General features: G+C 40.6%; 1 protein-coding gene across 1 annotated transcript; it reads left to right on the forward strand.

Moving 5' to 3' along the window:
• Positions 1 to 2,717: 2,717 nt before the first annotated feature.
• Positions 2,718 to 30,588, forward strand: OTOL1 (otolin 1). The gene is made up of 8 exons (XM_034780533.1): positions 2,718 to 2,928; positions 4,835 to 5,073; positions 5,365 to 5,455; positions 7,569 to 7,703; positions 23,108 to 23,479; positions 25,917 to 26,006; positions 27,562 to 27,633; positions 29,290 to 30,588. The coding sequence occupies exons 1-8, from the start codon at positions 2,718 to 2,720 to the stop codon at positions 30,186 to 30,188; spliced, it is 2,109 nt and encodes a 702-aa protein (XP_034636424.1). The 3' UTR covers positions 30,189 to 30,588.
• The last annotated feature ends 41,501 nt before the right edge of the window (positions 30,589 to 72,089 follow it).

Raw genomic sequence — 72,089 nt, forward strand, 5'->3', positions numbered from 1 at the left:
TAGCTTGTATTGGATTGACTGAGATTATACTATATTTAATCACTTTCTCAAGATATTTTATTTTTGATCTTCCTTTTCAGGGTCATTAAAGTTTTAATCTATCCTTTTCCTGATTCTTGAGAAATACAATATTATAGTTGCCTTCATGAATGTCTTCACATTTTAACCTATCTGGGTTCATTTGTTCATTCTTTCTTTCTTTTGTTCTTTATTGTTCTAAATGTACTTGATAGAGACTTCACTCAGATTCGATAATTTCGCCACATAAGTGCATTGGTTTATAATCAAGGATCTAAATAAAGATATAGGAAAATAGCTCCACCTTTTCCTGTGAAGTGATCTGAATTGCAAAAGATATAGGTGTACATACAAATTTGTGAATTACACTAACTGCTATTTAAAAAACAAGTATTGTATGATCCATCCCAGGAGCATGTGGCAGTATCGATTAAGCTGTAATCTTTACAGAACTTTTTTGTGATTTCAGAATTTAGTGTAGAGGAAATTAATACTTATTTTTATATCTGAAAAGGGATGAGACATTTGAATCATATTCCCTTGTTTGTTTGTATTATTATTATTCAAACAAACAAACCTAGTACAATAATATGACTGGGATCCCACTAAAAATTGTCTCCTGAGGGACATAGTAATAATGAAGTAGCTGTATGTTATGTCTCTAATTTCAACGAGTTTGATGACATCATGAACTATGGGTGACATAAGTCAAATCAACCTTTAATTTTAGGAATTTTGTAAAATAAGTTTTTTTCAAAAACAAAACTGCATGGCCTCTGTGTGGAGACTGTAACAAGGGTGCCTGTTGTCATAGGGATAGGTAGGCAGTGGACTGGAACTATTCCATCATCTAATGAATTTCACATAAGAACATGGGGGTGGGGAATTTATTCAGTCATAACCCTTCTCCTGCCCCTGGAAATACCCAGAGTGTAGGGGGCCACCCCAGTAGGTGGGGAGCCAGTGGAGCTATTCACTAATAGCTTCATCTGTGAAGCTGACAACAAATCTGGGAGGATATAGTGCACATCCATGCTGGTGTGTGCCCCCTAAAGCAAACTGTGTGTTTGTGAGAATCAATGAGTCAACAGACAGGCCAGTCAGGATAGAAATATTATTTCTGTTTGGAGTAAAAACAAAAATGAAAGACTATTAAAAACTTCATAATGCACTGTTTGTTAAAGACTCCATCATCTCCAGAAAATTAGGGGTAATAATACAAGTTTTCTTTTCTTTTCTTTTCAAATGCAGTGCTGTAATATAACACAAATGGACACCAAATGCTTGTTAATATAAGTTGTCATTGAATTGTTATTATTTGATAGGAAAAACATGGTGTTTTTATTCCCTATATAATCAAGTGGTGAACAGGCTGCTGGCTACTGTTTACCTTGGTTGCAAATATCTTCTGTGGTACAGTGTTGCTAACAGCAAATGAGTGCAGCATAGTTGAATGTGCTAATGCACAGGTGCTTCCTTCAACAATGTGGAACAAAGGAAAACTAGGTGGTTTAACATTGCTCTCTAGTGGAACAGATAATGTCTGCAATGGTCTAAAATGGTATTGTGATGGAAACTGCCACTAAAGATAAAAGGGCCAGAACAACACCTCCTACAAGAACTAAATCTCTGTGAAGATCTCCTAACAGAGATCCCGCTCTCCCCCAATGTCCCCTGCAGGGAGTCAGGAGCAGATTGCCACCACATGGAAAAGGCTGCAGGTCTTGACCCCAAACCTGGTGGAATCTCTGGTTTTTCCTCAATGGCTCTAGCTCCAACAGACCCTCCTACCAGCATGGGAGCCAGGCTGCCAGGAGCACCCCTTTCCAATAGTTGTCCCTGAGACCCTTGAAAGGGTAAAAGATAATATGGCCCTCGGCTCTATGTTCATTTTTGTCTAATTTCTGCAGTCAGATGGGGAATGATCTGCATCCGTGCCCCATCCATGACTGCCTTCCCTGCTCACCCAGTCTCATTCCCTCCCCTAGCACTCACCCTGAATTGTGCAGAGTCTTCCATAGGGCCTGAAGTGGGGAGGTCTGTATCATAGAGGTGAATTGAAGGGGGCATTTTTGTAATATTTTTATGAATCCTATGTGTGCCACAGTTTCTCTTACATGTAATAGTGTTACCCAGTGGGTGAAACGAACTGTTTGCTCTTGGGGCAGGCTAAGAGACATAGGTATGAATAATAATATTTTTTAAACCATGGTCAGATTCTTAGCTGGCATAAATCAGCCTAATTATGGTGCCATGCTGGTTTAACCAGCTGAGAATCAATTTGTCCCAGTGTCTGTCTCTATTGGAATTATAAAACTCTAAGGTCATTGAAATATTTCTGTTAATCTAAAACCTTATTTTTATAACAGCGGCATCTTGTCCAAATTTGACCTAACTGGCCCTTTAAGCTCTAGAGTTTTTTTTATAAATTACTTTCTAACATTGGTCTAAATTATTAAAGTCCTTATTCAGGCAAAATTACTACCTTTTCTGTGGAATCTATGCCTGATTCAGGATTTGGCCTTTGTTCCTTTCAACAGTTAAATGCATTTTCCATATGCTTTTGTGTAGAGGCTGGTTTTCCATTATCCCCATAAATAACAGTTATTGGATATAATAATAGGTGTTGAGTTCTGAGGTATTATTTTATACATCAAAAAAGAAATTGTGAAGAAAAAAAATTTCATTATGAGGGCACAATGATGAACAAACCATTGCCTTTTGCAGCCTTTCCGACAGATGCTTATTTATTATGGCGAAATACTGATCTTCCTGTGTGTGTGTCTTTAATTATTGTACTGTATACATGGTCTTTGTTCTTCGTTTTGGTATTTAAGTCTGTTAATTCAGTTCGGGTTTTCAGTTTTGTGGATGCTGAAAAAGCCTATATATCTGCAGATTTTCTTTCAGGTAAGAAGCTTGCAATGAATTTGATAGTGTATCTTTACCCACTTTTTCTACAATTCAATATGTTATGCGATCTGTATTTTCTCTTCATCCATGTGAAGAGCTCCCATTAATATCAATGCGGGGAAACTATGTGTGCACAAGGAAAGGACTCATCCTGCTCTGTCTTAATCCTCTTAGCTGCAGTGGGAATTTTCACTGCATATGGACTGATTAGTGCATATGCCTTATATTTGGAAGTCTTTAATCAAAGCCATAAGCGCTAGAAATACAATGTTTGAATGTGTGAGCTTAGATGCTGCGGAGGTTGCTGACATTCACCCAGGAGAGCTTCTCCCTCTTCAGGGGCAAGTGGATTTTTCAAGCCTTGGGATTGTTAACCCCTGAGGGTGGGTCTGGGCTAGGCTGAAAGGGGTTTTTTAAAAACATGTTAGAAAACATGTTTAACACCATAGTGTAGGCAGTGCAACTGCTAGGGTTCATCTCTGCCAACTAACACATGTTAAAATACAACTTGTCCCGTGTCTACACCAGGGTTTTAAAATGTACTAGCATGTTTGTTTTAGATATAACCTAAGTGCTGTTTTGTCTTTTTGTTGTATGTGTACAAGACTTTCTCCTCATCATTACTGCAAGTCAAAAAAACACTTTGGTACCATAATATTTATCCTGATAATAACAAAATAGTAGTCTGAGCCCTCCTTTATGGAAGAATGTATTTATTGATATACATAATAATACCTACAGGCTCATTTGAGAGTGCTGGTAAATGCTTAACTAAAATTTCCTTTGCTCTTGTACTGCTGGTTAAACCAAAACCTTAATCTCATAGTTTCTTCAGTGTGTTCAATTTAAATCCTTAATTTTGTTTTCTGATTCCAGATAAATATACTGTAGAAAGATACAGTACTTTGAAGTTCATTAAGTCTGTGTTTTTGCAAGTTTAAAACCTCTCTGGTGAAATCTGCCAGATAGTTTTCTCTTGCATTTAGCACTGGGAAGAGAAGAAGATAGAAATTTGGGGAGGCAAATTGGATTAATTGTAGGAGGCAGCCAGGTCTAGCAGTTAGAGCATGGGACTGAATCTCCAGAGACCTGGGTTCTAATCATGGTTCTGACAATGGCTTGCTGTGTGACCTGGGACATGTTGCTTTGCCTCTCTGTGCTTTACTTGTCTTAGTTTCCCCATCTGTAAAATGGGGCTAATAGAAGTTGCCACACCAACCTCACAGGAGGGGTTGTGAAGCTTAATTTGTTAATGTCTGTGAAGTACTTTGAGATCTTTGAGTGGAAATGCTTTATAAACGCTAAGTATTTTTATTTTGAGACTTGGTTACCTGTTGCGGTCTATGGGCCCCATTCCGAATCTACACACAAAGGCTCCCAGGAAGCTGAAGAGATTCTAACTCCCAAATTGGAAAGAAGCTCCAAGACACTTTATGTTACCTGGATACATTCACTGCTTCTGGATTGGGGGGAGCAGTGGTCTCAAGCCACTCTTTCCTTCCTTTGTGGGTATTAGCCATGTAGATCATTGCTGTGTGAAGACCACCACGTATAGCATTACACTACACTGGCACTTTCCCTCCCCTCTCCCTCTCTGAGCTGTCCCCTTTACATTTCATGTGTGTGTGTGTGTGTGCATGTGTGAAAGAGAAGTCCCCCCTCTTTTTGTCTTCTTGTAATACATAAGAAACGTGTAAATTTTGGCCTTTATGCCCCTAAATGAAGTCCTACATAACTGGGCCCTATGGCAGGACTCAGGAGTGCAAGTTACTTCACAGAAATACACTCAGTCTGTCATTTTAATTACTTTATGTTTCTATTAATGTGAGTGTTCATGGTTATCTATTCAGACCTCTGTCTTTCATAAGAGCATGGCTATAGTTTGGTCACTTTTATTTTACAGTGTGCTTTCTGACTATTGCCGGAATGATTTCTACACTCCTGACACAGGCTCTGCTGTGCAGTGTCTGGTGTCCTGTAGCATCTACAACTATCTTCAGTCTAGCTCCCAACCAGTTATTCACAATGGATGCCCTCAATGGTGCTGCTGAAACTGAAGATCCTAAACAAGCATCTACTGTTCCCCCTGTTCCAGACCTGGGGACAAATGAAACTGATCCAGTCGCAGATGTTGGAACTCACGTAAGTTCCCAGCATGCTGTAACACCCCCAGCAACCTCTCTCTTTAACAATGAGGCAGGTGGAGTGGAAAATAACATTAACCTTCAAGAGCTGAAGCCCACTTCTACTGGCCCTAAACAACCAGTCAGTTCAGAAGTATTTACCAACACAAAAACTGAGAACACTTTTTCAGTAACAATTGATCTTAGAGGAGAGGAGGAAAACAATACCATCTTAATCCCATTACTTGGTGCTAATGAAAGCATTGTATTTGATGATCACTTTGCTTCTTTCTCCATTAATACATCAAAGGAAAACAGTAGCGCAGCAGGAAATCAGTGCTTCTGTGACAGTCCTGCGCCTGAAGGGCAAAAGGGAGAACGGGGTGAAAAAGGGGATCCAGGTAATTTTATCACTTAATGCCTTTGGTCAGCTACATTTTTCAAATGAGCTCAATTATTTCCTAGGTAAAAGCAGATGTATCAGTATCATGCTCAGCAACTACAAATCTGGATTCTGTGCTTGCTTATGCACTGACTGTGCATGAAACTACAGAATGTAACCAAAACAAAACCTGCCTTGTCCTATTGTGCTTAGCCACTGTATCACATGTCACACACAGTGTTGTGTGCTAATTTGCTATTCTTGCTGTACCTGCAATAGACACCTTCGGACAAGCTGAGGACCATCCTGATTGCACTGGCTTTTTTGTGTCAAAACTCATGGTGTCACTGATCACCTGTATGTGCGCATGTGTTAGTTTATAGCCCATCTAGCATTGTTAATGGTGGCTAAGAAAAGTGCAAACCTTTCTAGAAGTATATGAGATTCAGCGTGATGAGTCAGAATGGTTCATTTGGAATCATTGCTATCTGGTATATAAATAAACACAATTTACTGATACTTTAAATATGTATTTAGGGATTCTTCAAGACTAGAGCTATTGATTCAATAGACTGAAATGGCTATCATGAAGCGTTTATAGTCTTTCATGTAAACAAGCATTTAGGGAGTTAGTAAATTGTAGCTTTTGGACCTTTCTAGCTATTACACTTTAACACGTGTAATAAATCCACATTTAGGCGCAACTAAGGTACCATTAAGCAAATTTAGAAAATTTTAGGCATAATACAGGATAAGATCTGGGCATATTCTTTTGTATCAGTGCAGTTTTTGTACTGGTTCTATTCTCCCCTTGATAAACAAATTACGATAGCATAAAAAATTAGAGGATTTATCCTTATTGCAGCCAACAAGAAACCCTTTGGAATTGTTTTTAAAGATTACTCCACATGAACCGTAATTTATTTTCTGAATAAAAAATGTTTCTAAAAAAACTTGTTTAATGTAACTTTTTTGTCACCACAATATACCAAATTTTTCTAATGTTGTATTAAAAAGAAAAATCAAGGATGAGCCTATGTTTGCAAGTCCAGGCTCTAAAAATTTACGAACATTTACTCATATGTGTCATCCCATGAGTAGGTAATGTTTAAAGCTACTAATGTGTGTAAGCCTCTAGAGCAGGGGTAGGCAATCTTTGGCATGCAGGCGAAAGGTGGCACACGAGCTGATTTTCAATGGCACTCACACTGCCCAGGTCCTGGCCACCGGACCGGGGGGCTCTGCATTTTCATTTAATTTTAAATGAAGCTTCTTAAACATTTTAAAAACCTTATTTACTTTATATACAACAATAGTTTAGTTACATATTATAGACGTATAGAAAGAGATCTTCTAAAAACATTAAAATGTATGACTGGCAAGCGAAACCTTAAATTAGAGTGAATAAATGAAGACTCGGCACACCACTTCTGAAAGGTTGCCGACCCCTACTTTAGAGGATCAGGCCCCTTAGCCTTGATTGAAATCCTATATAGGTCATTAAAGCCTGCAAATGATTTCAGAATGGAGCGGCTGACCATCTTTAATTGTGTAGCTCTTCAAGTAGCACCACTACTATGTGTTCTTTTGAGATGACATGATGACCACTCCTAAACGCTATAGTTCACTATATAGCATGAAACCTTAACATCAGACTAGAGATGGCTCCAACCTACACCTCTGGATCCAGCGCACTTAAATTTTGGAGAAGTTTAGATCCAGATTTGAACTTTGACCCATCTCTAAATTACATAATTTAAATTTCATCTTCAGAACCTTTAAAAACATAAACACACATATTTTTAAAATTATGTCCTTAATCTAACAAAATGTTTTTTTTGTATTTTTTTTAAAGGTGGGGTAATGTACAAATGACAAATAGCATGAGGTGATAAGACTTTTCATTCTTTTAAATATTTGTCTATTGTAAAATATATCAAATGGGTAATTTTTCACCTAGAAAATTTACAGCTTAGCTTTCTATAATCACACAGTATAGAATAACCATTATAAAATGTAAATGTCAAGTGAACATTCTGATATGGAATTTTATGTTTGTTTGGGACATTTCACACTTGACAAAGAGCATATATAGGATGGTAATATCTGAAATACAACTGTTTTCTTTGTAGGTAACCCAGGGAAAAAAGGAGTACAAGGGCCCTTGGGAGAAACTGGACAACAAGGACTAAAGGGAGAAAAGGGTAATCAAGGATCCAAAGGTGATCTAGGTAAACCAGGGCCTCCTGGTCAGAAAGGAGAACAAGGTCGGTCTTCTTCGTGTCCAAACAGCAATAAAGGTGATGCTGGAAGCACTGGTTCTAGAGGTCCTCAAGGACCTAAGGGAGACAAAGGGGAGTATGGAAAATCAGGTCCAAAAGGTGATATTGGACCGAGTGGGAGTCCTGGAGAAAAGGGGCATGGAGGAGAAAGAGGGCAAACAGGTAAGAGGGGGCCAAAGGGATATACAGGGCCACCAGGAGTCCGGGGGGCTCCAGGTCGTAAAGGAGATTCTGGGATTTATGGAAAAATGGGTCATCCTGGAAAACATGGGCCATCTGGACTTCCAGGACGAAAAGGAGAAAAAGGACAGAAGGGAGATTGCAAAGAAAGTGACATCACAGCTTTCTCCGTTGGTCTTCAAAAAAGAAACAGCTTCCCACCACCAGGGTCTCCAGTGAAATTTGATAAAATTTTCCTTAATGAAAATGAAGCATATAATGTGGATTCAGGTGTGTTTGTAGCCAGCACTGGAGGCATCTACTCTTTCAGTTACCATGTGAGTGTTTCCAGCAAATCACTGAGGGGTGCACTTTTCCACAATGGTAAAAGAATTCTACAAATGTCCAGTGTAAGACCTGTCAAACAAGCTGCATATAATGTGTGTCAGGATTCTGGATCTATATTTATTCATCTTAATGAAGATGATAAAGTTTGGCTCCAGATTTTGAATGCATCTCAAAATGGCCTGATAGCTGATGAAACCACTGATTCTGTATTTTCAGGTTTTCTGGTATTCCCTGACTAGAAAATTTCAAAATCATATAAAATACTGTAGATGTGGTTCCTGCAGTACTTAAACATCGGATCAGAGGACATCCAGCACTCTGCAGGATAAGGCACATATGCTGTAATTATAAACTGTCAATTATTGACAGTGTCAACTTAGATCACAAAGACAAATTGCTCTTGTTTGTAATACGTTACATATTTGTACATTTCACTCTATTTCATTTAACTTCAAATTCTGTTTATGGAATCTATGAATGGGTGTAATTTCTTTTTCTTCTACCTCAGCAAGGGCATTATTATCACTGTTGTGAATTCTTTATGTAGCACCAAAATGTGTGCTGTGCATTTTGCAGAAATTTAAAAGCACTGGTCCCTGCCCCAAGACGTTTATAATCACAGAATATAGGATCAGATTCTTAAAAGATACTATACTATAATATGGACATAGTGGGAGAAAGGGTGCACTGAGAACTGGTCTAAATGAGTAGTTTTTCTAATCAAACATTTTAGCAGAAAATTTTCATTTCCGTCAAATGTTTTAGTTTTTTTAATGTAAAAGCGAAAACATTTTTGTGACATTGCCTCTGGAAAAGGGTGTGTAAAAGGAAAAAAGGTGTGTGTGGGGGGGGGAAGGCAGAAAAAATTAACCATCCAGCTCTACCTTCAACATCTTTTTTTGTTTTGTTTTCTTTGTTATTTCATCTCATTGCCTATTTTCCTTTGAATTTTTTATCTTGCTGGATTTACTTGTTTCTTGATGTTTGTCCATTTAGCATCCTTGTTGTTTAATTCGTTTTAACAAAAATCCTGGCCTATTTTCTATCATGTTCACTTATTCACCTTTTGTCTATTTTTTGTGCTAGTTTTTTTGTTTCTTTGTGCCTGTAAATGCAATTTTCCAATTTAATTTTTTACATTTAGGGAACAAGTAGAAGTGAAACCACTTCTAGAGGAACCTTCTGTGTCTCCTTTATTGATCTGGCTGCTGGCATTAATACCAAATATATTCAAACTGTTCTAATCTGTTTAAAAAATGCCATCCATAAGCCTGATCTTGCAAACAGCTCCTCCTCGGCATAGTGGTTAGTACTGTGAATAACCCCGATAGTTATGTTCCCTGCCTCAGGTAGCAACGTACATCCTGCCCTTTCCTCTCAGCCCTAAAAGCATCAGTTACCCCCATGAGTCTCCTAACAGGAGTTAGGTGTGAAGTTGTAATGGAAGAAAGAGCATCCAGAAAACCTTGTTCAAGTTCACCATCCCCAAACACCCCTGAAAAAAAATCTATCCATGGAGGGAGAGGGAGAATTGGGAATTGCTAGGAGTGTCCCTCTTTTTATCTTCCTGTCTGAAAGTCAAGGGGGGTAGACAGCTTGCGTATTAGGGGTTGCAAAGAGCTGATTTTGCCTTTAGGTTTGTGTTTCCTTGCTTTTATTGATCTGCCACAATCTTTTAACCTGATCCTGATTTCCTGATGCACCAAAAACTCTTAGGGGCTGGAAGTAATGCAGAGTGGCCCTTAATGTTACTTAGGCATAACCTTGTGTACATTATTTGATCTTTATTTAGCTGTGCAAATAAACAATAGTTTGAATTATTTTGTTCTGCCTTGGATTCTTACTGAGACACACAACTAGCTAAAAAAAGAAACATTTATTTTTATGCTAGATAAAATAAAAAGTTATTTGTCTCTTGTTTTGCGGTAGCCTTAGTTTCCTTCACAAAGCACTCTTTATTGGGATATTTGTGATTAAACAGATGCATAGGTTGAGATTTTTCAAAGATGAATAGGTGATTAGCACAAAACTACTACTATTTAAATAGGAATTGTGTGCCTAAATCTCCTAGTCAGCATTACAAATCTCAGCTTATCCCTGTGGAAATGCATGATGCTAGCAATGTCTGTGGGTATATACTTTAAGGCATTTCATGGCCTGCATGCATCATTTATATCAGTTAAATGTGAATTCTAAATTAAATTAATAAAGTGATGTAAGTGAAGGTAAACGTTAATTTACATGCTCAGCCTCTGGGCTCTCCAAATTGTGCCTAAAATTCAATAATTACCGCTTAGAATGAAAACAAAGACACATTCTGAGTTTTGCATCATATCAGTTGCAGTTGGTAATGTGCAGTCGACTTACTGAGAAAATCTCCCATTCACCGACGCACCTGAAATTGTCACAGAACCAAGTAATAGTCTTTCAGCTCCCACACAGACAGCATTCAAGTCATTTAAGCAAATACCAACAAGAGATTGAAGCTGTCTTTGTAGCAAAGATAATGCTCTAACCTTCACATGCATAAATATGGCATTAGACTGGAAGCCAGGAAAGAGTAGCTTTGGTGAATACACAGGTAGCATTGTAAGGGGCAATAATCTTGATTTAAAAAGTTGCACTGTTGAATAAGTTATTTTCCTTCTTAAGGGCTCTGATTTGAAACCAACATAAGGATTTTATTACAACCAATTTGATAGCCGTTTCCTGATGTGTAGCTCCTGACTGAACAGATGTGACAAGTTCTCCAGGGTAGGACTGATGCTGCTATCTTCTACTGATATAAGCAGTCCCATTGACCCACATCCTCAAAGGAATTTAGGTGCCTAAACCCTGGATTTAGGCACTGCTGAGATCTTCAAAACTCATGCTCATCTGCCACATAATCCGGTAGGTGCCTGAACTCACTTGGTGCCTACGTTTTTGTGGTAAAAGTTCCCTAAGCACCTATGTTTCTGCCTCCGGGAATGCACACAATGCCTCACTCTAAGCATCTGGATGCCTATCTGCCAAAGCCCCAGCATGATCATCAAACCAGGGGAAGATATCTTGCCTTTTGCGTCTGATCTGGTAGGGCATGCTCTGACCAGGATCAGGGCCCATCCAAAATCCAGGTGTTGGTGGTTGATCTGAGCCATTGATATTAGTGGGACTACTTGCAAGAATAAGGATTGAAAGATCTGGTCCATGATAATTCACAGAATATAGATTAACTGGTGCAGCTTAGGCTGCAATAGACAAAGCAACCTCTTATGACCATTGTACTGTGCAGCCCCTTCATAATAATACATAAAAGGCTCTGAAAGGGCTGTCACACTATTATACATGTGATGTTATAATGCTGAGTTGTTAAACAATGGAAACAATTATAACTCCTGCCTTCCTTTAGACACTGACACTATAAGGTTATTTGAACTAAGTAGTTTTTTTTTTTTTTTTTTTAAAGAAAGCAGAAAGAAATGAGTCATCAGCTGAACGTAGCCTTTTCCAAGACATTTAAAATACATGAGTAACTTTGGTAGCATTCAAGAAACAATTAAATGTTTTGACCCAAATACTCATTGTAATTGTAATGCAGTTGATTAAACTAATGCACACAATTTCATTTCAAATTACAAGTGCAAATTACCCTTTTTGTACCAACACTGTATTTTTTTTGTATTTGTTATCATATTTTATTTGGCTTCCAGTTGTAGAATGGGACTCTATTAACACAAGTAATTTTCTTCCTTAATCCAGGAAATTTATCATTGTGGTTAATGAGAAATACTTGGCAAAACAGTCTAATTTTGTTGGTTTCCCTGTTATTTTTGGTGCTTCCGTACAGAAGAATACAATAGAGTGCAATTAAAAAATGTTAAAATGTACAAGTTAAAAAGAAATTACAAACTTTCCAGGTGCCATTGTATCTCATTCTGTCAGGGGCTGAGGTCTTCCTGCCTGTTGGCTTCCATGAAAGTTGGGAGTGTTCAGCAACTCTCAGGAGGCATGTGGGAGTTGGCAGGATCGGGCCTACAGTATGTTGTCAATCCTCTTCCTGTTCTCTGCTGTCCGTAAGCAGAGCAAGAATCTAAAAACTTAATAGCAAAAAAAGTAGAATGTAAAGATTGCAAAATGTTGCAGATTCTGGGCCAAATTTTGCTCTATTATACCGGTGTAAATCACTTACCTTCAACAGCACTTAAGCAGAGTCATTCTGGATTTATAACAGTCACTGAGAACAGAATATATCCCTTTATGAAGGCCTAATCCCCTGTGAAACGATGCAGCTTGTCACATACACCCTTCCTTTGTCTCGACAGGTTTTAAATATTTTGAATTTCAATTTAAAATATGCAGAATTGGGACTGATTAATGGATACACAAACCAATATTATTAAAAATGAACTGACCTTGTTGGGTTGAGGATCTGAGTCCTATTTTCAGCTTAGTAAGCATTAACTTTTAGGGTCGCTCCTAGTGGTTATTCTGTGATATTGTCAGGATGTGTGGGCTAAGAGTGGGTTATAGTGGATTTTACAGCAAAACTCCTCTTTGACATCAAAGATTTTCAGACATCATTTGAAAAACTGATGAATCAATATGGCCTGGTATGTTTAATAACGTGCTGAGCTTTTTTTATTGCTAAAAGTCATAGAGTGTGAGTGTTGGGGAGAGAAAAGGTAATGTTTAAATTACAAATAGATAGAGGAGGATTACAGTTCCAGCAGCTTTTATCAAAGGAGAATTGATTGTTAACTTTAAGAAGGTCTGAAACAAACTCACTCTTTCTTGTCCAATGGCCAAACTGAATTTTGAATGTACTTTAACACAGTAAATGCTGAATCATTACATGAAATTAATTTCTGGTTTTATTTTCACCAGGATGAGGATCCCTGCAGGGTCCTGGGATACAGCCCAAGCCCGGAAGTCTACACAGCAATGAAACACCCCAGTAGCCTGAGCCCCGTGAGGTTGAGTCGGCTGGCATGGGCCAGCTGCGGGATTTCTTTGCTGTGTAGACATACCCTCTGTTAACCTGCTATGCTCTCTGGACGAAATTCCAAAGAGCTATTGCTATAGATAAAAATTTAGACACAGTATCCCACCACCCATACTGATATTGAGCAGTTCTTTATTTCAGGGCTGTACCAGTGGGCCAGATGGCAGATCACCTCATTCCACACTGTTGTGGATCTCAGCCACTTTTTTGGCACCATACCATCTAGACCTCCTGGAGACCTATCCATGTGGACTGGGGAAAGGAGGGTGCAGGCTGTTAACATAAACTACACTTTTTGGAAGGTTGCAATATAACACTAATTTATTTCTTAGAATCCAGAACCCTAACACACAAGAAAAAAACACCATCACCATCAACAACACGTTGAGACAAAACAGGCTGCTCCCTTACTCAACTTCCATAATAAAACTGCACACTTCTCTACTGAGCTCCCTAGCCTGCAAGCAGGACCAGGAAACCTCTTCTAAATGTAAAGTGATAGCTTATAATTTTAACACAATTTTTAATACACTACACAGGCTTGGAGGGTAGGCAGAACATCCTCATGCCATCCCTGCCAGTACTGCAGATCTTACCTGATTATGGTAATACATTTCAAGGCTATGGCCCCACTGAGGATCCCCAGGAGCTACTATGCCCTGGTGTACAGTGACTCCAATAGAACCATGCAGCCAGAAAGTTTATGGAATGGACAGCTGGTGCAGAAACAGGGGATGAGGGCTTCTGTATGGATCCCATGGGATCGGTATGATGGGACAATGTGGAGTAATCTTCCCTTGGGAATTCACATGAAAATTTACTTGTAAAAAATATTCTCCCACAATTTTTAATGTAGGAAGGGTCAATTTGCCCCAGTGATTGGTAATGCTTGGAGTGAATAAGCATAACAGAATTAGACCCATGGTTTGCACAATAATTGTGAAAGAGTGTGTTGCTCTGGCTGCTTAATTTCCTTTGCTAGAAGCAATGATGAAAGGCATCAGCTGCTGCAAAGGGTAAAAAGAGCATAAGAATGCTATACTGGTCAGATCAATGGTCCATCTAGCCCAGTATCCTGTCTTCTGAGTGTGGCCAGTACCAGATGCGTAGGAGGGACTGAATAGAACAGGGCAATTATTCAGTGTTTCATGCCCTGTATTTGTTGTATGCTGGTGAGGTTTTCTTCACTGCCACCATTTTATTTTCAGAACAGGTGCTTGATCAGTAGCTGACTTTTTGGCTTTGGCAATGAGGGTAAGTGAGAACATTCAAATAAAATACGAAAATTAGCATGTAAAATTATATGAACTTTAGTTGTGTATTTATGAAAGACAGTGAATCACATGCAATCTAAACATCATGAGACAACCAATAACCTTTGGGATCCTGGCTGTTAATTACATCTCTTACCAGTCTGACTTTTTCAGTTGAAAAGCATTGCTGAGAAACTAAAAATTCTTGCTGCCAGAGTTTGTTTCCAACATCAAGTCTCCTGGCCTAGTCACACTGAACCCTCCATTGCTCTAAGTCTGTCCTGTCTTTACTTAAAGGCACAATGCTGTATAATATCACTGAGACACCACCTTTAGCTTCCCTTTTAAAATGAACAAACATGATTGGTGAACTATGCAGTTTCCAAAATTTAAAACAACCAGAGCACCGAAATGGACCTTGTGTTCAGGGAAAGAGAAACCACTCTTTATAAAGGCAGTTTTGGGTTTGGAGAAGGAAAAACAAAAAGGAATTAAACATCTTTAAACCAATTCAAAACTAATTTTCTCTGCAAATATTGATGGCCCAAACCTATTCCAGGTGAATGCCAAAATGTTCAGCTAATACAATGGGAGCAGGATCGAGCCCTGGAAGTTGATGATAAAGGAGAAATGTGAGTTCTGACATGACCAAAAATACATATTTTTACAATCAATTGACTTGACATTCAATCCCGTTCCTATTGCAATAGAGAAATTGGGTCCTAAATCAATAAAATATATTGCTATTGTAATTGGTATTCTTATTTGTCAGCTTGCCAAGTGTTATTGGAGAAAATCAGGAAAGAGTCTTAAGCAGGAAAATGATTATATTAGAATCGTGGACTTTGCTAAAAATAGATGAAAATTGGTTATAGAGAGAAAGTGGAAATATATGTGAATATAAGAACTGAGGAAACTAAGGAGGGTACAAGAAGGAATCCAAAGTGAATATATTGTATATTACATTTTCCATACATAGTTAGACCAAAAGTATCTAATAATTTATCCCAATACAAAAACACAAGTTAAATTTTTCCAAACTGCTCCAAAGTAAAATGATTCTGATGGAACATAACATATACCAAGAAACACATGAAATTTCTTCTATCAGAATGGAAGTCAGAAGGCTCAGGGGATTAAAGGCAAAAAGCCAACCAAACCAAAAGAAACAAAACCAACTCACAACTCCCCATCTAAAAAACCCCTCTGAGGATAGTACTGTATGAGAAATCCAAGCTAATTCCACTAAAACAAATAGTTTCAGGAATTGGAATCTATCCAAAATCAAACATAAAAATATTCAAGTGAATGCATTTATAGTAGTTGCCGTTTGCTAATGGGAGTATACAGTGGTAGCTGAGATACACCATTTCACTATATACGTAACAATATATTTGCAGTTGCTACATGATGACAATTGGCAAATATTAATATTTAAGTGGCTTCTGCTGTAAATGACACTTTCCAAATATTACAATAGAGTGAGAGGCCCTGTTTATGACAGTTATCTATGGATCTTCTAAACAATTTGGATGTTGGAAATATATTTCTGGCTTGTATATGTACAGGAAAGAGACAAGGTGTGAAAACTATACTACCATTCCATCTCTAGAGGTGTTCCCTCTTGCTAAGGGCAAAAGCACGTAACTTGGTTAGCATTTATAGATCACTTCTCCTCTCTAGATCTCAGAGCACTTTACAAAGTAGGGTAAGTATAATGACTGTCTATGGACACTGAGGCACAAAGAGGTGAAGTGACATGCTCAAGGTCATACAACCAGTCTGTGGGAATGTCAGGAATAGAACCCCAGGAATAGAATGTCAGTAGCCCCCTGGGTTAGCCACTGGACACTAGAAAAGAGATCTGCCTGGGCCGCACCGGTTTTGTGGTGCGTACTTCATACTCTAGAGCTGTCAATCTGACACATTTCACCAGCCCAGACTTGCCAACACATTAGGAAATGTGAGATTTTTGCCTTATTCTCACTGGCTTTCTTATACCCACGCACACTCTACAGTTTATTTCTTCACCTTTCCTGTAGACACTGAAAGATGGTGGGGTTAAGATAAACAAGACCATTCCCTTACTTTGCAAAACCCTATACATACCTAACTAGAAAATCTCAGTGACTGTTAAATCCTGGGGGTGAAATCCTGGTCTCACTGAAGTGAATGATAAAATTCACATTGACTTCAATGCAGCCAGGTTTTCACCTGGGACTTGAGTGAGGAGTGGCATTGCATCTGTCACACTGCTCATCGTGAACAATCTCAAAGTGTTTCTTTCCTTCTGCTCTTCTCATCTGACCCTGGGGTGTAGTGAATAGCATGCCATAAATTCCTATCTGTCTGGAGTAGCATAAAGGATTGTGCAAGCATCTTCTGAAATCACCGAAAAGCATTGCTGGGCAAGGAGAATCCTTTATGCCCAGAAGGCTGGTAGTAGGGGCCTGGAGAGCAGCCAGAAAAGGGCCAGGTGAAGAGCAGTGTCCCAGCCTGCGGGCAAGATTTGCATTTCCTCAAATTTCAGTGTCATTCTAGTTACTTTGAAGAAAATTCACCAATCCTACTTTCTCTCTGTCAGAGTGGCCCATCTCATTGGTTACAATAAAAGTAATTAAAGAAATAAAACAGATTACTGCCTGATTGAGAATAAGATTGGTTTTTCCAATGTGCCATCCTGGGCGGGTATTCCTGATAAAGGAAACATTCATAAGGTAGGAGATAACAAACATTGCTTCACTTTATCTTCAGTATGGCTTTTGCAATGAAATTGTGGAGTTTAAAAGGTACTGTCAGTATAATTTACCTCAAAAAATCCTAGTGTATTTAATGAATGTGTAATTGTGAGAAGACTGTTCTACTCCCCCACCCCCAGAATTAAAGCACAGAATGTTATTCAAGCAACAAAGAAACACAGCCATCTGACCATTATTTAAAGTCTTTTGGTTGTGGATAAACTTCTGTTGTGAACTAGAATATCTGAATTCAGTTATTCAGGGACAAAAACAATAGCACAGTTGCATTACGAGTGTACAGCTGTGAGACACATGCTAACATTTCATGGCCATTTAGACCCAATAAAGGATAGATGTGCTAAACTCAACATCATTTCAGTGAAGAATAAGTGCTCTCAGTTTGGGTCTATTGTGAAATATAAACTTCAAGTGAGTATATTAGAGTGAATTATTTTAGAGCAATTGGAAAGAAATCTAATATAATGAAAAATGAACAATTTCACATTTATTAAAATGTATTTACATATATTAAAGTCTTTATTTTAGTGACACCTTTGCCCACTATAACACAGGGTTCAGCAGTCTAATTATCAGTCCTATTTTCAAGGGCGGAAAACTCGGACTTTAAAATTCACCACTAGCTGAAACATATACAAGCTCAGAGCATCTAGGCAATTTATTTTATTTGTATTCATTTTATTATGTTATACTATCATGTAAACCCATTCATTTGAATTTGGCCACTTAAATGTACAGTAGCTCTGTTTTTAGAAATAGTCACAGATGCTCTTTGTGCCTGTCAAACTCTCAAATGAATTTGATTTGAAAAATTAAATTTTTTTCCTAAAGATAATTAGGCTACAATTTGGCAACTTGGCATAATGAAGCTATTTTGGCAATGAATTAAATATATTTCATGCCATTCAGATTTTTAAATAAGAAATAAAAATAAAACACAACTACTTCTGACATTTTATAGGAAAGCAGAAATTGCCATAGTGGATCAGTCCCGTGGTCCAGCTAGCCCCGTATCCTGTCTCCGACAGTGGACAGAACCAGCTGCTTCAGAGGAAGGTGCAGGAAGTTCTGCTTTAGGCAATTATGGAAAAAACCCATCTAAGTTAAAGTTTCTTCCTAATGTCCAATATTTAGAAGTTGGCTTTGCCCTGAAGCATGAAGGTTTATATACCTTCCGACAATCTATGGGGTGAAAACCTGCCCCATTGAAATCAATGGGAGTTTTGCCATTGGTTTCAGGGGGCCAGGATTTCATGCTAGGTGTTTTTAATCTTTATTATAATAGCTCTTGCTCTTCGTGTTATAATAACTACATTAAAAGTAGTCCAATGTCTAACTTGAAAAAAAGTCATGGAATTAAAAATTAAAATAAATGCTTTATGCACATTGTAGCCTTTGTGTTCCCAAACTCATGCCTAAGAGACAGACTGTCAGCAAGTGACGTGATATTTCTTCACTTTTGTGGGATGCAGCTAGACCCTACAGATATTATTTTGCATGTTTTATTTATGATCCTATAATGTGCACAGAAATGAACTGACAATTCAGATACTACTGTACTGTTCTGCTTGCTAGCTCCTAGGAGTAACCTGACAGTGTAAATTGTTTTGCTGTTCTGGTTGCAGGTTTGTAGCATTTGTAAGTTATGGGTTTTCCAAAGCATCCTGCCAGGTGTTTAAATTGACGTTCTGCTCTAATGAACCACACAAGCCATTACTTTGCTAATTGCCTGAGTTACAGTGCTCTGTACAAAGCCATGGATTGTTCTGAGTCATTCGGAGTATAAAGTAGCAAAGATATCCTGAAAAGGAAGTGGCTGATGACCTTTCACATCTTGCATTAATCTGTTGCTAACATCTTAGAAACAGTCGCCCTCTGTTCTGTTCTTGGCTGGTGTTGAACCTGCTGCTTTGAGGTAAATGTATTATTATCAGCATCTTGGCTCAAAAGCCACTCACTGCATTGTGACTAGATGGGCACTAAGAGGTACTTATGCTCTGCAGTTCTAGGTTATTTCCCCTGGGATGATCAGAGCAAGTTTTGAAACAGTAACTGTGGGCCGGGAGCTGCAGAGTGCCTTCTGTAAGATGAAGAGTGGCCCCAAGTTGTGCTGAAGTTATGTGAGTTTTAGGGTGCCTTGTCAGATCAGGTCATACTCACACGTTAGGCAGTGACTGCCCCTTGAGGTATGCATGCTAGCCATGGCTTCATGATCAGACACTATGAATTTTACTCACTGCACCAAATAAACATTCTGAGCATTTCCTTATCTAGTCAGTTTTCTCTTTTTAGACAACACTCAAGTAAGTAAGGGTGGAGTAAGAACCCTTCCCTACTAAACCTCTGAGGGTGACACACAGGGTACTGTGTCTATTAATCCTTCACCAGATCAGGTGAGCAGGCAGAGTGGGGCATGGGTGGAGCTTTGGCTCTGACGTCCACCTGCCCACACGCCAGCCAGCACACCTAAACCAGCAACAGATTACTGCCCTTCTGGAGCAAATGGGAACCAAGGAAGGAACAGAGTCTGATTCACAATTCCTTCCTTGGCTGCTCCTGGGGCAGTACAGCTACACACTAGTCCTTAGAGCGAGACCCAAAGTCACTTTCTTGTCCTTAATATAATATTAAATGTAATTGGTTTAGGGTTTCTGCTTGAATGTCATCACATAGGCCAGAAGCTCCTAAACTGCTGTTGGCAGATGCCTCGTGGTCTGGGAGGTGCTAACTACGTACATGATGCTGGCTCTTCTGGTTTACAGCTAGAGAAACAGAACAAGTGGAAGGGTGAGACAACCTGTCAACCTAGACAGTCAGGCTGGTTGAAAATGTTCTGTCTAAACTATTTTTTGATTAAACTATTTTTTGATGGAAAATTTGATGGAATTTTTTCATGAAAAGTGTCTGCTTTCTGCGGATTTTTTTTGTAAAAAACCAAACACCTACAAATGGAAAGAGTCTATCTGAAAACCAAAATTTAGAGATGCTGCTGTTACGCTTTATGGCAATTGTAGTTCAGTTGCTATATGTCTCCATTGTTCTGTATGGGCCAGATTCTCCAGTTGAACTACAGGTCCTATGATGCACTGTGGACAGGTACTCCCATGATGCAGTGCATCCACTCCCCAGAGGGGCACATCGGGGTGAATCATGGGCCTTGTAGTTTGCCCAGGGAATCCAGCCTATAGAAGAGAATGGGAGCATGAGGCACCTAAACTACAATTTCCAAAAAGTACCATACAGCATGTTTACATTGAAATATTTTGATTTTCAGCTGAAGTATTCAATTTTCAAATATTTGCTGAAAATTATAATTTTCCATGGAAAATTTAGATGAAAATTAATTTTGTTTTTGTTTTCATCAGAATTTTCTGTAGACAGAACTCCTTATTATACTGAGGACAGCAAACGCTTTCCTAGTGTTAGCTTTCAGTGTAAGGAACTGCTGTAGTTGCCACTGCAATGTTATACAATTAGTTAGCAAGAGGGGAGATAAACTTCATATTAACCAATTGGATGTGAGGTAGTCAACACAATTGTTGAAAGGAAGGAAAGCGGGAGTCCACAAACCATCCATCTTTTGAAATGTGGTCCACACTCTGAAAATGTTTGCAACCCTGCTATTTAGACTCCCCTTCTTTGCTTAAGCAATTAGCCGTACGAAAGATAAGGAAACCAAGATGAAAATGTAGACCAAAATAGAGTATGTAATTGGAAAACCTTACCTTCTTTGAAAAATTTTCTTCAGACCGCTTGGGATACTTAGGGTGTAATTTTGTTTCCACTTATTCCTTTAAAGCAAAGCCTTTCAAAGCGGGTAATTGTGCTTGACTCTGAAGTCATTACTGAATTTTCTCTAATCATTTCAGTACATCACACACTTCAGAATCTGGCTTTTCTGTATTCTTGGAGCCACCCTGCATGGTCTTGATCATCCATCCCCTGCCCCACATGTTTCTCAAGCTTTTGAAAGACATATTGTGGTGTTATTAGGTCCAGGAAAAGCTGCAGAGAGAATCGGAGCTCCAGCTCATTGTTTCTCTCCACTGGGGAAGGGGTTTATGGGTTAGATCTTGAAAACCCCCATTGACAAGCATAGTCCCATTAATCCCAGGGAATTCCACTGGAATAGTCCCAACTGAAATCAGAGGGACTATTCAAATGATTGTGTTTTGCAGAATCAGACTTGATGTTTGGAGGAAGGGAGTACCCACGAGTCCTTTGTAAATATGTGGATTTATCTTCTACAGACAAAAAGCCAAGGAGCAATTTCTGCTCTCGTATATACTCATATAACCCACATTGAAGTCACTGGGACACTAGTATAATTGAGAAGAGGATTGGTCCCAAGTGCTCAGATAACACAAAAGCAGAGTTCTTGGGTGTCTGCTTCCTTCTCCATTTGCCTTTCCCATTTTGGTTATCTGAAGGAGGCTGTTTTATCCAGCAACCTGCAGAGATACAGAAGCCCCCATGAATGCAATGGCTCTAGTGGCAAACTCATTCAAACCAAAAACCGTTTGCAATTGGAGTTAAAAGAGTAAAATGTATTTATTCATCTAGGAGAGTCAGAATTTCAGGGGTAAGTCACAATTTCAGATCCACCTGAGCTTTTGCATATATTTCCTCCTCTCCTCTTGCAGCTCCCTAGCTACTGCTTGCCAGCATCTCTCTCTTTCCTTTACAGGGAGCTGGGGCCCAGCTACCTCCAGCTGTGATGAAATATATGCCAGGCTTCAGCTTCTTGCCCTGAAACCACTACTACCAACTCCTTCTTGCCTCCAGGCTTTTCTCCACAACAAGGGCTAGAAAACCTACTTAAAAAGCCAAAATTCTCATGCCATCTCTTGATACCAGGAACTGGGATTCTATGACAGGTGCCAAATGTTGGCAGAGTTGGCAACACTGGTAGCCATGGTCACACTTAGAGGACCTGGTTCTGTACTGCATCATGCCAGCTTTATGCCACTTGACATCTGTGTGTGTGTGTGTGTGTGGGGGAAACGTGCTAGCCACGGACATTATTTCTCATTTTAAATATAGAATATCTCATTCTGGTTGAATCTTTTGAAACAACATTAGCTTTGTTAGTGTGACCACTCTAGATTTCAAGCAGAAAGGACTGGTTTTGCTAGTTTCAAATTGCTGATATTTCACTGTGTTCTAATTGCTTCAGTTAGGTTGCTAAGCAGAAAAATAATGAGATGTAAAAACCTTCAATAAACTTTCTTTTCAAATTCGAGATGGCATAGAAAGTGTCTAACAGGATTCCCCTCTCTAACTTCGTGGCATTTATGCTTTCTTCATGTGTTACAAAGATAATTCTTGCATTAGGACAAAGCCTACCTACTCCCAGTGTGTCCCACTTGAAACCTCTGCGATTTCCGGAACTATTTCCAAGAGCTGGGCACCTAGCAATACTGTCTTTTTGTGTCTCTTTACAACAGGAACATATCTACTCATTATAAAATGCAGGGTTGCACAGCAGGAACTCTTAACTTCTTTTACTTTCCACATGTCACTCAATGCCAATCTGAGATGTTGGCCTAGGTAGAGGGCCCCTGTAGCTGCATAGGGTCCCCACTGAAATCAATGGGGCTCTGTATAGATACCAGGGCCTCTCCTCATAGAGCAACTGACAAGATGAGGGCTGTGAGCTGTTTTTAATTAAGAAGAAACCTGCTTAACTGATAAAAATTTTACTTTTGCTCTTTTACTCTTTGCTGTTTATATGTCAAGCTCCTTCTCTTGGATTTAAAAAGAAAAGGCTAACAGTGAGAAGTGCAGGCAAAGCAATAACGAATGCAAAACAAGTGAACCTTACAGGGAAATTGCTAATACCAGAAACCTGCTGCAATGCTTTATAATTGCATTAATCTTTTCTTACAGCTACAAAAATGTGGCATTTATCTTGGCACAGAGCCACCTTCATTATACTTATTGCTGCTGCTGTACGCACAGAGGCGAAAGCTACCCTGGCTGAAAAGTTTACTAAGATAAAGTCTCCAGAGATGGAGGTCACTGATGGCTTTGACACATCCATTGTGCCACCCACTGAAGAAAGTCCATTCACAGAACTATCGGAAACAAGCGAAATGCCGGTGGAGTTATCCTCGCTGAACCCGGCCTTCAGAACGGCCACCACGCTGTTTCCTTTTGAAAATTTTACTCTTGACACAGCTGATTTCTTTTTTAATTGCTGTGATTGCTGTACCCCTGTGTCAGGTCAGAAAGGGGAACCAGGAGAGCATGGACTTCCAGGTAGGGGAAAGCAATTATTATCATTATTAATTTCTCAAGAGGCAGTGTCAGCTGTAGCATATGAACTAAGAAGAAAGTGGCAATGATTCTCCAGTTTTATTAATTCTTGAATAAATTCTCTTGCAGGCCGGAACATCATGGTATGGTGATTTACACCAGCTGAGGATTGGCCATAATGGATTCGTATTACATATAATATTAGATAAATATCTAATTATTCTTAAATGCTACATTGAAACAATGCTAACTTAGGGCCCAAATCTGTAAGTCCCTCACATGTGGAACTCCAATTAAAATCAGTGTTCTGCATATAGAGGACTTACAAGGTCTCAGGTTTACACTCAAAACTAAGTAGAATCAGAGTTACTGTTGCACACACACTCCTGGACAAGACTCCATCTTCCTCTGCCTCTCTCTACCTTTGTATTTTAGAAATCCCAGAAAACTGTGCAATATTACATTTCATATATGGTGTTGTTACAGAGAGAAGGGTACGATTATTATGTTCCATTATTTTTTTTAACTGAGTGTTAATAGAGAAGCTGGCACCAGGCAACCCACAGAAGAAAACAATGTCCTTGCACTGAGGGTAGCCTACAATCGATACCAGACAGACTATACAAAAAGTGCACTAAGGACTGTTGTACTTACATCATCTTTATTGCTTTATAATGGAGTTATACCTGGGATTGAAAAGAGAAAGAGTGGCCATTTGGAGAAGGACAGATCACCCCCAAAAGCTTTAACCTTCCCCCCAATTTTAATTTTTCTTATTTCCCTGGTTTGCCAGACTCTGAGAGCATAGAGTTAAAAAGAGATAAAACCTGATAGTCTACCCAATCCCTCCACCAGCCATATTTTCTTCCATGGTGTCTGCAGTCTGATTTTACATCTGCCAAGCAGTGAGACTTTTACTACCTCTCTTAGGAGACTACTCTACAGGAAAATATGATTTAGTAGCTAGGAAAATGTTCCTAATATTCAGTCTGAATTTTCCTTTGCTCACGTTGATCCATTTAGTCCTTGTCATATCCTCATGGAACCCCACAGACATTTCCTCTCCCTGCACTTTTGTGTTTACAGTCTTCTAATAGTTGCAGATTGTTTTACATATTCTCTTTAGCATGGTTTTGTGACCCTTCATGATACCTGAAAGTAGTTTTGTGTTTTTCTACAGGGTTATGTAATTAATAATAAAATCCCTGACCCTTTATTGGAAACAGGGAAGTTAAATGCAAAAGACAATAAAGGCTCCACATTTTAAATATGATTAATTTGCTCAACAGAGTCTCTATAAATACCCTATAAATACTTTATAAGAGCTATATATTTTGTAACCTAATATATTGTATGTTATGTAACCTTACTTTTTATTATTAAAATACACACCCAGATAGGGCCTGATTCTGACACCTTTACTTTGAGCAGGACCTTAATCTGCAAGTATTCATGTTCATTTTAATGGCACTACTTTTGGAGAGAGATACTTTTCATCTGAGTAAGGGTGGTAGAATCAAGCCTAGAGCTTTTTAAATATACTATATTCAAGGGACTCTAGTCTCCTATTGTTAATAAGGGACAACATTGTATTAGCTATAGAGGGAGTTCTATGTATACATCTCCTGAGGACTGACGGAAGAAGAGCTCATGTCAAGTTGTTTGTATTGTGATAATGAACAGGGCCAGATGTGCATGAGCTAGCCCAAGTTTTTAAAGCTTATTGTAAAATTAAACCACTGAGTATCTTGCTTGCTTGTCTTTCTGATGTTTCTCACAATGTGTGGATCTGATCTGCCTGATTACCATACTTGAATTTGCAGATTAAAAAAAAAAGAAAGGGTGGAGTTAATTAGATATAGGATGTCTTCAGGTGCATTTAAATACTGGACACACAAATTCGGATGTAATTTATGCGTTTGGGCTTCTATAGTTGTATAGCAGTTGAAAGCTATTTTTCAACTTTTTCAAGCTAAGAGACCTCCAAACTCAAAAATCAAGGTCTTAAAAATGGCATGGGGATTTATGCAGTAGGTGAAAGACAAAGGTCCATGAACCAGTCAATAGATATAGCATGAAATATAAATGGGGATTTTTATAGCTGACGAGAGCATTTAGCCACGCAGTTCCCATTAATTTCAGCTGTATAGCTAAACCCCCTAATTGGCTTTGAACAATTACAGTGTTTTTCATCTGTGAAGGAAATATGACTCAGTCCTGAGCCCTGCTCTGCTTCTTTTGTATCACTCCCATGACGCAAAGGAAAATACTCAGTTCTTCTCTGTTTCCACAAAGCTCCCATCAGTATGTGGCACCCCCCATCATTTGTGGCTTATTACCTAACTAACATTCATAGGTCACTTTATAAAGTTCATCCTTTTCAGTCACTATGAAGATAGAGTTCCATTGACTAATGAATTTTCAAATGTTCATTTTCCAGGTCCTAAAGGAGAGCTAGGAGATGCTGGCCCTCAGGGCCTACCAGGAATTCCTGGACTTCAAGGTCCAAAGGGCTTCAAAGGAGACAAGGGTGAGGAAAAGTAGCTGCTCATTTCAAAAGCACATGTGATTTTTTTTTGCTCATATGTTTTTCAGTCCAATAAAGCAAAATTGTAGGCGAAATTATTTTCTAAAGCAATTGAAATGTCTTGGTACAAATTGATACATTGTAATTCCACTGGCCTGTAATACCGTAAGCCAATAGTTTATAACAGCACAAAATGAAAATGGATATTCACAAAAGCCTGATCCAAAACTCATTGAAGTTCTACCTCAGTGGGCTTTGAATCAGGCCCATGTGTAGTAAAGATCTTCATGAAAGCAACAGGTAGACACAGAAGCAGCTTTTAAAAGCTAAATCTCTCAGACCAAATTGACTGCACCCCGCAAGAAAGTAGAATTTAATTCATTAGCTGTAACTGCATGCAAAGACTCCCATTCACTTTAATATTCTTTGGACCAGGCCCTCAGTGGTCACTCTACTATCATGTGTCACTCTAAGTGTGGCCTAGAAGTTTCTTGCTCATGGAGAAAACATTTTTAAAAAAATGTTTAAAAAGTTGGTCCACTAAACTAACTGTTATTTAGAGTGATGCTTCTCTGTTTGCACCTATGTGATTTTCAGTATCCCTAAACACTTAGCACCTACACTTGAATAATCACTTGTCCCAGGGATGGTTGCTGTAGATGAAACAAACTTAGAGAGTTGTGTGCAATACAAAAGTGAGAAAAAAGTCAAGCATGGTCCCATTCGGAATATTTGCAATAATCATAGGTACCCAATCAGGTTGTGCATCCTCTTCTAAGCCATCCTCTGATCAAGAGGTGGTCTGTGTGGTTATTGGTTCTATTAATCATTTGCCCTGGAAACCTGTGTTCAAATCTCAAGTGAAAATGAGTTTGATGGTCATCGCAGAGTTCTCACTTTACATGTCACTAAACTACCACACACTGGACACAATTCAGCTCAATTGTCTGTTTCTGTCCAAAGGGTTTAGTGTACTAGAATAGCGCATGAGGACTGAATTGTATTGGCAGAGCTATAAGTGGTTGCTTGCACAGCATTTGCATGCATCATACTTTGCTAAAGCCAATAAGTACTGAATACACTTGAACATTTTTTCAGGAAAAAAAATGACATCAGAGTGTGATTCAACTGATGTCCACTGCTACGATGTCCTCTCTTGCCTAATGGTTTCTAGGGCTGTCAAACTAAAATGATAATACTGAGTCTAGTGGCTATCAGCTTCTCTATCAGGCCATTAAGTGACAGTAAATGTCCTCCCTATCCAACATTACTGATTGTATATGATTACTTATTTCTTAGGCATTAAGATGAACCAGATAACTATGGAAGTACAACACGATGGGTAGTTTGATGGGTGCTGGTATTTTGGAGTTTTCAGTTAAGGGGTCCCAAAGAACCTTCTTAGGACTGTCATTTTTTAAGTTCATTTTTACTACAGGAGAGAGAGTGACACACACACACACACGCACACTCAAATGGTGTAAGCCCCAGGCTGCATAAAGAATGTTTTGCTACAAATAATATACATAGCAGCATATTAATGGTAACAATGTCTTAGGAGATAAAGGAGAACATGGTGACCAAGGAACAAATGGAATTCCAGGGTATCCAGGTAAACCTGGAGAACAAGGTACGTAAGGCTACACCAGAGTACTCAAGAACATTGATCTATCTTCCTCTTTAATCTGGTTTTCTAATATTTAATCTGTTTTTTCCCCAATCTGGACTTCACTACTTAGTTTTTATTCAGTCCACATTCAGGAAAAACTCACTACAGTCAGTGGGAGCTGTGCGTGAGTAAGAACTGAATGTGGACTTCAGGATTTAGATCACAGTCTACATACTGAATTATGTTGTTTATCTGTCTACCTTCCTGTCTACCTATAGTGCAGTTTCAATCATTTCATTTTGTTAAATGTGCAGATACTATAAACTTTAGCCTGTTCTAGTGGGGTGGGAGTGGGGGTGGGGGAAAGGGAGGGGGAGAGAGAGAGAGAGTGTGTGTGTGTGTGTTTGTGTGTGTGTGAGAGAGAGAGAGAGAGAGAGAGAGAGAGAGAGTATTCCTGTAGGGGAGTATGTTCCACCTGGAAAATGTATTGGAGATGGGATTTGTTGCAATCTGTTGCATTCTGAAGGCAAGAAAAGTTATTCTTCAGTGAAAAGTAACTTTATGAGCTGGAGATAAAATTTATACCTGTCAGTGATATTTTCAGCCATAGTGGGAAAAACCTCATCAGAGACAGATCAGATCCTCTGGTGCAACCTAATGTCACAGAATGCACAGGGATATGTGTGCGAATGTGGTTTAAAACTGCTCTCTGCAGGCGTGTCATCCCTGGGCTCCATTAAAGGAGTCTTGGGGTGCAATCCAAGGATCAGCGTAGTGTAAAGTTGTCCTGACCACCTGCTTTCCTGAAGCCACAACCTTTTTTCTCTGCTGCACTGGCAGCAGGAGAGTATGTGGTGTAGGAGTTGCTACACTGGCACTTTGCCCCCAGAGGATGACCCTCACACTGGGGCAATCTTCCTTTGGTTAAGATGGCTTTAAGGCCACACCACACCAGCAGATAGATGGCACTGGAGAATCTTGCCCTGTATAGAATACAAGTATTTTATCAATTGCTTTTAATATGGCAGATTTAGTGTTTTCAATTGTATGTTGCCCCTCAACTTTATGCTAAATGCATTTAAAAAACTGACTTACTATTTCTGCCTTTTTTCTTCTTTGATTCCACTTTCTCTTTCTTTCCATATACCTTGGCACTGTTTTTAATGTCATCACTTCTCTCTTTTCCATCAAGCCAGCTTCCTCCCCACATACCCAGTGTTGCATTCTCTTTGGTCTTCTCCACGTTCCCAGCCTCTCTCTCTGTCCTCATCTTTTATTCCTATTCTCTCTTGTTTTCTAATCTTCCCAAGCCTTCTTAGCTTCTTACTCCTCCTTCTTCCCTTTTCTAACCTCGCCTCTCAACATCTTCCTCCTCTTGCCTCAGTTCCACTTGTTCCCATCAAATCCAGTCAGCCCACGATGACTCTCCTCCCCCAAATCCACTGCCCCCCTCACTCACCATACAAATTACTTTCTCCACTCTCTCATCCCACTCCAGAGGAAAACAGAAAGAAAACATTGAGAATGGAACATACAGTCTTCTTTTTAGCCCCAAGCACCTGGCATTTACATCTGCTTCTGCTAACCCCTACCTAGCACAGTGACCAGCCCAAGGCTAGTAGTGCTGCATAGTTTTTATTCTTTCTTGTGACTCTTTATTTCTATCTTTTTTTATAGGTGAAGCTGGAGTTAAAGGAGATAAAGGAAACTCTGGCCTTCCTGGAATGAAGGGACAGAAGGGAGTGAAGGGGGACACTTGTGAGAATGGGACCAAAGGAGAGAAGGGGGACAAGGGAGAGCTGGGCTTACAGGGGCTAGACGGGGAAAATGGAGATAAAGGGGAAAAGGGAGACCTGGGGGAAAAGGGGCATTGTGGGGAGCCAGGGGAGAGAGGAGAGAGGGGGGAAAAAGGGGAAGCTGGAATAAAAGGGGAAAAAGGCAGCAAAGGAGACACTGGAGTTGAGGGTATTCCTGGGATGAATGGACAACAGGGAGAAAAGGGTGAGCCAGGCAATAAAGGTGAAAAAGGGGACTTGGGACCAGCTGGTGTGATGGGACCTCTTGGGCCAAAGGGAAATCCTGGTAGTAAAGGGGCACGAGGAGCTAGTGGAAAGAAAGGCTCCAGAGGTATCAAAGGTTCCAAGGGTGATAACTCAAAAGTCCGAAGATCAGCTTTCAGTGCCGGCTTGTCAAAGTCTTTCCCTCCACCAAATATCCCTATTAAATTTGACAAGATTTTGTACAATGACCAGGAAGATTATAATCCTTCTACAGGCAAGTTCAATTGCAGCATTCCTGGAGCGTATGTCTTTGCTTATCACATGACGATCAGAGGGCGGCCTGCTCGAATCAGCATTGTGGCACAAAACAAGAAGATAGTCAAAACCCGTGAAACACTTTATGGTCAAGAGATAGACCAGGCGTCTTTCCTGATCATTTTGAAATTAAATGCAGGGGATCAGGTTTGGTTGGAGGTGGGACGGGATTGGAATGGGATCTATGTCAGTGCTGAAGATGACAGCATATTTACAGGGTTTCTTTTGTATCCAGATGATATTTTTGAGACCTTAGCATAAGTATATGACGATAAACACACTACTAAGAAACGAAACATTTATTTCACTCTGATTGTCAGTAGGGGGTGGAGAGAGAAGGGTGAAGGAGAAAGAAAGTGTCACTTCAGTGAAATAGATGTCATAATCTTTCTATACAAATACTTATATTTGTAATAAACTGATTAATTTTAACTAAAGAGCCCCAAAAGATGCAACCACCCTCTATGATGATGCCTAATTTTCATGATCATATAAAGAAATATTACACAAATGCATTCAGGAAGATATAGATCCCAAAGAGATTTTATTTACACTTTAGACCCAGGCTAGATCATCAAATCGTTAAAATTACACAGAGAAAGTCAATATATTAGTTTAATTCAGATAAGGCCAAATCTTGCAGTAATTGCAAGTCAAAATGTCCATGAGAGTCAGTATTGAATTAGTTGGAGTTTCAAATTTTAGCTAAGGATTGTAGGATTTGACTCAGAGATTAATCAGATACAATTGCAAGTAGTAGGTTTCTTCAAATCATGTTCATAGATTTAAAAATGTTTGCTGTCAAACCAGTATTATGTGTTACTTTATACATGGTAATGCATGGAATAAAAGGTTGACTTGGAGATTGTATTATAATCACTCAATCAGTGCAAATGTCTCTGTTCATCAAATTATTGTTGTATTTACAAGAACTGAATATCTTTGGAATGGTAAAGAATAAAATAAGATGATTGCCTAATCTAATTTTTTTTCTATGATACACAGAGAAAAATACATTAATGTGCTGGTTGACAACATTGCAGCTGATGGAACAATTAGTTCAAATGATTTAGAGGAAAAGTACTTCTGTAAATGGTGTTTGGCTGTGGCATATCATCATAGGATCAGAAAAGTCCTATAACTCAGTGAATGTTTAATGAACACATGGACAACTTTTTAAGAATTCCTTTGCCAAAGCCAACCTGAATTTAGGGAAGTAAAAATAAGAAATGACGTAATCTTGGGATACCAGAATTGATCCAGGTCCTTATTAGCTTAAGAAAGTGCTGTATCAGAGGCCTTCTCTCACATTGATTAACTTCATAATTCCTTTTAGAACTTCAGAACAATATTGGAAATATTCAGTATGATAAATAGAATGGTTCTGATCACTCTCTTGCTACAATGAAAGTGACATCACATATTCCTCTCTCCCAATTCTTGGTACTGGAACCATCACTTCTTAGGAAATCACAATTCAACAACTACCTGCACTCTCAAACAAAATTACACTTCAAAAAGAATGACCAGGAAAGCATCCGTGTTCTTGGGTGGTAGGATTCTAAGGCAACCATTCAGAGGGCCATATCTCACTGTGAAGGAGTATACTACACCTTTAAGGCACAGCTAGGAGCTCACAATCAAAACAGACTGTGTGTAATTAAGGAGGCTCCCTGCTCAGGCCTGGGGTTGGCCTATATAATCAGAAAGGAGGAACATGCAGAGGGGAGAGAGCAGATTAGTTAGGGATAGAGTAGTCATTAGTGAAGATCTGTCTCAGGTGCCTGGTGACTAGCTGGACTAAGGTATAGACTTTGTTTTGCTCACTCTGTTTGGGAGGCTAGAAGCCTGCCTCTCAGATCAGGGCCTTATGAACTTTTCAGCAAATGTTTATGGACACACAGACCAAAAATCTGGAAAGGATATAGAATTACAGATTCAATAATGACAAAGAGTCCTTAGTCTATAAGGTGCCACAAGCTCTGTTGCTTTTTACAGATCCAGACTAACATGGCTAGCCCTCAGAGATTCAACAACATGATTTGACCTCCTAAAGCTGGAAAACATCAAAAACAAACCTGTGGAAAATATTTTCCATGGCACCAGACCAGTGGATAGGATGAAGGGGCAGATTGTATCTGTCTACCGTGGGTTTCTTTCACCTTCCTCTAAAGCATCTGGTTTTGGTCACTATCAGAGATGGGACATGGAATTAGATGGAGCTTGGGACTGATTTAGTATGACTATTTCAATGATCAAAAAGGGGAATTTCAGATAAGAAGTAGTAGTAAAAACTGTACTTGCCATATCACTTCAACCACATAAAATCCCCTAGAGATCAACCTTGACATAAGGCCTGATTCCAAAACCCATGGAAGTCAATGGAAAAGCTCTCACTAATTTTATGGGTTTTAGAACAGATCCTTTATGAATAATCCAAAGATCCACTAAAACTAACAGCTTTAATGAAATTAAACAGAATTTCAAAACATTAATTTAGCTGCACTCTCTGCCCAAGGCAGGCATTCTCTGGAGCATGAAATCACATCCAACAGCATTAACACTACCCTAATGGCATTTCATCAAGAGAAAGCAACAAGCCCAGTCAGCTTTCCAATAGAATTGTACATGCAGTGTTTCTGGGAGAGAGGTGCAACTCCACTAGTCACGTACATCCTCACAGTCCAAAGTGTCTCATATACAGCCATACAAATTATATACATACGAACCACTTCACCCCTAATTAAAATATGGCCACCTCTGGGGTGCGAAATGGCAATGTTTTAACAGCGCACAGCAACACGACACCCCATTTTAGACCAGAAGATGAAGAAATGCAGTGTAGTGTTGCTACTGAAGATGGAATGTAGCCAGGACAACAAGGGTTTCGCAGCTGTACTCTTGCATTTTTGCCAGTGCTCAAGACCTTGGTGCACATATAATCAGGATGGTGACACCTCAAAGCCCTCTAAATGGAGAATTGTTTCCATAGTGATGCAGAAGGAAGTCCGCTACATTCTGAATCAGCACCAGTGTTCCTTATCTGTGGAGCAGATGACTCTCTTTTAAATAGGTGGAATGTTGCGCACACTTTTTGCTGACTCCATTTACAATCATTTCCGGATAGGTCACTTTTTTGGCCCAACAGTTCAACTATGATTCCCCAAAAGGGGATCTATTTCATTGTTCAGAGTTGATAACATGTACCAACTTGTTTTGAGTTATGACTTTACTTTGTATATATATTTTAACACTGTTATTATTTGTAATACAGTAGCACTTAAAGGTCCCTACCAAGATAGGGATCCCCTGGTGCTAGGTACTGCACAAACATATAGTGAGACAGTCCCTGCTCCTTACAATCTAAATAGACAAGACAGACAAAGGATAGGAAGGAAACACCCACAGAGAGTTGAAGTGAATTGCCCAAGCAGCATGTCAGTTGCAAAGCAAGGAATAGAACCCAGGTCTCCTGACTCCCAGTTCAGTGCTCTATCTGTTGGATGATGCTCCCTTTCAGCTAAGGACACTTGTTGCAGTTGGTTAAAGTTTTCTTGTGATATTATTATATATAGCAAGGTCCTGATCCAATGTTAATTGAAGTCAATGTCAGTCTTTCCATTGATTTCAATGGATGCTGGATCAGACTTTAAAGAAATACAGTGAATTGGAGAGGTTAAATGGTCTTTTCACACTTGGTTCTCTCACTTAAATTGTCATCATGCCTTCAATATCTTCTTTAAATACCACCATAAATCATGTACTTCATTTCTACTTATTTTAATATTGTATCAAGATTAAGGCATAGCAAGGCATCTTATGTTCACTGAGAAAATTAACTTCAGAGAACTTCTGTTAAATTCTAAGATAAAAGACAAGCCAATTTTAAAAGACTGATTCTATCTACCTGCAAAATTAAAAATGTCTGTTAACTCATCAGCCTCACAGCTCAGTTTAAACACTGGTAATTCAAATATAACATGTACCAGCTTTATCAAGTAGTTGCTACCTAATCTGGTACTTATTCTGAGTATGTTAGTATGTGGTTTGAGTTCAAAGTGCTAACCATATAAAGGATGCAGGGTATGGTCTATAAATTCTTTGATAGCTGTTAAATATTTGGAAAAAATATTATAAGTTTGGACTTTGGCTGTCACAATACTACTTAGTTACTTGTGCATGCCCACTGCAACACACATGGTCCGTGTAACAGATGGCTGTATCTGGACACCCAACAATTTTCTGTTCTCTTTCTCAACTGTTATGAACTTTCTGTATGAATAAACTATATGTCAATTTCTTGGGAAAACAGCTCATCAAGGTTTGGGGGCTCTGAAGAAACTGCCCACATAATCCTTGCTAGAAATTGGTTGGCTCTCTGTGGAGAACAGCAGTCAGTAATTCTATATGCAAGTTTTGAAGAGAGCAGGGATGCAATAGTAAATGACTCATTGTTCATGCAGCCCAAGTGTTGCCTGTGAGTGATTTGGAAGATAAAAAGCCCCTGCTTTCCTTACAAAACTCTGTGGGTGAAATTCACCTATGGTGCAGAGAGGCAGCACAAGTCCTTCAATACATTTAAGCCCTGCAGAAGGCACTATGTGGGGATACTGCAAGCAGAGCATTTGTGCAGGACTGTTGCACCCATGCATGCTATGAAAAGGGTCTAGGCTAGCACAGAAGGCCATACGTGGGATGGCTGGGCTGGGCTGGGCTGGGCTGGGCCAGGCCAGGCCAAGAGAGGGGCTGCAGGGTGGACATTACAGAAATCCAATGGCCCTCAAAACCCCTGTGCAAATGGGATGAATGGGCTGTGATTAGTACTGCAGCTCGTAGGCAATAGTAGCTACTATTATTGGGAGGGGCAGTGCAGCAGCCTTGCTCGCTGACCTGGGGATGGGATAGTGGATCTCACCTCTCCACTCCCTCTGCATTCCACCTGGTTAGAGTCTTTAGCCTCAGGTTTTATGCAGGTGGAATGAATTTCATAATGAACCACTTCCTGGAAAGGGAGAGAGGAACACTGGATGGGTCACTGATGAGGCAAGCCGCTTTCCCAAAGGCTGGGTATCAGTTACAGCCAGGTGGTAGATACTATTTCATACTTGTAAGTAACTTAGAACCTCTGGCCTGCGTGGTGATCTTTTAAAAAGTAAGTGTGAGGCATGTTTGTATGCATTCTATTTTTCCTCATATAAACTTGATTTAATTCAGATAAACTAAACTGGATTCTTGCTAGATTTTAGTCAGGGTTTATCAGAGCGGGGGGCCATGAGAAAAATAAATCTGTCTTCAGAGAGAAAAGGAATGATTTTATCTAATATAAAATAACATTAACAACAAATGTTCTGAAAAGTATTGTTCTACATTTAGCAACAGAGGGTCCTGTGGCACCTTTGAGACTAACAGAAGCATTGGGAGCATAAGCTTTCGTGGGTAAGAACCTCACTTCTTCAGATGCAAGTCTTGCATCTGAAGAAGTGAGGTTCTTACCCACAAAAGCTTATGCTCCCAATGCTTCTGTTAGTCTCAAAGGTGCCACAGGACCCTCTGTTGCTAAATGTAGAACAATACTTTTCAGAACATTTGTTGTTAATGTTATTTTATATTAGATAATATCATTCCTTTTCTCTCTGAAGACAGATTTATTTTTCTCATGGCCCCCCGCTCTGATAAACCCTGACTAAAATCTAGCAAGAATCCAGTTTAGTTTATCTGAATTAAATCAAGTTTATATGAGGAAAAATAGAATGCATACAAACATGCCTCACACTTACTTTTTAAAAGATCACCACGCAGGCCAGAGGTTCTAAGTTACTTACAAGTATGAAATAGTATCTACCACCTGNCATCTGAAGAAGTGAGGTTCTTACCCACGAAAGCTTATGCTCCCAATGCTTCTGTTAGTCTCAAAGGTGCCACAGGACCCTCTGTTGCTTTTTTACAGATTCAGACTAACACGGCTACCCCTCTGATACGTTCTACATTTAGTATCTTTCTTAGTTCAGTCTTTTGGCCATACCAAGTGTTTTTTTATTAGTCCAATTGCCTTTGATCAGATCAACCTACAGCTGGGTTTATAAATTGCATAGAAAATTAAAACTAGTTTTTGAGCAAACAAATACACACATTAATCTTCCCCCACCCCCACCCCCTTTGTAAGCAGAGATTCACAGGGCTCTCGCCCTGTTAGTATTTTCCTATCTCTGAGAGGCCATGCAAAACATTCCTGATCAAAAGGCTTAATTTCTTTAAACCAAGCAAAGTGGAAGGAGGACTGACATTGAAAGAAATACACAGATTTGCTGTCTTGCTGTGTGTTGCACATTGCAAATCAGTCATACTTGGCAGGTCTGTTTACACCTGCTGCAGAGCTAGGCTTTATCCTTTTGTTGCCTGTTTCTTAAATAAATCCTATTCACATCTGTTGCTTCTGTGATAAGGTGAGCGAAGAGCTCTATGAAGAGCTGAATTTTGGCTGGATATATAATAAATAGAGCTGCTTAGAAAACTTTTTTGCTGAAACAGTTTTCCATTGGAAAATACCATGTCAGATTTTTTTACACAAAATCAGTAGACTGACAAGAATCCCCATGGGGGCATAAATCTTGAAATTAATTTTTCAAAATAAAGAAATTTCATTTAGGAAAATAAAATTTCATTTCAAAACTTTAATTAAATTTTTCATTTTATTATGTCATGACATGTAAATAGTATTGCATCATGATGTATCAAGTTCTGTCATATAATAGTGAAATATTCTATTCTACATATTTTTAATAGTAAGGGTAGCTGCTATGTAGTCAGACTGAAACATCTTATCTTATTTTCTAAGTCAAAATGTTCCTGTTTGACTCTTTGTCCTAGAAAATAAGAGAGGTACTCAGTATACTAATGTAGGAGCAGTTGTTTTCAGTAGCCCAGAATCATTTTTCTAAGCTATCACCACCTCTGGTGATATAGTTTGCATTTCTGTAGTGCTCTCCATCTGAGAACCTCAGTGTTCTCTAGAGTAGTGTCGCTAGTGTGTGAACGTGTCCTCAAGCCACTTCTGTGGAGTGGGTATCAGTATCCCCTCTATTTTACTGGAGGTAAACTTAGACAGAGAGAGATGAAATGGCTCACCCCAGGTCAGGTAGGACAAGCAGGGAATACAACCCAGATACCCTGACCCCCCACTCCTGTCTCTTTACCACAAAGACTTGCCACCATCCCACAGTATGAAGCAAGCTCCCCTGAAAGAAAATCATCCTCAATTTCTCAGTCTCTATTTTTAAATGCTGTGCCTTTTACAACAAGCTGCAGTAGAAGGGGGAAAAAACAACAGTGGGCTTGATTCTCCTTGTGCAGTCATTTACATTAGTACCAAGCGCTAGTAAATCCGAATGGGAGTGTTCTGCACTCACTTTGTGCTAATGTGAATAACTACACAAAGTACAAGGAAAGGGAGACTCAGGCATAACGTGTTTTGTAGGACCTGCTAGGTACAATTCATACCCATTAAACTAACTAACCTGGGTTCTCATGTAGTCCCCATCACCACAGCGGGGGCACATCCGGATCATTAAAAAGAGAAACATATAAAAATAAATGGAGATCAGGTTGTATTGTCTGTGCTTTTCTATTAATAGTGCCCTAAATAATTTGAAATGAATCTGTGCCCCAGGAATCTCGTTAATATTTCATGTCACTGTCCAGTTTTCCATGTACTGTATTTATTCATGTGTCTGTGGGATCAGGCCTCTGTGCAACAGTTTCATTTTATACAATGTCTTTCACATCAGCCCAACCTAAACGAACTACAAATGGTGTACAGATTAGGGCCTGATTATGCCACCCCCTGATGCTGATGAGTCATGTTGCAGTCCACTATACTGAGATTACCAAACTCTTTCAGTTCTTACTTGAAAATGTTTCACTTCTAACTTGCTTATGCTTCTCAGTTTCCCACTATCAGTTATTATCCTAATGACTTATACATAATATTCATATTACCATTATTACAATACTCATATTGTCACCATACAAAGAGCTAAATTAACCCCTACTTTGACCCCTTTAGCTTCAGTGGGGTTTTATGATGGGTGAATTTGATCCCAGCCCTTATGCAGCTTTTCCCCACAGTTTATACCATATCCTGTTTGCAATATTGTAATTTCTGTTCTGCACAATGGGGGAGGCTTCACAGGTGACACCGAATAATTTGGTTCTGCTTGTATTCCTTGCTGCTTATTTATCCTCTGTTCAGGGGATTGTATTTGTGGGTAATGTGGTTTGTGTTCAGACATGGCATCCCTCTAGCCTGATCAGTTGATATGCACTGGGACCAAGGCCACCTGCAAAGCTGCATCCTTTGACTGCTGGTGTTGCCTTAATATACTAGCTGATGTAATCTCTCACCAACCACACGCTCCTTTGGGAGATACCATTTGTCATTGTCATTAAGCTGCAAATCAGCAAGACATTCATGCTCAGTGGGGCCTTTTTCCCCATCCTTTCTTCTAGGTATATCAGGGAGGGCATGACTAAACGGCAAGTGCACAGGAAGCAGCCAGGTAAGCAAGTAGCTCCATTGCTGTAGACCAGTTTGAACAAAAATGAATGTTTCAGTGAAAGCACAGTGATTTCATGGAATAAATTCGTAATGGTTTCGAAGACACCATAAAACTCTCACTTTAAGGACTGAGACGTGTCATAAACATTTGTAGCTTTGCTATAATGTCAATTGTGTGGACAAAAAAAATCTTTGTGTGTGGGGGAGAATCTTTAAATGTACATTAAAATGGGTTCAAGGGCTATCACTTTCAGTTAATCAGATGTGTCTGTGAAATGGAGAAGATTCTTAATAGGGAATATTTATCAAATGATGGGGAGGCTGGCATTCTTGTTTTGCTATATTCGCTATTATTTGTTCATGGTCAGAGCACTGCCATAATCTTATGTGTCATTTCAGAATACTCCTGTGCATACCAGTGTATGGTATAGCTGGGTTCAGTTTAACAACTGCTGTGTCCTTTATCCAGAGGTGCCTGCATTGTATGTTTATACTAGGTGTGGCAGTGGCCACTTTGGATAAACTAGAAAACTGTTTCCAGTCGAATCTCCTTTTTGAGTTGCTCCTAACTTCATTCAGCAAATTCCTTTTGGGCTGAAATTTTCCATATTTGGTTTCAGCCCATAGCTAAAACTGGGGGAAATTTATCCCTGGGTAAGCGGCTCTCTCCTCTTTTATTCCTGGAGGAAAAAAAATTAGTTTATTTTATACATTGTGATCGGAAAGTTTGTGCAAACCTGACTTGCGTGTGAGCTGGAAATGTTCCTTGTTTTGTGAGTCTCACTGAGATCTGTTGCTTTCTTTGGCAAAATGCTAAAGTATATAATGCTCAATATTACTTATAAAAATGGAACCTCATTGGGACTGCTCACAAGCTTGAAAGTTGGCACATACATAAGTGTTTGCAGAATCGAGACCTTGCATGGTAAACGTTTTGATTCGCCAACAACATACTTTAACAATTTCAATGATATGTTTTTACTGAAATAGGAGTTGTACAGATGAAGCTGGGAGGAGGATTGTTGAGGTTATCAATAACAGGGCATAAAATGTTTCCTTCTAGATCACTGGTTCAAACGCTGCAATGAAGGCTGGTATGGAAGGTTGTTACTACACAACAGCTCTCTGGTGGTGAATGTTCACGTAAGCAAAATAAGCAGTCATGGGATAAGAGGGAAGGTTCTTTCATGGATTGGTAACCAGTTAAAAGAAAGAAACAAAGGGTAGGAATAAATGGTCAGTTTTCAGAATGGAGAGAAGTAAATAGTGGTGTCTTCCAGGGATCTGTACTGGGCCCAGTCCTATTTAACATATTCATAAATGATCTGGAAAAAGGGGTAAACAGTGAGGTGACACAACTTGCAGATATAAAACTACTCAAGATAATTAAGTCCCTGGCAGACTGAGAAGAGGTACAAAAGGATCTCTCAAAACTGGGTGACTGGGCAACAAATTGGCAGATGAAATTTAATGTTGATAAATGCAAAGTAATGCACATTGGAAAATATAATCCTAACTATACATATACAATGATGGGGTCTAAATTAGCTGTTACCACTCAAGAAAGAGATCTTGGAATCATTGTGGATAGTTCTCTGAAATCATCCACTCAATGTGCAGCGGCAGTCAAAAAAGTGAACAGAATGTTGGGAATCATCAAGAAAAGGATAGATAATAAGAAAATATCATATTGCTTCTATATAAATCCATGGTATGCCCACACCTTGAATACTGCAGACAGATATGGTCACCCCATCTCAAAAAAGATATATTGGAATTGGAAAAGGGCAACAAAAATGATTAGGGGTATAGAATAGCTTCCGTATGAGGAGAGATTAATAAGGCTGGGACTTTTCAGCTTGGAAAAGAGGTGACTAAGGGGCGGATATGATAGAGGTCTATAAAATCATGAGTGGGAGAGAGAAAGTAAATAAGGAAGTGTTATTTACTCCTTCTCATAATACAAGAACAAGGAGCCATCAAATGAAATTAATAGGTAGCAGGTTTAAAACAAACACAAGAAAGTATTTTTTCATGGAATGCACTGTCAACCTCTGGAACTTCTTGCCAGAGGGTGTTGAGAAGGCCAATACTATAGCAGGAGCCAGATAGATTCATGGAGGATAGGTCCATCAATGGCTATTAGCCAGAATGGGCAGGAATGGTATCTCTAGCGTCTGTTTGGCAGAAGCTGGGATTGGGTGACAGGGCATGGATCACTTGATAACTTGTCTGTTCGTTCCCTTTGGAGCACCTGCCATTGGCCACTGCCAGAGGACAGGATACTGGGCTTGATGGACCTTTGGTCTGACCCAGTATGGCCATTTTTACGTTCTTATGTACACATATCTATCACCTTTCCTCCAGAGGACACCCAAAATACTTTTACAATGTGTCTACATCTCTACTCTGCAAAATAGGAATGTTAATACAATATTAAACTTGAGAAGTGGAGCAGTCTGAAAAAATGCAATGCATGTAAATAGGGAAAGTGAAATTAGCTTGCTTTTTTTTTTTTTTTTTAATAAAGTGTGAGAGGAGAACTAGGCTGAGTATTCTGAGGCAGCCAGTCTTCCTGCAGAATTTCTTAAAGCCCCACTCACACTATTCAGCATTGTGTATTGCCCACTCTTTTCACGTACAAATTAATTAAACATAAAATTGGAGATGAGCAGACACTGAGCTTGTTTTCTTTTAGCTAATCCTTGTCATTTGGTTGAGTTTTGCAAAACCAAAATCAGGGTCAGTTTAAATCTGTCCCTGCCTAGCTCAACTCCCAGCATGTGAAGATACAGAGAAAATGGTTTAATAGTCCTAATCCTGACACATCTAGGGTTTCTCTCTCTAAATAAGCTTATTTATACATGAGAAAGTGAGAGACAGCGGTGACTAAAGAATCATAGCCCTTGATACTGACTTGTGGAGATGAGGCTGTCAGATCAAGCATGGAAGGCTATAAAACATTGACCCAAAGGTTAAAATCTTATCATTTTGATAGGAAACTTTTCTGATGTGGTCTCTGGTCAAAGTACCTCATTTATCAGGTTCCACAGGATCCACTTCATTGTTCTTCATGATACCCAGGACTTTCCATTTCTAGTGGATTGGACTAGAAATAAATTATGGGAATATCTCTCTGCATGTGACTATTCACCATCCATTACTCAGAGCCGTGGCTGTTGGGCACATTGCCCTATATTATTGACAGTGGCAGGTGGGGGAACTGTAGGCACAAGTTTGTGCAAGACTCCACTGAAACTCTTTCTCCTTGCATTGTCCTGTGGGAGATGGTGTGTTAATCCAGATAGTAAGACCTTTCTTGCAAATTCAGCTAGTAATGCTGCTATGGTAACAACAGTTTTTTTTCTATGTCTGGACTGATGGAAGGAATAATATAAAGATACCAAACCCTAAAATACCTTTGAGCTATTGCATGAGAAGCACTTACTATTTGGTTACATCTTTGCCTTTAGCAAAATTCAAGTGTAGTATCAATTTAATATTGAGTAAATCTTCTATTGGAGACGATATCTTTCATTTGCAGGTAGAGGATTGACTTCCTGATCTAATGCAGTAGGCCTTGTATTATAGTATGGCTTTAACTGGGTAATTAGAAAATGATTAGCTGGAACTCAAATGATAAATCTTCATATTTAAATATACCACTGGACCAATAAAGCCACATGCTAGAACATAGTGTTGGACAGAAACAACGTTTGGTCCAAATATCTTCTTTTAATGATTTCTTCCCTCCCCCACCTCATGCATTATAATATTATTCCTGGCATGTAATGGATTTGAGCTACTCATTATATGTTTTGATAAGGTGGGTGAACATTATTTAAAAGCAAGTTGTTGAACACTTTCAATAACATTAAAAATCACAATGAAGCAATATAATGAGAAAACATTCCTAGGTACTACAATGAAATGCATCTGTGTTCAGCAAGAGAGTAGCTTTCCATATAAAGTTATTTACATCAGGCCAACTAATTTTTTAAAAAATATTTGCATGAAAAATGATAGCAAATAGAAATTCTAAAATCTCTAACCTCAGTGTTCAGCAACGGGCTCACTCTGTTCCTGTTGAAATTATTGCCAGTGATAGCAGATTTAGACTAATGCTGAGCACTTCTGAAATTCCCATCCCTAATAGCTTAAAACCAGCTAAGGAGTGGGGGAGGGATCCATTCCCTCCTGCAGAATGAAGCCCACACTTTCACAGAAGTGCACGGGAAACGTCTATTGATTTCAGTGGGTTTATATCAGGCCCTAAATACACACATGCAATTATGTGTGTGCCATGGTGGTCATGGGGGAAGACATGATTGATATGCCTAACTTTGGCACACACGCTTAGGCACATATTTTTTTGAATACCGGGGTCTTATAGCCTGCCAGACCGCTAAACTAACTCAGTTTCTCACTGTGAGCAATGGAATAATCAGTATTTCTATACAAACATAGGTATTATCTTGGAGATACAAATGGTTGCTTTTACCTACCTAGGAGCACAGAAACAGGAAATAAAAACCGAATGACTTTTTTTAAAATGCCCTAATTCATTCTTGTGTCTCTCTCTACCTTCCTGGGTACTAACAAAATTATAGACCAGCTCCTCAGCTGGTGTAAATTGTCATAGCTCCATTGAAGCCAATTGCGCTACCATGGTTTACACCAGCTGAAGATCTGTCCCTATGATTTTAGGAAATGTGCAGCTGAGAACTACTGAAATTGAAGGAGCATTTCAGTTTTCAAAGGAACCTACAGTTCACTTCTGCTTGAAATCAATGAGCTGATTTTAATGAATCCAGTTGTAAACCACAGTACATTGAATTTAAGAGAGCATTGCTAACTGATCTGGTTTCTTCAAACCTTTAGATTGGGGTCGTGTCCTAGCAAAAGCAATACTGGGACATTTTTACAAAAGAAGAGTTGGTGAGATAAGCTGTTGTTTAAAAGAAAATTCATCTTGCATTAACAAATGGATGGAAATTCACACTTAAGAATCATATTCTCCAAACACCCTCTAATACATGGGTACAATATGGTGCTGAGTTATTTTTCTATCCACATTGTTTCTAGATAACATACATAGCACTTACTAGGGGGTATACAATTTAATGAGAAATATAAGAAGAGGTTGACCCCACAAAGGCACTGGTGTTGCAATGCTGAGTGTAACAGCATCTAGAAAGTCCAGGAACAACACTGTGATACACACAGCTGAATTAGGGGCTTAGGCTCCCTATACAATGGATGGAGAGAGCCCTACCCATAGGAACCTAGCTCCCAGTACCCTACCCATAAAACCCCCTGACCCTCATAGAATATCAAGGTTGGAAGGGACCTCAGGAGGTCATCTAGTCCAACCCCCTGCTCAAAGCAAGACCAATCACCAGACAGATTTTTGCCCCAGATCCCTAAATGGCCCCCTCAAGGATTGAACTCACAACCCTAGGTTTAGCAGGCCAATGCTCAAACTACTGAGCTATCCCTCCCCTCACTCCAGGTACCCTACCCATAGGAACCCCAACCTGAGGGGGGGGAGCCTGACCCATTAGAACCCTAACCCTAGATCCAAATACCCTACCCATAGGAATCCTGACCCTGGGGTGGGGAGCCCTAGCCATAAGAACCCTAACCCTAGGGATGGGAGCCCTAACTATAAAAATCCAACCCTAGCTCCAAGTAACATATCCACAGTAAACCTAAACCTTGCTCCAAGTACCCTACGCATAGGTACCCCAACACTAGAGCGGGTAGCCCTACTCATAGGAACCCTAACCCTGGTTTCAATTACCTTACCCAGAGGACCCCTAACTCTAGCTCCATGAACCCTGACCATAGCTCCAAGGAACCCATCCTTAGGAAACCTACTCATAGGAACCTTAAACCTAGCTCCAGGTTCCCTACCCATTGAAATCCTAACCCTTGTACCAGGTACCCTACCCATTGGAACCCTAACTCCAATATCCTACCCATAAGAACCCTAATCCTAGTGTGGGGAGCCCTACCCATAGGAACCCTAACCTTAGCTCCAAGTTCCATACCCATAGGAACCCTAAGACCACCTTATAACTTTTAGATGAGTGGTTAGAGCAGTCATCTGGGATGTGGGAGACTCAGGTTTGATTTCCCTCTCTCTGCCAGAAGAGGAGACAAGACTTGAACAGGGGTCTCCCAACTCTGAGTGCTCTAACCATTGAGCTATAGGACAGGGGTGGGGAAACTACAGCCTGCATCCGGCCCATCAGACCTTTTAATCCAGTCCTGGAGCTCCCTCCTGGGAGCAGAGTTGGGGGCTAGCCCCGCTCTGGCGCTCCAGCCTGGGAGCGGGCATGGGAGCTTGTCCCGCTCCGTGCGGCTCCTAGGAAGCAGATGGCATGTCCCCCCTCCGGCTCCTACGTGTAGGGGCAGCCAGGGGGCTCCACATGCTGCTCCTGCCCCAACCTCTTCCCCCGCAGTTCTTATTGTCTGGGAATTGCAGCCAATGGGAGCTGCAGGGGCAGCACCTGTGGACGGGGCAGCGTGCAGAGCCACCTGGCTGCGCCTCCGCATAGGAGATGGAGGGGGGATATGCTGCTGTTTCAGGGAGCTGCTTAAGGTAAGCCCCACCCCAGATCTCTCACCCCCAACTGGAGCCCTCACTCCCCCCCATTCCACAACCCCCTGCCCTAGCCCTAGCCCTGATCTTTCTCCCGCCCTCTGAACCCCTTGGTCCCAGCCTGGAGCACCCTCCTGCATCCCAAATGCCTCATCCCCAGCCCCACCCCAGAGTCCACACCCTCAGCTAGAGCCCTCACTTGCTCCAACACTCCTACCCCCAATTTCGTGAGCATTCATGGCCCGCCATACAATTTCCATATCCAGATGTGGCCCTCAGGCCAAAAACTTTGCCCACCCCTGCTATAGGATAATTCCTATGTGGGGTTCCTCAGTCTCTCCTGTTGAAGCTGTTTCAATGTGGATAAATAATGAAAGAGTGGTGGGAGTAGGGGGACTGGAGCCAGGGTCTCCCACCTCCTAGGTGGGAGTCCTTAACCGCTGGACTACAGTCATTTTCTCTCTCTCTCTGGTAGCTGTATCTGCCTTCACCATAGCCTTTAGTCTCCTTTTCCAGTTGAGTTTGCATGTGTTTTGCACTGTCCAGAGGCCAAAGTGATCTGCATTTTCCAAGTCAGGTGTGGAACAGGGGAGTAGCTGTGTGTTAAAGTCATTCCAGAGCAGATGGAGGTGGAGTAACAAATAAGAGCTGGTGTAGTGTGTAGCTTGAAAGAATTATTATAAATATAATCTAAACTTTTACAATATTATTTGTATTGTGGCAATACCTAAAGGTCTCCACCATGCTAGGCACTGTATTCGCATGTGTTTTAAAACAGTCATTGCCCCAAAGAGCTTTCAGTTTAAGCATTTGATGAGAGGGTGAAATGGGATTGTGCAAAAGGCCTGCCTGGTTCCCTATTTCTCTTTGAGGAAGCAGAGTGGGTATGTGGGAGAAGAGAGAACTGCAAGGAACTATTTTTCTTTCCATGTAGTTTGGTGGGCGTAGAAAAAGGGGAGGTGTAAATGTCATTCCTCTCAGAAGGTGGAAAATGCGGGGCAACTCTAGCTTCTCTCCTTAAAGGCAGTGAAGAGATGGTGGGGATGTAACCATTGCACTTTTTCTCTCTGATTGAGGCAGGGATCATTGGCTTAATTTTTGTTGTCATTTACTGTCTCTGTACTTGCGTCCCATCCACCTTTATCTTTCTTTCTGTTGTCCTTACTTTAAGGGTGGCCTAGCACCCCCTCAATGAGAAGACAGTTTTCATTAAGTGAAATTCAGGTCTCTTGAACTTATTGTTCACCTCAGACTAGGGCTCCAGTTTGTTCACCAAGTAGTAGATACTCTAGGCAGGAAAATTGGATTTTGCTAAGATGAGGACAAACTAATAAAACAACTACTGGTTTTATTTTAGTTAGGTCGTGAATTAAACGAGTAATGCGCCATTTTATGATGCCTTTGGAGTACTCCTCTGACATTTCTAGTGATCTACATAAACTTTCATTGCCCCATAACAGTTTATTATACTACAGGGTTTTCATAAATCTGCAAACTAGCTTAATAAGATTGTCTGCCATGATTGCTCATCAATTTGGTATTGAAAGGACACCAAACTAGCCAATAAAAATGTCTGTCTGTGGCCCTCTTAATCTCAGAGTTTATATCATTTTAAAGAGTCAATAAAATGTTAGAATAATATAATCACATTATTTATATAAGAGAAAATGTTGTTTTATCCATTCTGACTAAGCCTTTTTCTGTTGGTACTTAGCTATATATCACAAACCTGTAAATTGGTTTTATAGGTGTGAATTTGGGGTTAGTAGAATTAGTTTGATAAAGATAAACATGAAAGTTGTGTCCACAGAGAGCAATTTCTGGTGAACAAAATGATCAGAGTCCATTTTCAAGGTTTCTTAAAATGTTTTGTTAGTAAATGAGGAATGGAGCAAGACAAGGAAGTAAACCTGTCTAATAATTACAGATACAATATCAAAGTTCTGTATCCATCTTGATGTATTTTAATATCAGTGGAAATGTAAGTTGTTGGACAATACAGTTAAACTAATCATATGTTTCTAAGAAGCATGAGTACATCTCCTGAAAGCCATTCACGTTTTAGTATCGACGGAAAATGGTTTCTTCCAGATATGCCAATTCACTACTTCTACCCCCACTCTGAAATTTCAGTTTTTAGCTGATTTTACTTTTGTAAAATCAACTCAATTGCTAGTATAATAGACCTTTACAGGTGTTTTTTTTTTTCCTGAGGTTTGGATAGAAAGCTAAAATAATGCAAGTCTCCCAGTACATTGGAATTGTCCTTGAAGAATTTCGCCAGTTTGTTACTAGAAACAAAGCAAAGTATAGGCTAAATCATAGTTAATGATTTCCTGCAAGTTTTCAGAAACATATAATGCAATTTACGTTTTGCAGAAAACCAGGACGTATAGTCAGTCTTACAGTGACTAATTTTATCAGTAATAAAAGGACTGATCCTGCTCTCATTAAAATCAATGGGAAATTTGTTATTGAGTCAAATGAGTGGCATCCTCTCTGTAATGACAAAATATTAGCTTGATCCAACTGACTTTTAAACAAACTGGCATAGCCTCACCTCCATTATGGTATTATTGGGGCCAATGTTTGGAAGAACTGGAGTGCCCTTGTAAACCTGTGCTTGCAACCGAGCAAAAAATAAATGTAAAACCCCAGCCTCATTGACTTCACAGGGGCCAGGATTTCATTCCAAGTGCTCAAGCAACAACAGAATGGTAGCAATAGAATAATCAGAGCTTTCAGGCATATGCTTCTTTCCCTACAGACTCATTGTGCAACTTTATTCATAATGGGAAGTATGTAGACAATAAGTCCCTTTAAAAACACTCTGACAAGTCCTTACCAACATGAATAAAGATTGCAAATTTGGGCTAAGGTGTTTGAAACGGTAGCTTTATCTAGCACTTGCAGAAACCATACAGAGAATGAACTTTTAAAAAAAAGTAAACATCTGCAATGAGACTCCAACAAACACTATTAGCACATCCAAGGCCAAGATCTTGTTGGCAACGGATAAGTCACAACTTCAGATCAGTTTGAGCTTTTTTGAGTATGATCCCTCTGCTCTCCCCTGGTGGCATCATAGATGCTGCTTGCTGCTCTCCTTTCTAGGCATCTGGATCCCTGCCATAGCCAGCTGAGATGAAATGTCTGAACTGGAAGACTTCACCCTCTGGTCCTGAAACAAACACCTATTCCATAAATTCAGGGCAGTACATCCTATGTTCTTGGCAGAATTCTTTTCTAACTCATCCCTTACAATTCAGATACAGTATATAGGATTAATTAATGTAATTACATACAGACTATTTCTAAAACATGTTACCAGCACATATATAATGTATTTTTAAATTAGGAAATTCGAGGATAATAGGAAAGACTAGAGGAAAGTTGTAAAACTCATTCTTAAAAATGCGAAGATCTATACAAAATATTTATTGGTGGTTTCTTGTGTCCTTCCCCCCTCTTCCCCCCGCAAAAAGGAAACAACTCCAATGTCTTAAAATTAATGTGGTTTGGGATTGGTTTTGGTAGATTGAAATTTGAGTGTTGTAATTCTAGTCTGTTTGCTGTGCAGGAGAATAATGAACTATGTGGCTAAAAGGCAGCCTGTGGAAAGTTCTCCACTTTATTATTTACTATTTGAGAGTGCCCACAGGTCCTTTACAGGTGTGCACAAAGATAGGTCCTTGCCCTGGTGAAAATGGAATAGACAAAAAGCAAATGAAGGATGTGGGCAAAGGGATCAATCAATGAGCCAAGTACTTGTGGTGGCGAAAGCCATATGCTTTGAGAGTTCTGGGTTTTTTTTGGGGGGGCGGGGTTATTTGTATCTTTTGGAATACTTTTCCCTCACTTTGGCTAAGTTGTGGCTCTTGTTCATCTGTGTGGTGTGCTGGAGTTAAGACCTACACCGTTGAGTTTCTACATATCCTGATAAGACTGAGAGACTCTCTCATGAAAGCCCTCTAAGTGCTCTACTGCTACCCAACTTTCCCTTCCTACCTATGGATTACTCTTTTGCTCTGATCTGTCCGGTTCTACAAGATGAGGTAGGGGAAGCACATCCTTGAGGTTGAGGCAGGGCATTCCCTGCTCTAATGCTAATACAATTCGTGCTGCCTTGCTGAAGTTGTAATATGAGGGAACACACATCTTGAGACTGGAGCCTGCTTAGGAGACCCACTGTTTCCACATTTTTTAAAATGAGCAGGGAACAAAAATGCCTATAGGCCAGTCTTCACGGCTTAAATGCTCTGCTGCTCTCACAGTGAGAGGGAAATGCTATTCGTTCACCCAAGGCTGCTTCATCATGGACCAGTGATAGCTGTCAGTGTCTTGAGCTTACTTCGCTGGAACACCACCTCTTCTTTGTGAATGGGCAGGCACTTCACATCTACCTTTGCCACTTACTCCCTGGAGGGTAAAATGATGACTTATCCAGGAAGTATTTCTCTCTCTCAAACAATTCTGCTTTCCTTATTCAGTGCTTAATGGTGGATTCATCTGTTGGCCACCTCTTCTTTTCAACTTTATACTCCATAGAAGGTAAGTCGGAGAATATGGCTACCTATCTGCCAACCACAGCCAACTCAGTTTTTCTCTCATTTAAAAGAGCCCTGTAGCAGACCTGTATGTTTCAACTGCCTTTCTGCTCTGCCATTGAGAGCAGTAAAGGTGCTGAATTGGGATTCAGGAGATGTGGATTCAGCTATTGGTTCTGCCATAGATTTCTTGTGTGACCTCTGCCAGATGTTTTAGTCTCTCTGTGTCTCCATCTGCAAATGGCAATAACATTTCCCTACCTCACAGGGGTATTGTGAGGCTAAATCCATGCAAATTTGGGAAGTGCTGCACAGATGCTACAGTGGTGGGGGCCATGTGTATATCTAGATAGATCTAGGGAAGGTGAGATGTTGACTGTTTATCAAGAAAGTGTTTGAAACTCCCATAGTGGGAGGGAGGAAAGAGACCATAAATCCAGGCCTAGGCTGCTGTGTGCAATTCCAGACTATGCATGGCACTTTTTGATCATTCTGTTCAGTGATATTTGAAGAGCTTTGCTAGGGTCAACCACTTAAGCATGCATAGTAAGTGTAAGCAAGGACAAACTTGACTCCTCTTTAATCTACTTTTATGATCTGTAATAAAACCCAAACATAAGAGGCTGCAACTCACCAGCTGTTACATATTAAGTAGGCAGAACTATGGGGCTTGGGATCAATGTCTCTGCCAGTCCTCTGCTATAGCAAGTGATTCAAAGTGATCTCAAGTCTAGGAAAAAAGCTGGAATTTCCCAGATAGTTTTGCCACTGTCCTATTAGAAAAGTGGATGAGAGAAACAGCTGAATGGCAGTGCAGGGCTTTTTCACTTCTGCTGCGTTCTCCAGCTGTGATAAGAGAATGAGAAATCCCAATCCATAGCCCTAATTAATGCCTGTGCTAAATCAGAGAAAGTAAATGCCACAGCCCAAAACCTTTCACTAACTCTTCTATTTTTCAGTGACAATGACTTGGGGAAATCTAATTACCCAGGAAAGCTCTACCCAGACACAGCATCTGTCTTTCAGTGAAGTCATGCTGCTTTTATAGCTTTTACAATTGAGTTGAGTAAGGCACAAGAAAGTCAAGCATCTTGACCATGAAGATCACACAATAAGTGGTTCAGCCACCATTGGAGCTTTGGACCTTTCTGGCATCCAGTTACCTGTTCTAAACACTAGTCTGAACTGTCTCGCAAATGCAGCCTGCAAGCTTGGTGGCATGTTTTGCTATTTTCACATAGAAAGTGTAATTAATGCAGTTGCAAATGAGCTCTTCAACCGTTTCCCCGGCTGTCCTATCAAATGTAAAAATGTGGGTCAGTGCATTTATTAGTCAGACCCGTAGACTCTACACAACCCTATCAACTCCCTGCACTTTGCAATAAGTTCTCTGCTCTTCCATTAAAATGTAAATTGGAGGAGAAAATGTCTGCAGGCTGGTGGTTTCTCACTGAGCTTTTCTGGTACTTCATGGAAAGTTAATGGGAGGCTGTGATTCTCTCAATATCTCTCGTGCTGAAGGAATAGATTGTTGGAGGCTGATTACTTAATTAGTTTGGCTTCTGTTGGATAATAAATGGGAAAAGGTGTCTGGGTGCACATGTTAACTTCTGCCTATAACAATGATTGGAAGGAAAAAGTTAGGGACTGTTGGTTCCCAGTTTTGTCACTGCTGACCCATAGGAGAATATCTGGTAATATTTGGGGGCCTCTGCTTCTTTACTTTCTGCAGTGTGCTAATGCATTCCAAAGATGGGCTGGGATAACTCAATAATAGCCTCCGAAGTTCTTCAGAAGATGACCATAAGGAGAACTGAATATGCGGACAGTTCTTGGTCAGCTCCGCTGCTCTGTGCTGCTCCTGGATAGTGAACTGAGAAATGTTGTTGGCAGCTGGAGATTTTTAATCAGTGTGCCTATTCTTATAAAAAGTGGATGGAAGAATGGGGGACCAGGCATAACTTTTTTCAGACAACTCAGCTGCACCTCTGTGTGACCTCTTTCCTTGAAAGGCCTGCTGGTCTGATGAAAAGATAGCTTAACACAAACTGTGCTGTATTTACCACAATCCAAAAACTAGGACAACATACAACTCCCCGCCCCCAATAAATTCTATAGATATAGTTTTCCTAGGCCTTCATGCAGTTCAGCTGGATTCTTATCTAAAGAATGAGAACAAGAGCTCGCCACAGTCCAGCAGCAGGCTTCTAACTGAACTCCAGCGCTCCGATTCTCTAGTGTGAGTCTTATACAGCTCATAGCTGCCTCCTTCTTACAAAAAAATACTCTGTTAAATGGCCTAGCACAGTGTGTCTGGTCACCCATTGGCAGACACAACAATTGGCAACGAGGGAGGGATAGGCTCTCAAATGGCCCCCTAAAGGAAAGGAGTGTGCTGTATGTAATAGCAAGCCATATCTAAAAATAGTGCAGTATTCTGGATTAGTTTGTTGATCTGACTGTCCTACTTTAGCTCCTCTGGGAAAACTACAGCAAGTCTATTTCCTAGATTGCACAGGCACAACTAATTTTATTATAGGAGTTGGTCTTAATTTTGGGGTAGAGAGGGGGCACATTTCATTTTTCTGCAACTGAAAAAAAAAAAAAAAACCTTCAGCTTTTGGTTTTCCTACCAACAACTGAACATCTTCAAGAAAAGCAGATACATCTTGTGAAAAATTTCATTTAGTCAAAACCCCAATTTTCTGTCCAAAATAAGGTAACTCTTTGCCAGGCTAAACCACTGACACTAATGTGGAAGGGTGAGCTATAGTATTTTGGTTTGGTGTTTTGGTGGAAAATGTTTCCTATACATGATCTAAGAGTTAAGCCTGATCACTTCAAAGATCCAAAAGGAAACTTCTTTGCTTAGGTAAACTTAGAAAATGCTAACAGCGCTGGTTTCCTGTACAACAAACTACCTTTTAAATTACTGGTGAATATAACTGAGTGTCAGAACCTAGAAAAATGTTCCCGTTTCAAATTAATGGGAAAACTTTGGATGCTTATTCAAAACAACCACAAAAGTAGATTTTAAATCTTGCAGAAAGATGCTTCTCCTCAAACCCAAATAAGTTTGCTGTTTTCTTTTGCCATTTAGACTGGAGATATCACAAAAGCATCTTACTTCTACTGTTTTGGCACTTTTCTGAGCCTGATTCTGATACCCCTGATCCAGTTGACTAGCTCCTTATGCCATTGGTAGTCCCACTGGAGTCAACAGGCCTACCTGTGTAGTAAGGAGCTAATGAATGTGAGAAAGGATATCCGAATGTGACCCTCTGAAATTTGGGGACGGATTCAGGGGATTCTTCTTTTATCTGAACTGGTTTGCTTATCCCAAGTTTTGATTCCCCAAATCTGTGTACTCTTAAAATGATTTAGGGGAAACAATGATTCAAGATTGGGTAAATCAAGACTGGATACTTTTCTAAAAGATGCTCTAGGAATTACTTTGGGGACGTTTTATGGCCTGTGTTATAAAGGAGGTCAGACTAGATAATCACAATCCACACATCTATGAATGACAGCTATGAGTAGAGAAACTGGATTTCAATTACAGCGGGTCAAAAAATAGGATGTAATTTTTGTAAAAAAAAAATCACAAATTTCAACCAATAATTTCTTCAAAACAATCTAAACTTTGATGATTTTTTTAACCAAAATCTTAAATCTTACAAGCTTTTGACCAGCTCTTGTTAAATCTGTAAATAGGCTGAAGCCATGAAGCTTAGATCCAAACTTTTCCTATGTTTGGATGTGGGTTTCAGTTTGGGCCCATCTCCAATTTTAATTCACTGCCAGAGCATTTGTTCATGGAAATGTATCACAGAGGCCAAAACCAGTAAAAACAGCAAGAGCTTAATAAGTAACTTGCCCATAGTTATTCAACATGTCAATATCCAAACCAGAACCCAGATATCCTGCCTCTCCGTGCCATATGCAGTTCTTGAATTGCGTGCCACTTAGGCAAATCATCTCATGCCTTTGTGTCTAATTTTCCCTTTTGTAAAATGTGGATAATAATACAATACCTCACAGGTTGTCCCCTTCAGTGCCCTCTCACTAAATTCAATGATGGTGTTTGTCTGTCTGCTATTTGCATTTGTTGACATGATGAAGGGTAAGGGAAAAACAATTTCCCTAACAGAAGACATATCGCCTGTCAACTGTCAGACCTTAGTCATTATATGGGTGACAGCACCCACTGTATCAGCTTCAGGGAGGAAATTCAGACAGGGAAAAGCAACAGAATCCACTAGGATAGCAAGCAGTGCATGTGCTAATTCCAGAAATCCTATATTACAATGTATTCGGTAGCACAAAATGAAGGAGATGAAAAATGGTCTAGTTAGTTCATCCAATTCATTTTTCTTCCAAGGCAGGATTGCTCTCTCTGTAGTACTGTTGTTTTGTGTATAGGCTAGTCACGTGATGATGGGACTTCTATTGTTTCCCTTAGGCAGGGCTGGCCTTACCATGAGGTGAACTGAGGCGGCCGCCTCAGGTGCCAGACTGTTGGGGGGCACCACTAGGACCCAGAGTGTAGAAAATTGTGTCTGGTGCATATATATTCTCTCTGCTCTAGATGCACAGAGATAGTGGAGTGCTGTGCTGGAGGAAGGAGGGCACAAGAGACATAGGCAGGCAGGAGAAAAGGTGAGAGGGAATAACAGAAAGCAGCAGGAGCTGCAGGGAGAGAGAGGAGGAGCCGCCTCTTATGTACCTCTCTAACACCTCCAGGAGCCTGGACTGATTAACACCAGCTTCTCAGGGAGCTTCCTGTTTCCTGCTGCTTCCCTGAACCCACTTGAGGAGAACAGGCAGTCAACTGAAGTAGTAGGAGCCAGTTAGCCATTAAGATGCTGATATCTTCGCTTACTCAGGCCCTGCTACCAGCCTGCTTATTTGTCCCCTTCAATTGAGTGTTGAGAGTCACTATAGCTGGCAAGAACAGCAGTCATGAGTGAAAGAAGAAACCGCCCTTGTGGGGCAGCATTCAGAAAAAGAAAAAAAGCAAAGGAAGCTTTTCTATCTAAGCAGGAAGGAGCTCTCCTGAGATACATAGACACAGATGTTCATGGTCTATGATCTTCCAGCCCCAGTGAGGATGTGAGTGGTGAGGAGATGCCTGATCTTCCAGTTAGTCAGAGTGCAGGTGACCTGGCAGCTACTGCAGCATCCATATCTCCATCTCAAATGGATGTAACCATGCACATTTCTGAAGAAAAGTGTAAATCAGAGAAGAGTGTGGTGGAGGCGCAAGAAACAGCTGCTGCTGAGTTTAGTTCATTAAGTCGAGATGATCCGGGACTGTGGACCCACTTGAGCAGTAGCCTGAGGGACTTCCTTGTAGTGCATGGGCCACAGCAAGTGAAAAACTTCATGTTCCCTAAAGACAATGAAAATAGAAATTTCCATCCAACACATTACTGGTGTGAAATCCCTAATGGTGACAAAGTGGAGAGGCCATGGCTTATGTACTCAAAAACCCAGAATGCTGCATACTGTTTTTGTTGCAAACTCTTCCAGTCTAATGTTCCAGCCACATTGGGTTCTACAGGAACAAAGGACTGGAAAAATCTGGCTAGAAATCTGGCATGCCATGAGAAGACAGCAAATCACCAGAGAGCATTCCATAGGTGGAAAGAGCTTGAGATGAGACTAAGGTTAAAGGCCACCATAGATTATCAGTATCTAGAGAAAATTGCATCAGAGTCTCTTTACTGGCAGAATGTTCTGAAAAGGCTCATTGCCATTCTGAGAATGCTTGCTACCCAAAACCTAGCACTGCATGGCACTTCAGATCAGCTGTATGTGCCAAACAATGGAAACTTCCTTAAAATTGTGGAGCTGATGGCTGAGTTTGATGCTGTACTCCAGGAGCATTTAAGACAAGTCACCACCAAGAAATGTACACACACCACTACCTTGGAAAAACCATTCAAAATGAGATCATACAGTTACTGGCAACAAAAGTCAAACAGAAGATTGTGGCAGATCTGAAGTCAGCAAGACATTACTCTGTTATTCTGGACTGCACACCTGACATCAGCCATATAGAACAAATGACTTTAATGGTGCATTTTGTAACAACAACAGAACCTAGTGAAAATATCCCTGGAATGGTGACTGTCAGAGAGCATTTTCTAGAATGTATTGACATTGATTATACTACAGGAGCTGGCATGACAAATGTGTTTCTTAAAAAGCTGGAAGATACGGGAATTGTGATAGCTGACATGAGATGTCAGGGCTACGATAATGGCGCCAACACGAGAGGAAAGAACAGAGGCATGCAGACACGGACCCTTGAGCTTTTTTTTTTTTGTCCCATGCAGTTCTCATTCATTGAACTTGGTGGTCAGTGATGCAGCATCAGTTTCCAGTGAGGCTGCTGAATTTTTAAATGTAATTCAAAGCATCTATGTATTTTTCTCTGCATCAATTCATCGATGGCAAATTTTGAAGCAACATCGGGGAACATCCTCTCTGACGCTGAAACCACTGAGTACCACACGATGGGAAAGTCGAGTGGAGGTGATAAAGCCTATCAAACACTAAACTGGGAAGATAGATGATGCCATAGTTGCCATTATGGAGGATAATGCTATGACAGGAACTGTTCATGGGAGAACAGTGGGCAGAGGGAAATGGAATCACCAGAAACATACATAACTTCAAATTTCTGTGTGGCTTAGTGTTGTGGCATGACATACTGTTTGAAATAAATGTTGTAAGCAAGAGACTCCAAAGTATTGACCTTGATATATCTGGAGCAATGGAACAACTGGACAAAACAAAGTCATACCTACAGTCTGACCGGTCAGATGAGGGATTTCAAAACATTCTGAAGAGTGCACAGAAGTTGGCAGAGGAACTTCACACTGAAGCTATTTTTCCACCCATTCAAGAATACAAGAGTCACCGAAGAAGACAACATTTTTGATTATGAGGCATGGGATAATCCCATAAGGGACCCCAAACAACAATTCAAAGTTGAATTATTTAACCAGGTGCTAGATTGTGCAATACAGTCAGTTGAATGTTTCATGCAGCTCAAGGAACACAGCAGTATATTTGGGATGTTGTATGATATTCCAAAACTCCTCACTATACCTGAAGAAGACCTACACCAGCAATGCAGGGCACTAGAGACAGTGTTGACACATGATAACATGTGCGATATTGATGCGAGTGATTTAAGTGATGAACTGAAAGCCCTTTCAAGATACATTTCAGCAGGATCAACTCCAAAGGCTGTTCTGGAATATATGTGCACAAATAAGATGACCACCCTCTTTCCAAATGCTTTCATTGCTCTGCGCATAATTCTAACGCTTCTGTAACAGTTGCCAGTGGAGAACGCAGCTTCTCCAAGCTGAAGTTAATAAAAACACATCTACACTCCACAATGACCAAAAAAAAAAGGCCTTGCAACCATCTCAATAGAGCAGGGGTCAGCAACCTTTTAGAAGTGGTGTGCCGAGTCTTCATTTATTCACTCTAATTTAAGGTTTCGCGTGCCAGTAATACATTTTAATGTTTTTAGAAGGTCTCTTTCTATAAGGCTGTAATATATAACTAAACTATTGTTGTATGTAAAGTAAATAAGGTTTTTAAAATGTTTAAGAAGCTTCATATAAAATTAAAATGTAGAGCCCAACGGACCAATGGCCAGGACCCGGGCAGTGTGAGTGCCACTGAAAATCAGCTCGCGTGCCACAGGTTGCCTACCCCTGCAATAGAGCATGAGCTGGCCCAGACTGTGGACCTTCAGGAAGCAGTTCAAATCTTTGCAACCAAGAAGGCACGGAAAGCACCACTTTGATTATTCAAACAGATAAAAATACCAATGTTTACTATGCAGACAAGAAAAGTTGCATTTGCTGTTCAGGCTTTTGAAAGTTAAGTGTTACTTAAAATTTTTGAACAAGGCATTTTAAGTTGTTAGTTCTCCTTTATTGGGGTAGGTAGCAGAGCAGTACCATGAGAGGAGTAGAACAGGAAGAAGGCAGAACTGAGACCTTTCAAAGTTTTGGCCCAAGCAAGGGAGCATGGGGGTGTCATTTGAGCTCCCCGCCTCAAGTGCCAAAATGTTGTGGGCTGGCCATCCCTTAGGAGATTATTCCGTTGCGTAATAGATCTCCTGGTCTGGAAGACCTTCTTGATGTTCAGTCTGTTTTCTATTTCTTCATTTATCTCATTACTCCCAGTTACTGGTACCTTGCTAGACTCCTTTTCCTCTGAGTCTGAGTCTGACTACCTGTCAGATATTTGACTTGGCACATAGCAAAGCTGTGCATTTTCAGCTGCCATCGTAATCATTCATTAGCCCTCAAGTGTTACTAAACTGAATTCTGGGTGTTACAGACAGGGTTACGCCAGAGCTGTGTGTAGAGACCCCCAGTACTGCCCTGTTTTGTGCTGCCTTTCTGTATGCTGGCCAAAACTGTATTAGTCTTTTTTTACATCCTCATCACATTGCAAACATTCGCCCTCTGTCCTGCAAATGTGCTTCCACTCTCACTCCTAGATCTGTTTTAGTACAGTTGTAGCCCATGTTTCTCTCCTGCTGAATATCTGTAGTTTTGGATGATTATCTTGCTTTTTCCATACAGAATCCCATTTTTGTTGTTTTCTGTCCAAGCTGCTAATCTCTCCCTAGATGAGAGGCTGACCATCTGTCTTCTCTCCCCTGGGCTTGTGAGCTCAGCCAGATAATGGGACTAATGCAAGGTACCTGTGCTGTAAGACTACCACATTCTGGCCAATCAGACATAGAAATTGCTTCATCTCTTGCTCTGCTCCAGGTCCTCTCATTATTCAATACGCTGTCAATACTCTGTCAAGACGTGCTCCCTTTGTCTGGCCTGGGGCTCTTTGGGGCTCCATGGAAGGCAATGAGTGATGTTTATTCTCCCTGGTGCATTGCTGCTCTCTACTTGTCCAAGCTGCAAGGACACTTAATTCTATTTATTATCTAGTATTTTATATTTTCAAAGCCCTGCACAAGTGTTAACTTATTAAACCCAGAACACCCCTGTCAGGTAGGAATGTAAGGAGTTATTTCCACATGGGGGAAATTGAGAGTGCAGTGAAGTTAAATTACTTACCTGTGTGTGCTGTTTTAACAGACTTAGCATAGGACCGGGGGTCATCAGCTCTGCATCCGAAACCTGGCTCTGACACCAACCTGCTGTTTGACCCAGTGCAAGTCATTTGTCAGCCTCAGTTCCCCCATCTGTAAAATGGAGGTTAGCTCACAGATATTGGGAGGCTAATGTTTGTAAAGTGCTTGAAATGTGCAAAGTACTAACCCAGTCAGTGTCTGAAGCAGGAACAGAATCCAGGCATTCCTGGCTCCCAGACCTGAGCTCTGTCAGCTTTGGCATGTTGTCTCTTGGGACACACCAGGCAAATGGAAAAAATGCATAAGATGCCATGTTTCATCAGGTTGAAAACAGGGGAAAAAAAACCCACTTTGTTAGAAATATTTCAGCCAGCTATTTACTCCCAAAGATTTCTCTTGCAACAATTTGATCATTTTGAATTATCTTAGGGCTACTGGTGTGATACACTGGGCCTAATTATCAGTGACTGCCTAAGCTGTGGACACACAGAGGGACACACCCTTTAAGGTCAGAAGGGACCATTAGGATCATCTAGTCTGAGCTCCTGCACAATGCAGGCCACAGAATCTCACCCACCCACTCCTGTAACAAACCCCTAACCTATGCCTGAGTTATTGAAGTCCTCAAATCGTGGTTTAAAGACCTCAAGGTGCAGAGAATCCTCCAGCAAGTGACCCGTGCCCCACGCTGCAGAAGAAGGCGAAAAACCTCCAGGGCCTCTGCCAATCTCCCCTGGAGGAAAATTCCTTCCCGACCCCAAATATGGTGATCAGTTAAACCTTGAGCATGTGGGCAAGACTCACCAGCCAGCACCCAGGAAAGAATTCTCTGTAGTAACTCAGATCCCCCCCATCTAACATCCCATCACAGACCATTGGGCATATTTACCTGCTAATAATCAAAGATCAATTAATTGCCAAAATTAGGCTATCCCATCATACCATCCCCTCCATAAACTTATCAAGCTTAGTCTTGAAGCCAGATATGTCTTTTGCCCCCACTACTCCCCTTGGAAGACTGTTCCAGAACTTCACTCCTCCAATGGTTAGAAATCTTTGTCTAATTTCAAGTCTAAACTTCCTAATGTCCAGTTTATATCCATTTGTTCTTGTACATTGGTACTAAGTTTAAATAATTCCTCTCCCTCCCTGATATTTATCCCTCTGATATATTTATAAAGAGCAATCATATCTCCTCTCAGCCTTCTTTTGGTTAGGCTAAACAAGCCAAGCTCTTTGAGTCTCCTTCATAAGACAGGTTTTCCATTCCTCGGATCATCCTAATAGCCCTTCTCTGTACCTGTTCCAGTTTGAATTCATCCTTCTTAAACATGGGAGACCAGAACTGCACACAATATTCCAGATGAGGTCTCACTAGTGCCTTGTATAACAGTACTTAACACCTCCTTATCTCTACTGGAAATACCTCGCCTGATGCATCACAAGACCACATTAGCTTTTTTAACGGCCATATCACGTTGGCGGCTCATAGTCATCCTGTGATCAACCAATACTCCGATGTCCTTCTCCTTCTCTGTTACTTCCAACTGATGTGTCCCCAATTTATAACCAAAATTCTTGTTATTAATCCCTAAATGCATGACCTTGCACTTTTCACTATTAAATTGCATCCTATTAATATTACTCCAGTTTACAAGGTCATCCAGATCTTCCTGTATGATATCCCGGTCCTTCTCTGTATTAGCAATACCTCCCAGCTTTGTGTCATCCGCAAACTTTATTAGCACATTCCCACTTTTTGTGCCAAGGTCCGTAATAAAAAGATTAAATAAGATTGGTCCCAAAACTGATCCCTGAGGAACTCCACTAGTAACCTCCTTCCAGCCTGACAGTTCACCTTTCAGTATGACCCATTGTAGTCTCTCCTTTAACTAGTTCCTTATCCACCTTTCAATTTTCATATTGATCCCCACCTTTTCCAATTTAGCTAATAATTCCCCATGAGGAACCGTATCAAATGTCTTACTGAAATCGAGGTAAATTAGATCCACTGCGTTTCCTTTGTCTAAAAAATCTGTTATCTTCTCAAAGAAGGAGATCAGGTTGGTTTGGCACGATCTACCTTTGTAAAACAACACTGTATTTTGTCCCAATTACCATTGATCTCAATGTCCTTAACTACTTTCTCCTTCAAAATTTTTCCCAAGACCTTGCATACTACAGATGTCAAACTAACAGGCCTGTAGTTACTCAGATCACCTTTCCCCCCCTTTCTTAAAAATAGGAACTATGTTAGCAATTCTCCAGTCATACGGTACAACCCCTGAATTTACTGATTTCATAAAAAATTCTTGCTAATGGGCTTGCAATTTCATGTGCCAGTTCCTTTAATATTCTTGGATGAAGATTATCTGGGCCCCCTGATTTAGTCCCATTAAGCTGTTCGAGTTTGGCTTCTACCTCAGATTTGGTAAAGTCTACCTCCATATCCTCATTCCCATTTGTCATCCTGCCATTATCCTTAAGCTCCTCCTTAGCCTCATTAAAGACTGAGGCAAAGTATTTGTTTAGATATTGGGCCATTCCTAGATTATCCTTAACCTCCACTCCATCCTCAGTGTTTAGCGGTCCCACTTCTTCTTTTTGTTTTCTTCTTATGTCTATGGCTATAGAACCTTTTTACTATTGGTTTTAATTCCCTTTGCAAGGTCCAACTCTACATGGCTTTTGGCCTTTCTCACTTTATCCCTACATGTTCTGATCTCAATAAGGTAGTTTTCCTTGCTAATCCCTCCCATCTTCCACTCCTTGTAGGCTTTCTGCTTTTTCTTAATCACCTCTCTGAGATGCTTGGTCTGCAACTCCTGCCTATGAATTTTTCCCTCTTTCTTGGGATGCAGGCTTCTGATACTTCAAGTCAAAGTTGCAGAAACTAATTCCAGGTCTCCTCTGCCTTTAGATCCACAAGTTCTTCAGCCCAATCCACTTCCCTAACTAATTTCCTTAATTCTTTAAAGTTATCCCTTTTAAAATCAAAAACCCTAGTCCCAGATCTATTTTTGTTGATCCTTTCATCTAGTTTGAACTGAATTAGCTCATGATCACTCTAACCAAGCTTGTCCCCTACAACCATTTCTTCTATGAGGTCCTCACTACTCACCAAAACCAAATCTAAAATGGCATCCCCTCTTATTGGTTCTTCAACTACTTGGTGAAGGAATCCATCAGCTATCGCATCCAGGAAGATCTGAGCCCTATTATTACTAGCATTTGTCCTCCACTCTATATCTGGGAAGTTTAAGGTTTCCCATGATCACACAATTCCCATAGTGTTTACTTCATTAAAAAGATTAAAGAGGTCTCGATCCATATCCAAACCAGATCCCGGCGGTCTGTAGCGCACCCCAAGCACTATTTCAGGGGAGGCTCTAGTAGCTTTCTTTCCCAATGTGCTTTTTTCCCAGACAGACTGTCTTATCCATTCCATCACTTCTTATTTCTTTACAGTCTACATCATCATTGATATACAATACTACTCCACCACCTTTGCCTTTATTTCTGTCTTTCCTAAACAGCACATAGCCTGCAATACCTATACTCCAGTCATGACTACTATTCCACCATGTTTCTGTTATCCCTATAATATCTGGTTTCACTTCCTGCACCAGTAGCTCTAGTTCCTCCATTTTGTTACCTAGCTCCTCACATTAGTGTACAAACATCTTAATTTTTGCCTTTTGGCTTCATTGACATTCTTTACCTGATTAGGCACAGACATTCTACCACCAATATCACCTATTAGACTGGTATCTACACTACCCTTCCTCCTTATGTCCATTCTCATACCCACGGCTGTATCCTTTCTTACTTTGTTTTCTTCCTTCTCAATGTTAAATTCCGGCGTAGAGATTACCTGGACATCTCCCAACCATCTCCCTCAAATTCTAGTTTAAAGCACAATCATGATTGTAAGGGCAAATCAGGTAATAATTCTTATCTGTGCCCTCAGATCTGGAAATCTAGTCAATTGTGTCTAGTGGTGTCAGACACTGTGGTGATGGAAAAGGGGGAAGGCAAAGAACCAATTGTAGTAGCTACAATCATGATTGTACACAAAGGAAAAATATAAACTTTCGCTCTTACATCCAGGCTCCAAAACTCCAAATGTTTTGCAGCAATTCAATGTGAACTTTGATTTAAAAAAGGGAATATTTTTAATTCTGAACTAGTAAATATTTTTCTTTTAAATAATAACAATAAAAAGCTTCACAGTGGCAGTAGAAAATAAATATTTGAGAATGGGGGAAAATGCATAAGGTCTGATCATAGCTTGAAAAATGCAATGAAGAGATTTCTGTAGGTGTCTCTCAAATGAAAGTGTCGACTGTTTGATCTTTCAAAAATGCTCTTAAACAAGCCACTTGGAAGACAGCATTTCAGAGTAGGTAAACCTAATTGCTATACAGTAGAGAAATTGTGTTTCAGACTGGGCTTTGCATACAAAGGTCCTGTTGGCTCTGCATGTGCATTAAGGATACTATGGTGCCATACACTTTCTAAGGATTGTGCCTGCCAGAATTCCCCCTTGCTCACTGCCATTGTTATGCAGTGAACTGTAAGCTAACTGGCTGCTGCACTCCAACCCAGAGGTGCTGCATTTCAATGCTGTTTGTTTGTTTGCATTTATTGAAATGTTTTGAGATCTCTTGAGATGAAATGAACATCATGTATGGTGAAGGGCAAAAGCTGCTAATGGTTTGCATGTTAGGGGTCACTGATGTACAAGCTTCCCATAGGAGCCATGTAGTAATTATGCACAGAGCTTTATTAATGTTATAGTGTGGGTTAAAATGCTTTCCTTTGTCTAGCAGTTGAAGCTTTGAGGTTCAAGCAGCTGCACAAAAGGAGGGTTAAAAAAGGAGGGTAAAGCAGGTCTACCTTTCTGAGCTGTGTGGTCTTGGTGAGCAGCCTTGGCTAGGAGTTACTAGGCCGGTTTAAAAGTAAGGGACCAGTACTGTTAACAGTTTGAGATGTGTAAGGTCCTGGAGAGAGAGAGGGTCAGAAGACTGTCACTTCTGGGGACAGGACAGAGATGCATGATATGAGGTTTCCACAGGAGGCAGTTGTCTGTGTGTTTATAAATAGATAGGATATCTCCATTTATTTCCTAGAACTGTGAAGGACCTTGAAAGTCCAGCCCCCTGCCTTCACTAGCAGGACCAAGTACTGATTATGCCCCAGATCCATAAGTGGCCCCCTCAAGGATTGAACTCACAACCCTGGGTTTAGCAGGCCAATGCTCAAACCACTGAGCTATCCCTCCACCCTGTGTTTGTTACCTCTCTGTTGAAGGGAGCAGAAATTTTGTACATTTTGTAAATAAACATTTTACACAAAGGAAATACCTAACTTCATGTCTTCCAATTTCTGCTCCAAATGGGAAACTGACCTGTAAGGCCTGGGTAATCTGCTGCTGCTTGTCAAAGGGGCAACAATACGACTGTAACAGGTGACCTACCAACCCAACAGAGATGCTGTCTGAGTTGCCCCTACCCAAAATTTGGTGGTGTCTGCATTTGGAGGTTTGGTTTGGCTTACTGGAGAAAGGCCACTCATGAAGTTTGGATCTGACTCTGAGTTTGGATTCTGAACTGTCTCAAACCTCCGGGGTGTTTGGATACAGGTTTTTCACTTTTAAGCCTTTTCATAAATAAAATAAAGCTATTATTAGACAGAGGCCTGGCCCATGCTATTTTGATGTGATTTGGGCCTGGAGTTTGAGCCCTGTCACTCCAAAGTTCAGGCTGAGGCTCCAATTTGACTCTGTAGTGATTTAGGTTCACACGTTGTATCCAGACGAAAACTTCTCCAAAGTCTGGTGGTTGAATTCTTTGTTCTTGTCTAGACCACTAGCGAGGGGGAAAACAATTGACATTTGGGTCTAAAGTTCAAAACTTCCTCTTCAACCAAGTTTGGGGGTGAATAGATTTTGAGGGTTGGTTTGGCTATGCCCATTACACTGCTAGAATCCAGCCATGAGCTCAGATCTAGATCCAAAGTGTGGAGTTGGGGACATTATCCAGCTTTTTGGTTTGGGTTTACTCTTTCAGACCACCCTGTATCTTTCTGCTAGATACAAAAAGAAACAACCCTCTCCCTCGCTCTGATCTCAGTACATGTACTTCTATATGCTCAGCTGCAATCAGTGATGAGACTAAATGGACACGGGAAGGAGATTTCTCACTGTACCAGCTGAGGAAGAAAGCAGGGAGTTGTGGAGGAATATTCTTTCTCTCCCTCCACTCTCGTCCAAGCTGAGAAGAGGGAGCTCCCCTCTGCTTTTAGCAGTGAAAGGAGAGTTGTACTGCCTCCACGTTGCTGTACTCCTGATTGTAATGACACCCAAGAAGCCAATTCAGTAGACATGTTCTCTAGCCATTCTCCCTCCCCTCAACCATTCCCCTATTGACAGAGAGGCTGCAAGGTGATATAGTGCTCATTCTGAGTCACTTGGGGATTCCCCATGGGCCAGGGATATTACCTGGGGTTCAGTTCCACCAGATTTTGGCCCCTTTGTACCAGCCCCATTGGCATCCAAGAACCACAGTGGAAGCCAGATCCAAATCATCTGGTTTCTAACTGGTTCAGAAAGTCTCTGGTGATTTTCCCCAGCAACCCTGGGCTACTTTCTGAAGACACAGGATCTTGTGACTATGGTAACTGCAGCAAAAACCGGAATTCCATTCAGAAAGTTTCTATTGTGGACCCACTGTTGCAAATTGGAATTTATTTACCTGAGCCCCTCCTGGAGTCGTCACAAAGAAAAATGAGCAGAGATCACAACCCCTGCCTAGGGTTTATGTCTGAGATGAGGCACACAGGATTCAACCGGTGACTGAACCTACTGCAAAAGGCGTATGGTACATCCTTTCCCAAACTGATAAAACCTGGCACTGTCAGTTTATATTATCCAAAGTCACACTATCTGCAGCTTGGAGGATGTATGATTTCTTTTTTGAATGAGTGAATTGCAGGGGTATGAAAAACTTCGTGGAGTTGTACACCTGTACTAACGTTTCAGTGTACCAGGATTTAATGCTTTCACTGGTATTAAATGCTCTCATTACTCTTCATAATCCTTCCTCCAAATACTTTCCTACCATATCATGTCTTTTATATATATATATATATATATATATTATTATATAAATTTTTAAATGTTAAAATTCATTTTAAAATGATTAATTGCAACCGTAGCGTTGTTTGGAACAAGCTAGCTGTAACACTGTATGTCATCCAATTATTTGTCAGTGTGCTGGTGAAGGAATGGACAGAAGGTGGCAATGTTGCACTATAAAAGTGTGCAGGAAACACTGGGTGTATAAAAACACATTCATGGAAATTCCAATACAGGCCTATAAACCCTGCTGAAATATCAAGAGGAATCCTAACATATAAGACATTGTGGCCTCAATTCTGAACTGGGTGCTGTGAGGTGGCTTTATGCCAACTTTGTGGTCCCTGAGATTTTGGAGGTGGCTATTGACTGTTCTGGTCTCAGGCATAAAGCTGTCTGTCTATCATAGCCCCCAAAGGGCTGTTACAGCAACTCAGAATACTCATAACACAGTGTTTTGGCCACACCCTCACTGTCCATGACATACCTCATCTGTTTCTGACCACAATTCTGGCATGCCTCTACATAGAAGGCTATGAAGGTAGACCATTTCAATTTTTGTTTATTGGCAGGAGAAGAAGTGAAATAGGTTGTATATGACCTGGGAGTTGGGGAACAATGGTTATCAAGGCCCTAAAATAAAGCACCCTCAAAATTCAGTGAGAAAAATTACTGATAAGACCTTTTAGTAATCTACAGAGATGATGATGGACTTTGAGTAGGAAGTCTTCTGAAAACCCATGTTTGAAGAAGAAAAAAATGTTGACATTTAAAAGTCACAGTACTTCCCAAAACTTCCCCATTCAAATAAAAACTACTTATGGTTACACATATATACTAAGTCAACCCGTGGAAATCATGTTGTTATTGCCAAAACTATAAAAGGGTTCAAAAAAGAATTAGATAAATTTGTGGAGGATAAGTCGTTGAATGGCTATTAGCCAAGATGGTCAGGGACACAATCGCCTACTCTCCCTAAACCTCTTGACTGCTAAATGCTGTGACTGGACAACAGGAGATGGATCACGTGATAAGTTGCCCTGTTCTGTTCACTCTGTTTGAAACATCTGGCACTGGCCACTGTCGGAAGACCGGATATTGGGCTAGATGGACCATATGGCTGTCTTATGTTCTTATGATTTTGAAATATAAAAATGAAGATTGTCAGATGGTAAAAATAAGGGTTTTGCTATTTTTGTAGTCTATAATTCTGGATAGTGAATGAGTTTGGATGAGGTAACTTGTGCCAAGGCTTTTGCCTAACTTTGTCTGGCATGAGTGTTTTGCCAGTTTTTCTTATGTGCATGTTTTGCTAAAGTAAATCTCACTGCTAACAGGACAAAGATGATGTTTTGTTCATGGCATATGTTGTGTTGGAAGATTTTAGATAAAAGGAAAGTTAATTAGTATTCTAGATACACAAAATTGTAATATTAAAAGTCCCTGTGATGGGGCACCTGCCCAACACTGGGCTCTAAGGGGCTAATAAGCCCTAAGGAGGCTGCACAGGAGGCAGCCTATCAGAGAAGGGATGAGAGGAGCAGCCAGTTAGGGCCCAGCAGTCCCCTATAAGAAGAGGTGCAGGGCAGAATGGCTTCAGTCACTCCGTGGAGCTTGAGGAGGGAGGAGGACTGGCTGCCTTGCAGGCTGAAGGCAGTTAGCATCCTGGGCAGAGAAGTGCTGCATGCAGAGACTCGGGGAGCTAAAGGCAGCTCCTGGTGGGCTGCAGGGAAGGGCAAAGACGGTGGTGGGACCTTGGGGAAGTGTCCCAGGGAAATCTACTGAGGAGTCAGAGGGGGCGTAGCAAGCAGCGGCCTCTACAGGGTCCCTCCCACTCGCCACTGGGGAAGTGGCTACACAGTAGACTGAGAGAAGTGGCTGGATAGGGATTGCAGAGATATCCCCTGGAAGGTGGGGAGCACAGAGTGTGTCACTGAAGAGGACACCATGATCCTTGGAGGGACGTGGGTCCAGGAGCAGAAGAGGTGACAGGCAGAGCACCACCAGAGCAGGGTGCACTGGCTGCCAGAACTAATTTCCATATCGGCCACAAGGTGGCACTGGAGTGGTGAGCAAGCACTGTTACAGTTCCGTTTAATGGGAAAAACAAAGACCAAAGGTACATGAAAATAATGTAAATAGTGACAGTTGTGTAAATTGAAGGTTGAACGTGTATATTGTATAGGATATGTAAGACCATGCTTAACACTGACTGGAGAAAAGGTAGTGAATATGTAATATGGAAATTTTATAAGAAACCAAGTGAACAAGGCCTAAATCAGAGAAATACCAGACCAAAAATGGAGGGAATGAGACTGAAGAACCAGATCAGGGATCAGAAGCTATGAAGTGCAGAAGAGCTTCCCAGTACCCCAGAATAGAGGCCCAGTGTTGTCTTCGCTATTTATTGGCTGGCACAAGTATATGTCCAGACACTCTACGTGACAATAGTTCTGTCGAAAAAATTGAGTAAGCCTAAATTGAGTGGACTTGTGACTCCATCTCCCACCTTACACTTCCAACATGGGGAAGCTCCTCTGTGTCAGGAGGGGATTTCTTGGTTGCCATTTCAGCTGAGTTTATGTCCCCAGTACATGAGTAGAGTTGGCTTTCAGAGGTAGAGCATACACCAGATTTGAGGTGAGTAGGTGCTGCAGTTCCTGTTCCGTCGGTAGGCCTCTATTTGGGGGTTTTGCAATTTCAGGACTGCTTTGAGAACACACTAGTGGATATGAATGTGCAAATCCCTGATTTTTGGTAGGAACCGATCAAATCTTGTAGGTGGATATTGAAGATTGGTGCATACTCATTCAAAAGCATGCATGTAAATTAGATATGCCATTGTGCATAGACCTGATGATCAGACCAATTAAGTTACCTTGATTTTGTTTTTTGACGTTGGGGGTTTTTCACCTTCCTTTGAAGTATGTGGATCATAGAATATCAGGGTTGGAAGAGACCTCAGGAAGTCATCTAGTCCGACCCCCCCTGCTCAAAGCAGGACCAATTCCCAACTAAATCATACCAGCCAGGGCTTTGTCAAGCCTGACCTTAAAAACCTCTAAGGAAGGAGATTCCACCACCTCCCTAGGTAAACTATTCCAGTGTTTCACCACCCTCCTAGTGAAAAAGTGTTTCCTGGTATCCAACCTAAAGCTCCCCCACTGCAACTTGAGACCATTACTCCTTGTTCTGTCATCTGCTACCACTGAGAACAGTCTAGATCCATCCTCTTTGGAACCCCCTTTCAGGTAGTTGAAAGCAGCTATCAAATCCCCTCTCACTCTTCTCTTCTGCAGACTAAACAATCTCAGTTCCCTCAGCTTCTCCTCATAAGTCATGTGCCCCAGTCCCCTAATAATTTTTGTTGCCCTCCACTGGACTCTTTCCAATTTTTCCACATCCTTCTTGTAGTGTGGGGCCCAAAACTGGATGCAGTACTCCAGATGAGGCCTCACAAATGTCAAATAGAGGGGAATGATTATGTCCCTCGATCTGCTGGCAATGCCCCTACCTATACAGCCCAAAATGCCATTAACCTTCTTGGCGACAAGATGGGGGTGACTTGTCAGGATTAACTGGGTATATCTGACTTAATCATTTCCCTGACATTGATGCACCTCAGTCCCTCCTATTTGCCTGTGCCACATAATTGTCTAGTAGTCTTCTGTGGGCTGTAATACTTTGGTCTCACTGCAGTTGTTGGGTTTAGTGAGCAGATTCTGGGTGGTGTTGGTGGCCTGTTATACACCTCTACCCCGATATAACGCTGTCCTTGGGAGCCAAAAAATCTTACTGCGTTATAGGTGAAACCGCGTTATATCAAACTTGCTTTGATCCGCCGGAGTGTGCAGCCCCGCCCCCCCGGAGCGCTGCTTTACCACGTTATATCCGAATTCATGTTATATTGGGTCGCGTTATATCGGGGTAGAGGTGTGTATATATAGGAGGTCAGACTGTTTGACCTGGTGGTCCTGCCTGGCCTTAAACTCTATGACTTTGCTACTGATATTAAAAAAGTATGTTTAACTGAGTTAAGTGTCGCAGGGTATTTTTGCCTTTTGAGCTACACTCAAAATATAGTGTTGGAATATAAATCTCCACAGATTACTATGAGATACAGCCTTTAACCATTATAAATACCAGAATGTTTTGAGAAATGTATATGCTTATGCAAGATTAACGAGTCTCACTTTTAAATGTGAGACTGTATGGAAAATGTATGGTCCACATTTTTAAGGTGGTCCCAACTGTGCAAAATTAGTCAATTGTAGTATGCAAATTACAGCATTTGGATATCTCGTTTATTTGAGGGACTGATCAGTTAATTAGACATCTAAATGCTGTTATCTGCACCTGCAATTGATTTTTGGCTGGCAAATTGCTGGTACATAATTAGAGGCGGTCTAAAAAAATTAGTTCATTAGCCTTTCTGGCAAGTAAATTATTGTAGTGGGTTTTCAATTTGAAGGATGTTTCAATGTTTGTTTATTGGTAGGAGAAGCAGCGAAATCGGCTCTTGCCAGATGCTGCTGTGGCTACTACTCTGTATCTGAGCTGGCTTGAGAAAGAAAAAAGGGCATTCTAGCAGCAGTGTGGGGTTTGTGTTGAAGTACAGCTCTGGGTTATGCTCTAGGGCAGGGGCTCTCAAATTGGGTGTCAAGACCCCTCAGGGGGTCGCGAGGTTATTACGCGGGGGCGGGTCGTGTCAGCTTCCACCCAAACCTCACTATGCATCCAGCATTTATAATGGTGTTAAATTTATAAAAAAGTGTTTTTAATTTATAAGGGGGTTGCACTCAGAGGCTTGCTATGTGAAAGGGGTCACCAGTACAAAAGTTTGAGAACTACTGCTCTAGGGTAAAGATCAGAAGCTGTGCTGGCTGTATGAATGAGGTTTGTTGGAGCTCAGCATGTATGTTTGCTTTTCTATGCCTCCTGCAAGGAATGGTGGTGTTCAGAACTAGAATATGGATATGTTTGGGTGTTCTTTTGACTATTGTTTCCATTGGATTAATCTAAGAAGTAGGGTTTTTATGCTGTGCTTTTAGTTTTCTGTGTGGTTTTATTAGACTATCCTTAATGATTTTATTGTACTGGAATGCTGCTTCCTGGAGGGGTGATCTGAAAGGCTGGTGAGTTATCCCAGTCCTGCTCCTCCCTTTGTCCTTTATTGCATCTGGATTTTGAAACCTACTCTCCTTGGTTTTATGTTTTCTAAAACAAAGTGCAATTCTCTTGGGGAAAACTGCCAAGGTGGTGGCTTCAGACCAATAAAATTAGGGCAAGTGAATTGAATGCCAAACCTTTGGTGTATATGGGTGCAACTCAAGCCCAAAACTGGCCCATAAACTGAAGAAGTCATTGACAAAGGCCTGTTTGTTCTACATGTCCCTGAATCCATGTTAATAAAGGAGAGTGATTGTTTCTACAAAAAGAAGAACAGGAGTACTTGTGGCACCTTAGAGACTAACAAATTTATTAGAGCATAAGCTTTCGTGGACTATAGCCCACTTCTTGCATCCGAAGAAGTGGGCTGTAGTCCACGAAAGCTTATGCTCTAATAAATTTGTTAGTCTCTAAGGTGCCACAAGTACTCCTGTTCTTCTTTTTGCGGATACAGACTAACACGGCTGTAACTCTGAAACCTGATTGTTTCTAATCTCTTAGTTACCCCTGTCTGTGTGTTTGATACTTGATAATTAGTTGGGAAGCTACTCCAATACACAAAGCAATTGACATTCCAGAATGGACTTTGACTTTCTTACTACTTGGGCTTTCTGACCAGGGGATTAAGGCAGGATTAGAAAGTTGAGCCTATTCACACCTCATGCTCTGAACGAGCGGCAACATTTTCTAAAGGGGCCCAAATTTTATGACACTATATCATCCCTGTCATAACTATAAAGGGAAGGGTCACAGCCCTCCTGTGTACAATACTATAAAATCCCTCCTGGCCAGAGACTCCAAAATCCTTTAACCTGTAAAGGGTTGAGAAGCTCAGGTAACCTGGCTGACACCTGACCCAAAGGACCAACGAGGGGACAAGATACTTTCAAATCTTGATGGGGGGAAGACTTCTGTTTGTGCTCTTTGTTTTGGGGGGAGTTCGCTCTTAGGCTAAGAGGGACCAGACATCAATCCATGCTTTCCAAATCTTTCTGAACAAGTCTCTCATATTTC

Source organism: Trachemys scripta, chromosome 9 (assembly GCF_013100865.1).
Source record: "Trachemys scripta elegans isolate TJP31775 chromosome 9, CAS_Tse_1.0, whole genome shotgun sequence".
NCBI lineage: Eukaryota > Metazoa > Chordata > Testudines > Emydidae > Trachemys > Trachemys scripta.

What these genes read in the sequence shown, in the direction of transcription:
- OTOL1 (XM_034780533.1), top strand. Translation starts at nt 2,718, where the DNA reads ATGATGAACAAACCATTGCCTTTTGCAGCCTTTCCGACAGATGCTTAT. An exon ending in TGGTCAGAAAGGAGAACAAG is followed by an intron (nt 7,704 to 23,107) that starts GTCGGTCTTCTT and finishes CTTTTCTTACAG; the next exon opens with CTACAAAAATGTGGCATTTA. An exon ending in GGGCTTCAAAGGAGACAAGG is followed by an intron (nt 26,007 to 27,561) that starts GTGAGGAAAAGT and finishes ACAATGTCTTAG; the next exon opens with GAGATAAAGGAGAACATGGT.